General features: G+C 40.0%; 3 protein-coding genes across 3 annotated transcripts; 2 read left to right on the forward strand and 1 right to left on the reverse strand.

The window, feature by feature from the left end:
• The first annotated feature begins 1,828 nt into the window (after window positions 1-1,828).
• FAM180A (family with sequence similarity 180 member A) lies at window positions 1,829-29,205 on the forward strand. Its single transcript, XM_017804619.1, has 3 exons — window positions 1,829-2,081; window positions 25,270-25,370; window positions 26,320-29,205. The coding sequence occupies exons 1-3, from the start codon at window positions 2,006-2,008 to the stop codon at window positions 26,659-26,661; spliced, it is 519 nt and encodes a 172-aa protein (XP_017660108.1). The 5' UTR covers window positions 1,829-2,005; the 3' UTR covers window positions 26,662-29,205.
• A 1,374-nt stretch (window positions 29,206-30,579) lies between these two features.
• Window positions 30,580-58,028, forward strand: SLC13A4 (solute carrier family 13 member 4). Its single transcript, XM_017804931.1, has 16 exons — window positions 30,580-31,454; window positions 37,312-37,440; window positions 39,833-39,969; window positions 40,177-40,358; window positions 41,054-41,108; window positions 42,706-42,745; window positions 43,464-43,541; window positions 45,036-45,226; window positions 46,512-46,631; window positions 49,453-49,554; window positions 50,668-50,769; window positions 51,818-51,915; window positions 53,075-53,205; window positions 54,033-54,194; window positions 55,542-55,679; window positions 56,277-58,028. The coding sequence occupies exons 1-16, from the start codon at window positions 31,356-31,358 to the stop codon at window positions 56,412-56,414; spliced, it is 1,902 nt and encodes a 633-aa protein (XP_017660420.1). The 5' UTR covers window positions 30,580-31,355; the 3' UTR covers window positions 56,415-58,028.
• A 7,589-nt stretch (window positions 58,029-65,617) lies between these two features.
• Window positions 65,618-72,085, reverse strand: CUNH7orf73 (chromosome unknown C7orf73 homolog). Its single transcript, XM_017804937.1, has 3 exons — window positions 71,967-72,085; window positions 68,567-68,620; window positions 65,618-66,075 (listed from the first exon to the last, which is right to left on the reverse strand). The coding sequence occupies exons 1-3, from the start codon at window positions 71,979-71,981 to the stop codon at window positions 65,995-65,997; spliced, it is 150 nt and encodes a 49-aa protein (XP_017660426.1). The 5' UTR covers window positions 71,982-72,085; the 3' UTR covers window positions 65,618-65,994.
• Window positions 72,086-72,089: the final 4 nt, after the last annotated feature.

Here is a 72,089-nt window from a genome sequence, read left to right on the forward strand (position 1 = left end):
AGCCTTCAGCCTCCTCACTTCAGCAGCATGGTACCCTCTCCTTCTGGATGCATCTTCAGGATGAGTTCTTCACTGTAAAGCTCCTTTGATTGATACTTCCAAAGCAACGTAGGAAATGTTTAATATTTATAAATAGTGAGGATTTCTACCCTACTTCAGCACTCATTACAGTTGCAGTGATTCAAACCTCCAGCATAGACAGAAACTGCCTTGAGCTGAAACTGAGCATCTAATAAAATACAGTCATGAGATGAATAGAAGCTATACAGTTGAAGTGGCTTGAGCGTGCTTGAAAGATTTATTTCCTGGCTTCCTCTGGGGGCCTTTTTAATAGGGAGAATTTGACTCTCATATGTATGTATATACATCCTTAATTTCTGGGCAGATACACATGAGTGAGCCCACGCCTGGCTTTAACCCTACATTCAGACCCATCCCTAATATGTTATGGTAACAAGAGTATATATAGAGAGAGCTGGTTAGCCACCCTCTACTTGAATTGCACCTTTTGTCATCTCCTTGGCACGTAAAATACTGTCTTACGTTCATGTGCTGTTCATGTGGGAGTAACCTGAGGCAGTTTGAGCATAGGAAAATCTGTACATGTAGGAAAAGAAGTGGAGTTGCCTTCAGCAAGACAACCTTATTTGACCCTCCTCCTTCCTTTACAGCTGGTGTTTCAGCTGGGACAGGGAAGAATGAGGGGACTGAGGCTAAGGCCAGATGTTGGCATGAGGCATACAGGAGCTGAACAGATTTTCTCCATGCTGTCCTGCCAGTGCACATTAATCCTGAGCCACAGTGCCCTCTGTCTTTCCAGCTCCTGATCCTTCCCCTAAATCCTTCTATTTATACCTTCTGAGCTGGAGCCTCCTTTCTTATGTGGCAGTTTTACACCAGTGTAGATTCATGGCTGTCTGTGGATTTGTTCCTGGCTTACTCTCACCTACAAAAGAAGAGAACTAGATGTATCACTTTTAGGTACCAAATGAAGTATTCCCTATCCCTTGGTTGTGTAAATAGTCCCTATATTCCTACTTTTCATCAGTTTGTTCCAACACACAGCAACCTATTGTTATCCTGGTGCTATATTCCCACACAGCTCTCCCTGATGCTGCTGCTGAAGCTGTGCCAGGTAGAGCACATATCTGCAGCTTCCTCCATACTGAGTCAGTCTGGGATAAACTCTGCCAGCGTTGCCTTCCTTGGCATCAGCATCAGCAAGGAGATGTCTACCAGTAGCCTTTTTTTTCAGCATCACCCCCTCCACATTCAGCCTGGCTATTGGAGATTGTCCTGAGGATAGTTAAATGTTCCTCTTAGTACCATTGAAGAGAGCCAGTTAAGGATTTGGACCTTCCTGTTCTCTGCACTGGCCAAATGGAGGAAAAGGCCAGAGCTTGTCTTGCAGAACTGAAGTCTAAGCGCGGCATGATATGTTCTTAATAAAGGAGTGATTATATGAATCACAGTAGCAAAATGTTCTTGCAGAGCACATGCCCCACTCCCTGACTTAAGCATCCAAAGGCAGCTGTACATCATTCCAGAGGAGGGATTCGCCTTAGACAGGGGTTAGCATATAGCCCCTTGTGTTACAGAGGAGTAGCTACAGAGCTAGAATTCAAGAGTGTCTTTTAATGAAGGTACTTGTGGCTGTTTTTTGGACAAAAATAAATTCCAACTGGCCCATATAGCAAATGAAACTCAACTACAAAAATGTAATGATATTTATTCACCCAGCTGCCAGCAAACTCACATGCACTATGAGTCATTCCAGATGTGGATAAAAACAAAGTCTGTCTGTGAAAGTAAGTTTCCTGATCCCGAGGAGACTTGGTTTGGGAAAGGAGCTGCACACTGACTTCAGCTGTACTCAGAAGAACAGACAGGTTCTTCTTCAAAGGGGGAGGGGGAAAGGAAAAGCCATTATTTATTCCTGAAAAGAAAGGAGGTGGGAAATTGAAAAGCTACTATACAGATAGACACACGTATTTTAAAGAGAAGGATGCTTTGGAAGACTTTGCTGCTGCTGCTGTTCTATTACAGTGCTCATGCCACTGTGACCCACAGATGGAGCAGAGGTAAGATTTAAACATGTAAAACTATTTAAGATAAAAATTTGACTTTGTAGCTTTGGTCTGAAATTATGCTGCATTATATCTGTGTATATATATATACAGATATATACAGATATAGATATATAGATAGTATCTATCTATCTATCTATCTATCTATCTATCTATATATATATTTACAATTTGTCCCTCCCAGCTCTGGTATTCTTTTTCGCCATTAAACAGGTCAGTTAAAAATTATATAGACAAATAAAAAAATACACATGAATAAGAGCAAAAAGTGAAAATGATATATGTATTCTATTGTAATAAAACATCCCAAGAACCAAAATTACATTCTTGCACGTTTTCCTTTCTGTCTTCCTTCTCATTTTTCTCCTGCATTAACAAAAATTAATAATGAAACCTTAAAGTAAAAGCCTTTGCAGTGACAGGTGGCATAATCTTCTGCTCTAGCAGGCAGATACCTGGTAACAGTAAAGACATGAATGTCTAGATTGTGTAAGGTGCCTGGGAATGCCTGTTACCCTACCCTGACAGACTAGCACACACAACATAAGGAAAGCCACTTCATGTGTTATCAGGCTTCAGCTGACAATATGACAATATATAGTTGTGACATATTTGTATTCCAGTGTGTGTGACTAACATATGGAATGTTTTGGGACTATTGGATTGCATAGAAGATGCTTGCTTAAAAGCTAGTGATGATGTCCTTTCCCTTTTTTGGTTTTATTCTCTCCTCTGGTATTTGGCATGCGTTCAGTAGCTGTTGGAACTGGAGAAAGGAAACACCTCCCAGAAGATTTCTTTGCTTCTGATGTTGAGATTCACAGATATTTAAAGGCACCAGTGTGTGCTAAAAAAATAGAGCATTCAGATTCTCCCCTCCCCACTCCAATCATGCCTGTCTTCTTCATTGCAGCTGGTACCTTTCTAGTCTGCTATTTGGGTTTGGTTTTGATTTTGTGAGAGAGAGAATGGCTGAGTGAATTCATGAAGAGCTACATAATTCTGCTCAGGTTATATGAATGAATTAATTGTTCCTTGCAGTTAGTAGGAGCTCACTGACAGAGCAATGACCCGGGACTCACAATGGCGGGTTCTTTCCCCAGCTTTTCCACCAGCTTCTTGGATGATACTTCATGAGTCATTATAGCTTCATGCACCTTACTTTTCTCTTCCTATATAATAGAGGAAATAACCCAAGTTGTCATCATAAGATCCCTTAATTCTGTAGGTAAGAGTTTGTGTTCCAGGGATGACACATAAAAAGGTGAGGAAATCAGAACTAGATCTGTATATATTAAAAAACCCCACAACCCTACCTTTTGGAAGAATGATGTCACCTTACCTAAGAAATAGAAAAAAAAAAAAGGGGGTTATTTTCATGGAATAATCACTGTGCAATTTAAGGATGTCCTTCACTTTTGCTAACACATTTATTTTAATTAAACAACAACATCACAACCCTAAGAGGATCCATGCAACTATTAAAGTCCAATTTTAGTCACCATGAATATTTAAAGAAAAACATCAGAACCCTATTTTGCCTTTTGGGAAAGAAGATTGTTTTCAAGCTGGAAGCTCTGGAGCTTGTTTTTGGAGACTTCAGAGGACTGAGAAAATTCATTCTCTGTTGTGATAAGGAGTTCAGTTTTCACAAATATTGTATGCAGATATTTGCTGAGGAGGAAACCAAATTTCTTTTCCACAGCTACTGGGACTATTCAGCTCTAAAGATGTTTTAGAGGCATGACTCCTTCAGGGAACCTCCACTCCCCTGAACTATCTATGTGTCAGCCCAACTAATCCCAAATTAATGTGCAATATTTAGAGAGGGCCAAAACACTGTCCTAATTTTTGAATTGCTTAGAAACCTAAGATAAAATCTGAGTACTGAGATACAACACACCCTTCCACACACTTAAAGCTCTTCCCTCCCTCTACAAAGGGCAACTGAGTCTTGTTTAGGTTAAACCTCTGTCGTTTAAGTCTTATCCAACTCCTGATCTGAGTTTTGCAATGAAAAGCAAAGGCAGATCAACATCTGGACTGACGGAAATGAAAGACAGATCTGTGTATCATCTTCATATTGACTAGTAGTCCAAATTGTTTACAAAACAATAGATAAAGAGTCTTGCTGTAATTGCCAACAGTCATTGTTTGCAATAGAAATGAACAGTCAATATTGGATACAACAAGGTCTAGCTTTAACTGTTTTTTCACTAGGAGGTACTGAGGGAGCTTTGGATCCCCAGCCCAATCACTTAAGCTTTGGCTTAAGAAAAAGTCAGACAAAAGAAAAGATGAACATACTTGTGCTGACTAGTGACTGGGAACTCCAGACTGCCACCTCCCTTTTTCTCTTTGCTTAGAAGCATCAATGAATAGAAAAACCCCCCAACATTTCTGGCAGGAAAACAGAGAATGCTTTATTATTTTCTTCTTTTTTTTTTTTCTTTTATTTATTCCTTCAGCCATTTTCATTAAAAATCTCACACACTCCTCAGCCTGTCTAGATTGAACTGTGGACATTGGTCCAGAAGTCACAGGCAAAGCCTGGTGTCTGGGATGGACACGTTCAGAATAAAAAAGAAAAGATCCAGAGCGATGATGAAATAATTTTCTTGTCATCATCTCAAGTTTCCTTGAGCCTCTTGTAGTCTTAGCTGTATAGAAATAACCTCTCGTGTTTTATGAAGCACCTGTCTAGGGAGAAAAGGTAATATTAGATTTCTACTGTGTTATTCCCTATGCAATGGCAGAGGTGAGGTCATATTAATTTCTTAAGGTTCCAAATAAGAATTCCAGATCTTAAGAGATGTTTTTGCTGGAGAAAAAAAGAAACAAATCTTGTTTTTTGACAGCAAAAATAAACAAATAAAAAAACCCCAAACAAAACCAAAACCAAATCCACACATGCAGCTGCAGAGACAATGTCACTGCTTCCCACCCAGTTGCTTTCATCAAACTTCTTTGACAAGTACCAGTCCATTGGAGAGCAGAACTTAGCTTTATGAGCATTATAAGAATTGTTTGTTCCCTGAGGAGAAACCTTAAGGTAATCCTTATTAGCACATTTTGTCTCAGCTGGCTGCAGTTTATTTGCTGTAAGGGCTGCCTGATTCTAATAAATGGCACACGAACAGTAGCATGCTTGCTGTGTGGTTACTCAGGGAGCGAAGATGCAGATTTCTTATGGTTGTGGCTTTTAAACAGTGGAGAAACAGCTGCAAGGGTAAGTGGACCCTTCAGTGGAGGACAGAAACAGTTGTTGAAAAACACAAAATAAGCAAGTAAAACGCTTTTCACCCATCAGTGAGAAAAGGTTTCACGTTTCTGAGGAGTGCTATGCTGTTCCTTCCAGACCTCAAAAGCAGAATTACAGTCCCATCCAGATCTTTATGGATTATTTTCTACCCAGTCTCTAGTGGCTGGTGAAAGTCAAATGGCTGTTCCATAGCACCAGGGGGAACAGTTTGTTCTCCTTAAAGGATTTCTGCAGAAGGAGTTACTTGGAAGAACGGATGGTCCTTCCGCCTTAATTTACCCGCAACGGTGGAAATTTTTAATATTTGGTCTGGTGACTTAGTTTGAGAGTTTGATGGAGCAGCTAATACATGAGCGACTTTTGCCCACTGCTTCTGCCTGTGGGCTTTGGTACCACGGGCTGGCAGCTGTCTGCTACCAGGAGAGGGAAGACTATGTACAAGAGAAAGAGATACTGGCTGTTCCTAAAAAGTCAGATGGTATTTTCATAAGGAAACAGTGTTTAGTATATTCTAATCTCTGTGATCATCTGCTGTGTACCAGATTGCTGATCTTTGCTGTGTGTGCAAAGATTGAGTGCCTTGGAGTTTAGGGCGTGCACTGCATCCCCACAGCTTTTCATCTTATTTGTCTCTCTTCCCCACTACATCTCATATTGCATCCTTACAGCCAGGCACTCCCTGCTCAAGCAGCTTCTGGGATTCCACCACTGACAGTAACACATTTTTGGCTTGGACAGCATGAGCAAAGGAAATGTGGGCTGAACTCAGCATGTAATTGCAACACAAATAATCAAACACACATACACATATGTGCCCAGCAGTCCCTAAGTATACCAGGTTATGGTCTGGGCTTATTTAGAACATGACAAGGTTTCCAGAGGTCTGATCCAAGTGTAAAACAAAGTTACACGAGCTGGACCAGCTACCAGAACTTTTTCAAATGCAACATCTATTCAACTTCCTTTAGTTTCTATAAAGTCATTGTTATCCAATTCTTAAAATATGTAGTGCAAGTGAAAGATGTGAAATGGTATGAAACAGAGCCAATTCTGTCTAAGCCTGGCTGTGTAAAGAATGTTACTTCTTTTGGAGAAAACACAATATTTCCCTTTTCTCTGGCTCTCACGTGATCACTTGGAAAATTGCCTCAACTACCCCAACTTCCCTGCTTATTGGGTCCATTCCAATGACCTCACTGAAGCTGCAAAATGATTGATCGAGCAGCAGCAGGGATTTTTCCCACACATCCCCAATCTGTTCCATTAAGTTATTCCAGTTCCTGGAAATGCAGGTTTGCAGGCTGGAGTCCTCTGATGCAAATTATTACTGCACCAAGTATCTCAACTGTACCTGTAAAGAAAGGAAGGTACTTCCTGAAGGGCTGCCTGGGATTGAAATTCAGAGGAATTAGTTTTGCATCTGGATGACTTGAAGAAGACAAATTATATACCTATGCTTTTACTTCCTAAATTCTTTTGCAAAGGGTTGTGTAAGAGATGAGCATAATTTTAAGTCACAGACCTAAAATTAGATCCATAAAAACCAAACCTTCCTACGCTGTAAGTAGTAGGAAGGAGGCATTAGAAGAATATTTTCTGCCTTTTAAAAAATTAGAAGAAATATGTTTTCAAGAAAGTATGGAAAATATTTTAGAATTAATGAGCTAAGGAGGCAACTAAGTTATCTCCATGGCACAATGGTGTGTGGAGCAGAGATCACAGACCCAGAACTGAGGCAAGCTGCCTGTCATGCACATCTCAGGGGGGTGCAGGGATTCTAGCTGGTGTGCCAGCAGGATGATAGCCATATGCATGGCATATGCCAAAGGGAATGAGCTCTTCCTTTCAGTGGGGATCACCTGGTTGGACCAAGTGCCATAGTGATATGATCATACTGCTTCTGGCTCTGACATGTCTGCCCTATGACTTGTGCAGCACAGACAGAGACTTTCCATTCCCTGTGGCAAGTGCCTTGGGCATCAGCTATGGTCACAGTCTGGAACTATCAAAAAAAGTGATATTGGAGGAAGAACAGAGAAAAGACTGAAGAAAGGTCTGAAAATAGGTTAGTTATTAGTGCCTAGTAAAGCTGTTTGGTGTTGCAAAAGGTAGCTGGAATATAACAGTCTCTGAATGGATTTAATCTCTGTAGGATAAATATCCAATAGGGTAGGGATGCAACTGTAATCAAAGTCCTTTCTAGTGTCCTGATTCCTCAAATACTCCTTTAGGGGCAGGATTAATTAATTTAACCTGCATGGAGGATGATCCCTGAATCAGAATTCACAGTGGGTACCTGAAAGACATACAAAGGATGCCTAAAAAAAATAAATCAAAGTTTCTAGTCTCTCCTAGGGCAATGATGCTAAACTGTGATGAGATCAGAGGGAGAATAGATTACGGAAGTTTCCACACTTTAGTTCAGATCATAGATGGATATTGTACTCTACAAAAGCAGTCATGCTGTTAGGAAGGAAGGATCTAAGTGATTCTGAGACTTTATTCACCACAGGAAGCAGCGAAAAAATGGCTAAAGCTTACAGCTCATACAGTCATAAACTGGTTGGCAGAATCAAAATTTAAAAAGAGAGAGGAACTAGACAATTTTGAGGAAATCTGGGTAAGCAACAAGATTCTTTGATATGTACCAGGCTAAATGAGAATTATTTGCTGAAAGTAATGCCAGTAGAAACTTCTCAGTGATCCCAGTTCCATCCCAGTACTGAGGACTGGCAAGTCAGTAAGACATTTGCTGCAACTTTGGTAATTTTTGTTTAGGATTCCTGCATACTGTAATGTCACATCTATTTACCTCAGTTCCAGGTATTGAACTGTCATGGAATCTGGATTAGTTTTCACAAAGGTCCTCATGTCCCAGCTATAGTCCAGCTCAGAAGCACCTCCTGCCGTTCAAATCCCTCCTTACACTTTCACATGGAAATAGCTTCCTTCACCTTTCATTTGACAACTGCCTCACTGCTGTTAGTGCATGCTGAGCAGCCAATGTTTTCTTCCAAAGGCAAAGCAGCTCTGTGATGAAAGAAATAACTCATGTACTCATTCACAGACTGAGTCCCCTCCTGATTGTCTTGTACTGCTGGGCCTAGAGACCTCAGTAGTACCTGGCATTATGCAAACACACAGAACAAAAAATAATCTTTCCTTCTCCAGAGAACTTTCAGTGTAATTTCAGTGTAATTAAGGAGAGGAAATGTTAACATCCCTTTTCAATTGTGAGGCATGGAGTAATTCAATCACTTGCCCCAGATCTCTTCAGGATGACTGTGTGCATGTAGTCCTGTGTATTGTTAATACTTGTGATTATTTTTTCTTTTTTTAAGTTCTGTTTCTGAAGCATAAAGTGCTTTCCTCAGAGTAGATTGTGCCAAATTCAGCAGGAGTGTAATGACTTCTCAGGCAGAAAGAAATCCTGTTAGAAGCACTGAATAGTACAATCTAATTGAAAGGAAAGTCAGCAGGTCTTAATGAACATCATCAGCCTGCAGAGGCTCTGATTACCCAAATAGTGGCAGGCAAGATGTAAATTGCTGAGGTAAAACACTGAGTGTTGCAGCAATTAACTTTGCACGCAGTGCCTGTGCTCAGGTTCAAGGCAGGGCAGGACCCATAGGGCCAGCATAGGGTGCTGGAGGCAAACACTGGTGCTTGCCCTCAGGCACAGTTTGCACCCAGTTTGAACTGAGGCTCTGTGAAACTCTCCCTCTGCACCCTGGTGGCTCTGCTGAGGGGAGCTGAGTCCATCCAAACTAAAGAGGAGGCAGCTGGGTTCATGGACCTGCCTGCAGCAAAATGGGGAGGTGTGAGAGTGTTTTAATTTGAAGTGGGCAAACCAACCTGTTCCTTCCTTTAACTTTAGAAGCACTTAAATGTGCAAACCAGCATGGCAAAAGTCAGAGGGAGCTTTTCTGCCCTCAGGAGTGAGGCCACAATCTCATTCATTATCTGGAATTTGGTTTCCTGTAGTAACCCCGATTGTTAAACTCTTTCAGCCCAAACAAGTTATTTGTTGGCTAAAGGGTTTTTCAGCAAAATGGCACTGGCACGGGTGAAGCTGATGCAGGTTGTCTATATAGATAGCTGATGCAGGGAAGCAGAGGGAAAGATATATCAAAGCATCATGAAAAGAAAAAGTAGCTTGAGGATATGCTGCAAGTAACACTTGTTATTTAACACAAACAAAAATCCCCAAGGAGACCATCATCCTTGGGATTTTTTTACCCACTGGAAGGAAAGAAAGCCAAGGAAGGGATCCTGTATGTCTCTATAGTCCCTGTGTCTCTCATTATACCAAAATCCCATTCAATTTGGCTGTTGCTATGGCTGCTCTGTGATATATCCCCCACAGCATATTTGCTCATTCAGAGACATTAAACTAGCCCAACTCTGTGCCACAAGTTGTGGGGCTATCCTACCTACTTAGTGACCAACGCTCAGCCAATAATTCCTTTTATCCTTCCTGAGATGCTCCAGGCTGCAGCAATAACCTGTCTACCCTTGTCTATCTATCACAATGCTTGTGGCTGCATGAGCTCAGTGCTGGGCTTGAGACTAAGAAGAATGTGAGGAGAGAAGCAGAGTTAAATAAGCTCCAGTACTCCCAGTTTCCACAAACATTCCTTTCCTGTGGTGAAAGAGTATGTGGGGCCTTTCCTGGCCCAGTTTGCTGGTTAGGTTTGGCAGTCTCCCAGTTCCCCTGAGAGCAGCACGCATACCGCTCCTCCTCTGGAAATTCCTCCCAAGCCACAGGGAAACAGGTCATCAGCCAGGAGCCAGGCTCCAAACCACTGAGTCCCTCTCTGCTCAGAAGGAGCCAGGTGGATAGCTGAAAAAAAGTTGCTGAGAAAGGGAAAAATAAATTGTTCAAAGGTCAGAGGTTATTTGGGAAAAAATGGGACAGCGGAGGGGCAATGTGCTGCAGTCTCATACTGGATAACCAAAAGCCTTCTGTGATGTCTGCAGACCCATCCACCACCTGGCATGGCATTAGGGAAGGAGAACATTTCAGTTAGGTTTTGCCTAATTGCAAAGAGAATAAACTGCACTGAACTGGATGTGGATATCTGCTCCAAGCCAGAACATCAGGATTTGATCTCCATCTATTTGGCAGGTAGTGGCATGCCACAAAAGGAGTGGATGCTTCTAATCTCTTCTCTGTCTTGGGAAGAATACAGACTTTCTAATCTAGGAGGGATAATCTGAGCCACAAAGAGGGAGACAGAGGCAAAGGCAAAAGACAGAGACGCTGAGAAATGATAGAGAGAAAGCTGGAGGTAAAAATGGCCAATGGAAGAAAGTAGTGTGAATGACAGGAAAAAGGAAGAGAAAGGAAGTGTAGAGAGAGAGAAAATGTGATAAATGTGAATGGGAAATATTAAACCACATATACTTGCTAGATTGGAGTAGCATTTGCTCCCTTGTCGGCATGATATGCATCCCCATTTGAACCCACCCTTCAGCAGATGTCCATCTGTCACAGCTGGTCTTCATCTGCCTCTCAGGCTCGTGGAATGGTTGCTTTTTTTTGGAGCTGCCATTGCCTTTTTCTCACATAAGCAGGACTTGAATTTGCTTCTGGTCCCCACCAGCCTCTCAGCCCACCAGGATACTGAGAGACAGTAGTCTGGGCAAGTCACCTCCAATCATATTATAAAGTTAAAGCTACTGCTACTGAATCATCAGTATGTCAAGATTTCTTCACTTTCCCAGTCCTCCCCCCCCTTTGATCTTTTAAACTGTGTGGGTATGCAAAAAGACTCTTTCCACTGCCCAAGAAGCAGCCTGTTTTATTCCATGGAAGCTGTAAGAAACTTACTGTTTTACAGGACTGTGGAGCTGCAGCATTTCCTATTTACATCAATCATAGTAAACAGTGCCACAGCTGCACAAGTCCCTGTTTCTCCCTATCAGTCCCTGGAGGAATGGAACGAGTTCTGAAAGCCCTCAGTTTCCTCTCTGGTTTTCATAATGCTCACAGCCACGACATTACATTTTTCTTTATGCCTGGCTCTGAAGAAACACGAAGTAAGTGTTTATTAAATTTATTTATTAAACACAGATTTTATGTCTGAAGGAACTGTTTATGTCTTAAGCCCCCTCTTAAAATAAATGACACTTAAGGCATTCTTCATTTTTTATTTGCTGCAATTATTCATGGCTTGGCACTGAACAAACTCCATTTCCAGTTAGACACTACTTGTGTTTAATATAGTACAGCATGTGTTGAGTGAAACCATTCATTTGTCATAGTTGCAGCAACTTCTGGTTTTCTGGATTGCCATGTCAATTTGGCAGAAAGTTTTGGAAGGTAATCAATCTATTGATATAAATGTATACACTGCTTGTTCTGTTGCTTTCTACCACCAGGGTTTTCAATAAACAGAGCTCAAAAGGGGCTAACCTACCTTTCCATGTACTTAGCAAATGTAAAACTCGGTTGTGTCCTAACAAAGATACAAGGATAGAAAAGTATCCAAAGATTTTTCCACACTGGGCTTTCCCATAACAGAAATTAGATACAAGCAACAAAAATCAGATACAATCAGACACAGTTAGGCCCAAGTGGCAGAGGGCCACATAGTGCGTGGCTGCTGTGTTGGGCTCTCCAGCAGAAGGAGGATGACGCAGTGGTCCTGTTTACACACGGGATGTCGGGGTGAAACGGATGGGCAAGAAGGTGTCCCAGCTCAGCTCAGAGGATCCCAGTTTTGATGAACAGACTACAGATATCAGGTGTCCTCTGTCAGCCATCAAAACCAGCCAAAACCTGCTTTCAGACCCAGGCTTGGGGTTTTTAGCTGTGTTATCTAACCTTCCTGCCTTACAGTACCAAGTCACTGTCCCTCACTGTGCCCCTTCTCTCCCTAAAGCCAGTCCTACTGAACAGAGGGAAAGCAGCAGCCACTTGGCTGAGGCTTGGGCAATGCTGCATTCTGAGGAAGGAGGAAATCCTTCAGGAATGCAGAGAGCAGGATTGACATGTTTAGCAATGGGACTGAGAAAGACAGGGCAGTCACAAACTGGCAGTCACACAGACTGGGGACCAGTCTTGCTGTGGTGCTGTAGTTCCCACGTTCACAGCAGGGAAATGCTGTGGGCTCCAGCTCATTTTTTAAAGAGTCTGCCTGGTATATAGTTAAGTGTAAGGGATACCATAAGAAACTGTATTTCCCTAGAAAGGCAGTCCTTTGCTAACCATAAATTGTATTTAGAGAGCAGGCTGCTGGTCATTTGCTGTGAATTTCTGGATGCCCTTCAAACCCTGAATGACTAACTGCATGTGCCGTAGATCATCCATCCAGCACACACCCGATAATGTCAGCCTTAATCTCTGGACATGCTGTTCACAGCCAGTGTGGTCCAGCCAAAGTGAACATCAAAGCTGAACAACGTGCACTTATATTCTCCAAAGGAACATATGGGGACTCTTAAGCAAAATATCACCACCAAGGCAAAGAGCTCAGTTTCTACTTGCACAGATTTGGCAGTGAGGTAAATGGAACCGACTCGTCACATGTCTTAAATACTCCATAGCCCTCCCTTTCTATTTACATATTCAAAGATAGAAATGTGTGTCACATCCAGCTGGCTTTTCACACCTATCTATGATGTCTCCCAGGAGCTTTTCCCTCCTGATTGAACTCATGCTGCCAACAAAGATGTAAACTGTCAGAGAAGCAAATTTATCACCCCTGATGCTTCTGGATATGAATGCTGCTGAACCCCGGGCTGGACCACAGCACCCCCATCTCATTGAGTCCTTCTCATTGCAATTCAGCTTGGGAATTCAGTTGGGAGCAACTACTTGAACATATTGTGAGATCACTTACCTGTTTTCAAAGCCCAGTGCATTTTCCCTTGGGTGCTTTTGCTGACAAAGTAGTCCATGCATTATTTAGACAAAGATATAAATCACCTTCTGTGTCCCTCTCACAACAAATTAGAGCACTCACACCAGCCTGTCTCTGTAAGCCAATGCAATGGTTAGCAGCTACTAATCCAAGGAACTCAGCCATGACAAGCTAGTTTACATTCTGCTTCATCCTTAATCCTCAGCACTCAGAGGTCAAAACAGAACGTAAAGATTACTTAGCGTTTAGAAGTATAAATTGGGAGGTAACTAGTCCCTTGCCTTACTTTGTGGCTGTGTTAAACATCAATCTACTCCTAAAAATGATTAGTTTATTGTATTAGTGTGTTCCAGTATCTCAGACAATGATTACCCTAATATGACAAAAGGAAGTCATATGAGGATGATGTAAGATGAATATCAACAACATTCATAACCAGGTGATTTCTATAAGCTTACCTGGGATATCATCATCACTAACAAGCTGAGGAAGATCTGTCATGCAGAATTTTCACATGATGAAGTCCAGTTTTTGCAAGGAGTGCTTCTGTAGGCACAGCACAACAGACATCAGACTGACCAAAAAATTTTTCACTAGTAGCCTATATTGATAATCTATGCTGGCAAACATTTTTCTAAATAAGCCCATTTCAGTATGCAAACTTCAGAGTGTTTGGTTTAGTAAGAAAAAAGCTCAAATCTAGAAAAAAAAAGGATAAAATTTACAATGACTATCACAACATCTTATCTAAAATGCTTTTTCACAGTAACAGCGTCTTCTTTACCAATCCCCGCGCAAAGAGGAGTTAAATCAAAGAATGAACTCCCCAGCTGGTTTCATTCAACAGCATGCTAGAGGACTTCACTGTAAATCAAGCCTTCCTCCCTATCTCCAAATCTATTCTTCCTAGATTTAGAGCATGAGGTCGTTAACATTTTTTCCTTAAACATTTACTTAGACTATTTTCCCATAAGCCAAATTCTGTTTCACAAGTTCAGCTCAAACGACTCCAGAAGAAGAGAAGGTATGTTAAGGAAGAAGAGCACAGAATCAAATACATGGAACAAATTGGCAGGATCCTCTTGGGCTGGGAGCCACTGAGAGATGGCACCTGTAGAGGCAGGAACTGCAGCAGTGAAAGAGGTTGAGTTTTAAATTTCCATCAGTTTCAGGAGCAGCTGTCGGCATTTTGTGCCCTTCAGATCGCAGAAAACAGGATATTTGGGTTATTTTGTTAGCTGTAAGATTTCTGTAACCCTGAATCTAACTTTCTTCTCTTCCTGTGGTCCCAAGTGTGCTGCTTTCACAGCACGGGACTCTCTGTGACCTGGCTGCTTGCAGAGCAGCATCACAGGGCTGGTGGTGCCAGCTCAGGTCATCTGAGGACCTCATCTACAGTGTCCAGCAGCCTTTAGCAATTTGCGACATTAAAAGTTTTGGCAAGGCTTTCTGCATTTAATGGTGAATCCAGTTTTACGTCAGTCTCAGCTTTATTTCAGCAGACTGTGAAACCTGAAAGACCTAGGAATAGTCGGGTTTTAGAAGAGTATGAAATAATAATGAACAGTGGAAAAATGTCTGTTTTGTAAAATGAAAATCCCATACATGTGTGTGTGGAGCGGGGAAGGCAGTTATAAATATAATCCATTTTACCATTCACCCTTCATATTTCTTTGCTATGTTTATGGCAATATCACAAAGACTTGTCTTGGCCCATCATTGCACCTGCACACATTGAAATCCACTGATTAGATTCTGTGGATGATTATATTTGAGTTCCATTAATATTTTAGTATTATTTTCATAGAGACGTAGAAATTACCGTAATAGGGCACAGACATTCATGCAAGTATTTTCTTGACAGAACACATGCCTTCTCATGCTGATTTTCCTTCACCTCTCCAGGAGAAGTGTGTGGTTCCCCTGATTATCACTCAGGGATGGAAAACTTTCCACCCTTCATGTTCTGCAAAGCAACTGTACCAGCCCAGTTCAGAGACATATCCGAATCCATCTTCAGCTCTCAGTCACTTTCTCAGACTTTTTGTCTTTATCATGACTACTAGAAATCATAAAATGTTTTGAAAAGATATTGCCTCCAAAAGTAACACATTTCCTCGCAAAAAGGACCAAGTATCCCTATACTTTTTGTTTACTGGGTAAAGCTGATTTATAGACTTTCTCATCTAGCACATATTCATGTTATTAAGAAAACCAGCTGCAGGTGCACTGACATTTGGAACTCTGAACAGCTGGAAATGCAGCTGGGGTTTCCTTGCTTTTGAAGAACAAGTGAAATCCCAGAGGAGAGGAAGAATAAAACTGGGATTTATATATTCAGTTCCTAACAGTTTATGTCAACTTGGATGGGGATTTGAAGAAAAAGGGAAGACATTCTGGTTGTTTCTAGAAGGGAAGGGAAAAGAAATGGTCAATATAATGTTTAATCCTCCTTAGTTTTGAGCTGTGATGTTCATATATAGTGAGTATGAGGAATAGCTTGTTGTTTCATATGTGTGGGTTTCATTGTTTCATGTTTCATGTGGGTGAGCAGTTCATATATGAGTAAAATAATAATAGTCAGCTATCAGTTCAGTGGCTACTCCTAAATGCACCATTAGACACTTAAGTTAACTTGCTAATTGAAAGCATTCACAGATGGCATAAGGGAATGGGTCCCCATCATTTCTGAGCTGTCATGTGATAATGAAATAAATTTCTTACTGCTCCCTGATAGGTGTGTTCAAACTAGATCTTTGATTCCTTTCTCACCACCCAGTCTGGGAATAGATTTTACATATTCTTTGTGCCAGTTGAATGTACTCAGGTAAAAGTTCAGTGAGATGTAATCACAGAAGGGAAAGAAGTGTTTGACAGCTAGTGTCCTGCAGATGACCCTCGCTGCTAGCAGAAGGAATGACTACCCTAGTTGAGGTGGTCATGCACAGAAGGGAGCTTTTGAGCCTGGTAGTTAGATAAAGGATGTGTAGGCAGGAGGAGGGTCGTCTGCTTTTCCTAACCGTGGCTGATTTTTATCCTTATGTCATCCAAGAACTGGAATCATCACCAGAAATGCTAAGAACAGTTAGACTGCACTTGCACTGTGAGTTTCTCCCATGTAGAAGTGCTGCTCGCCTCACAGATGTGATGTGGAATGAGGCTGCTAAAATCTATCACTCTTTTTTTGGTTTGCTTTTTCCCTGTATTAGTGACCAGACATATTCCTGGCTTAGCTGACTGTGTGGCCACACAAAGCAAGTCAGCACAAAGGGAAGGAGGGAAAGCCTCCCTGCAGGCAGGCGTGCTGGACTACCCCTTGCAGCTACAGCTGTGATTAGGTCAGACTCAGCAAAACCCCAGCTACGCAGTCACCTCTGCCTGCCAGGAAACACAACCATTCTTAACTACTGGACACCTCTTTTCTGTGCTCAGTGACTCAGCTCTGAGGAAATATGTACCTTGGAGACGGTGCAAGGCCCAAGCCTGCTCCTTTGGGATCTGTGTTGCTAATATGGAAAGGGCAGAGTACTGGAGAGAGTGATTTGGTTTTGAAGGACTTTCCTTTCAGAGCAGCAATAGCATGATGCAGAAACCTCTCGGAGCTGCTGTAGCTCTGTCTTTTCCCATGAAGCAGAGCTCAGATTTTCATTGCTCTTGCTCCCTTGTTCAACAGTAGAGTCATCCACTTTACTCAGCTCCTAGGGTCCTTTCCCACAGCTCAGAACCAAAACACAAGCACACCGCTGTATTCCTTCCTTCACTCACTCACTCCCTTCTCTGCTGCTTCCTGGGAGAAATGGAAGTAGATTGGATCACCGTTATATCCCTTCACTTGTTCACTTGTACAAAAAAATTTCAAATGCGTCTAATTAAGACTGCTTTGTGCCTTCACCTTGTGTAAGGGCTGTTGTGAGCAGTACAGACAGGGAAGGAGAGGTGGCTCTGCAATGAAGACAGGGACAGAGTTGGTCCATTTCCCAACTCTGCCTGAAATTTACTGTGTTACCAAAATTATTTATAGCCTATGTGTTAAATCTGTGGAACAGAGTTGATATTTCCTTTCTTTATTGCTGCCTTTCACTCATGCAGTTTTCGTCATAGTCTATCCCCAGTTTGTGGTAATGTGGCAGCAAACTGAAGGACAACAATATATTTCGCTTACTCCTTCTTTCCTTCAGTTTGTCTATGTGCATTTTTTTCTTTCCACATCTTCTGCAGCAGCTTTACTCCAGCATGTTAAAGGCCTTTCCTGGCTAACTGGAACATTTTTTTTATATGCATAAATAATTCAAGGTAGAGACCCCTCCTTATGACCAAGGGAAGAATAAATAACACAGTACATATTGCTCCAAGCTGGAAACAGGTGAAAATGCTGCATAATGGAAATTCTATATGAGGGAATAAATTCTCAGACCATTTTAGTTAGTTGATGCTAGTAATATCTTTGAAACCATTTTACTTAAATCATAAATGAAAATACCCTCTGCCTCTCATAAACACGGGCTCAGATACACCATTTTCATCTCTAGTAATATCCATTTCTGTAAACATAAGGAGTTTTTGGTCTTTCTAATACACCTTTACATTTCCACTTGTGCTAAGTAGCTAGAAAAGTTATTACCACTCTAGTTTTTTATATGGAAACTCTGTTGCACTTTAATCTAATCTCTTAGATCTCAGGACATTTATGAAATCAGAAATGTATGCTGGAGTGGGTTCTGTTTTATGTGACTGAGACACTCTTTCAGAATATGTGTATTTCTTAAAAAAGAGAGAAATTAGTAAAAACTAAGTTTGAAAAAATGGATTATATATTGCACTATGGAATTGAATACAATATGCTATTAATTCTATGTGTTTAAAACTGTTTTTTTTTCTAAGAACAGTATTACCTGTTGCCAGCTTTTATAGGGAGATCTACTTCCTGCATCCTTATTGACAAAGCTTAGATTTTCAAGGCAGAGCTTTACTTTTCTTTTAAATATTTTTTTAATAACTTAAGAAGACACTAATGTCTATAGTCAATTTTAGCTAGCAGCCAGGAATAAAGAGAGGCCATTGTCACTATTAGGTTTAATCTTAGGAGCTCAGATAGCAAGGATAGGAAGCTGAAAATAAAAAGGGGCAAATTCTCTTGGTAGCTACTTTTAAACATGCGCTTGTTCATGTTGGTTTGTAATTAAAACATTTTCTCCATCTCACTGCTGTGTTCTCCTAAGGGGCATTGGGATTTAATCTCCCAATAATGGAGATTTAAATGTATTAAAGTTGGAATGCACAAGTCTTTGCATTGCACTTGTTGTCATGGGAGCGACTTACGTGAGTAACCGCAATTCCAGATACAAGTTTCAGATGCCGGGCTATCGCACTGCAGTACTTTTCCTCGCCCTTTTGTGTGTGTTTCTCCTATTTATTCCTATTATTTTCCCTCCAGCTTCCCACTCTTCCAGTTTCCCCTGTGCTAGGGCAAAGTGTTCAATCATTTCTAATGATACAGAAGAGCAAAACCCGGTTCTGCCCTGGCAACAGTTGCAGGCCAGGACAGTATAAACACATTGCAGATGGTGAAGATGCACCCTCCTGGGGATGAGGCAAGTGCAGGGCAAGTAAAATGCATAAAACACATTATCATTTCATAATATGGCCCTTTTTATGATCTACATTACTACTTTCACTGCCCACCACACACCTCTCACAGGTCAACATCCCTTCACCCTGGAGAAAGTGATGCTTTTGGTGCCACTGCAGAATGGTAAGGACAGGTATTTCACAGTTAGCCTGCAACAGTAAATGGGGGAGAGTGAGTTGTTACTCTACCAATGAAGCAACTCAGCATGGACCCACCAAAGAGCCACCTGACATAAATAAACCCCTCTATGTATAAAATACACTTCTGGTCTGTATGTAAGCCCTCAGAAGCAAGATTATTGAAGAAGAACATGAAAAAAAAGATTTTTTCAGGTGTATGCAAACTATGACACTCATGTCCTCTTCTCTTCTGTGGTGCATGGTCAAGGAGAGTTCCAAACAATGCTTCCTGTACAGTGTTATAGAATCACAGAATCACAGAGTGGGTCAGGTTGGAAGGGGAAGGGACCACAGTGGATCAGCGGATCCAACTTCCCTGCTCAAGAATGGTCTTCTGAGAACACATTGCACAGATTTGCATCCAGAAGGTTCTTAAATATCTCCAGTGAGGGAGATTCCACAACCTCTCTAAGCAATCCGTTCCAGTGCACGGTCACCCACACAGTAAAGAATCCCTTTGTGAGCATTTCAGGCATTTGCCCTAAGATCCAAACAAAAAATGACTTGTAGGAATTGCCCAGCAGTTTCTGCAGGAAAATAGCTTCAGTCAGCCTAGATCACTCATAATTTTTGCATGGCATTAATTATAATGGCTGCTGTGTCTGCCTATACAATCGCTTTGTGGAGAGTGCTGAGTTTGTTTTCCTTGGCAAAAACTTGAATTCACCTTGAAGAATCTTCTTCATCTTTCAAAGAAGTCAGTGCTAGTGAGAAAATCTGTCACCAAGTTATCAACAAATGTCTTTTTAGTGCAAATTCCAGGCAGATTAGAGAAAAATGTCGCGACACAAGGAAAATTTTCAGCTCATGAGTAGAACCAGGATATGCTCTAGGCTGACTAGCATCAAGCTTAAAACGGTTGTGCATATGGCCCAGGAGATGGATTTTTTAACTTTTGTAGAAGCCAGCACAGAAAAAAAAAAAAAGGGGTAAGCATGGTCACGGATGTTTTATATTTACTTTTCTAGACATGTGATGTTTGGGCTAGGGAAAAAAAATCACACCACTGGAGTATAATTCAAATGCTGTTTTTCTGGGCTTGTTATAGGGCAGAACAAAACAATAGACAATGAATTTATACTAAAATATTTTATATGTCTTACCATGCCTTCATGAACAATAACCTTTAAAGTTTATGTTTTCCTTTCATTTAGGGCGAGTATGCATATTTGTTGTCATGCATAAATGCACTCACAGCATTGAAAGTAAACAATTTTATTCCCTGCTTTACCAGTAAGATAAAGCCAAACAGAGAGAAATTGCTTTTATTGTAATTTTGGATTAACTAACTTCTTTCTATTGAGGTCAAGGAGTCCTGTCTTCAAAAGGTTTGAGTGGGAAAGGAAAACTTTTGCTGTGCTGGGCCAAGGTGGATATACTGCTAAGCTTGTAGCAGTTTCTCACTTCTAAGGGATGATTGGAAGCTTGTAGTAAAAAGTCAGTTGTGGTGGTCTATGAGGACATGGTTTTGCAGACCCCTCTTAATTCCTGTAACAACTGCTGGAGAACACATAAAGGAGTTTCAGAAATCACTGGTCCTTTTTAGGTCCATCACTGAACAGGAACTTCTGCTGTTTGTGCGGCCACTCCCTTCTTGCACTCCCAGAAAAAGGGGACTGGTCCCAGAAAACCAATGATGACCAAAGAAATTATTATCATGGTTGGTAATCTAAGACATGAGCTGCAACTGCAGCCTGCTGACTGAATTTGGCTTATAGGACAACTCCAACTGGACCACTGCCCTTCCCTATGCCTACAATGGACTCTCATTTTTTGGTTGCAGGGAATCAGAAGTTTTGGTCCACAAGTCCTTGTTCCTCTGCTCCTTCTGTCCTTCCTGAAAGGGGTCCCTCTGAAGCAATGAGAGAGCCCTTTTCCATGCCCATGATGGCAATCAAAAAAATTCTTGCTGAGTCATAACCCCAGTTAAACTGTGTTCATGTTCGAGAGCCCCAGGGAGCTGTATGAGGTTTGGAGCAATGGTCTGCGTGGGGCCCAATTCACCCTTCATACTTTTTCAAAGGCTTCATACCTTTTCACAGGGGATGAAAAGGGCATTGATGATGCACAAATAACTGAGCACTCCTGCAGCTATGCTCTGTACTTATTGAGCAAACACATCACAGGCAGCAACTGGGAAATCATGAGCAGGTGCATGAACTGGAAAGCAAAACTAAACATCTGTACCCTCAGCAATGAAACTGCATGGAAAACCTGGGAGAGGATCCCAAATATTTACCACATGGCTAATGACATACAGAAAATTCTGGCAGAGTTCTTAAGAAAGATGAAAACACCTCTAAAATAAAGCTACTGTCAGCCTCAAAGGTGATATTATATTTAAACCATACAGATGCATTAGCTTAATAGTTAGAAGCAAGTCAACAAGTTGGGAAACATGGCTAGAGCTTTTGTTTAAAAACATGGATAGTCCTGAGGGAGAGTGGAATTGAGTCAACAGAGCTGTAGGAGACTGGACGGGCTCCTGCAGTAAGCGGTTCAGAAAATAGGAACTTCTGAGCCATATTTTGACAGGTACTTTTAACTACCCTTAGGACTAGACTTGTAGGCTGCCCACCATCTTCAGGCAGAGGCAGTGCTGCACTCCAGGGCACAGGGTGAGGCCATTCCAGGTCAGGCAGGTAGGCTTGGAGTGGGTGGTTGCCCTCAGGCTCACTTCAGTCTGTCATCCACCTCCAGCCCTCAGCTGGGCAGCAAGGGAGGTCAGATCAAGGGCAACTCTCAAGGCCCCAGTGAAGAAGGGATTTAGAAGATGATGAGCCTGGCAGTACACAGATATAGAATAGAAAATATTTTCAGTAAGGATAATCAAAACCTTACTTTTCCTACCTCATATCTGCGAATCATAAGCTTTTTGTTACATGACTGATCAGCCCTGACAGAAGCATCTGCATTGGAGATGTCTTGACACATTTGTAAGAGAAGTATAAACAATAAATCAATAGGAGACTCTCCACTGACTTCAGAGATCACTGGGATGGGCTTTCTCTATCAATAATAATTAGGGATCTCTGCTGCTTAGATGTTCATGGCTACTGCCATTGAAACAAATGTCTGCAACAGCAACAGAAAATGATACATTGCTCTGCATCTTCCTATGAAATAATTGTTTGATAGCGTCACAGGGAACTCCCTTGGGGAAGAAAATAGTAAATATTTGGTAAATACAGTAATACTCCCCTGCTGTTCTTTGATCCTGCCCAGACAACTCATGTCAGAGATGGAAATAAATGCAAGAAAAAGTAGAAGTGAGCAGAAATGTCTCAAATGGAATTTGCAATCGCTAAATGCAGAAACTGACTGCAAATCTTTCTATTTCTCAGCTTTTGTGCTTAACTAACATTTGTGTTAAGTCAGTATCATGAAGATCAGAGAGTGCTTGCTCTAAATGTTCATGCAGTCTTTGAGGAACTCATGAATTCATGGAGACGACTGTGGAGGGGGTGACCGTGGAAGGATTCCTGTGGAGGAAGAGAGAAAGAGGGTAGGTCTGAAATAAAATGCAGATCAGGAAAATTAAATTACCATGACAAATATAAATGAGTTCTGAAAGACTTTCTGAGTGGAGTCTCTAAAAACTGTAACAAAGTTTAATATGTTTTGGGAACAAGATAATGAGAAGAGGGAATCAGTGCTAGCCTGGTCCCTAGGCATGATTCTGATATGCATACAGAGTCCTTTCTCACAATAGAGAAGCTCAAACTCTTGTCCCTTTGAATCTCCTAACCTAATCCATGTTATCCTGGGGACAGCAGGGTAGGAAGACCCTGCTGCTTTCTAAGGCACTACCTGTGATTCAGCAAGTAGGCCAGTACTAAATTGATAATATGGCATTTGTTTTTGTGGGAGTCCTTCACTGAGGCTTTTCTGGGTGAGTGATGACGGGCTGAATCTAATGACTCCCAGCTCAGCTCCATGTGGAATTCCACATGGGAATCTGTGCTTGGACTGCAATTTAGAAGCAATCAATGTGATGACAATAAGCACAACAGCACCAAAGGAAGATGCCACACTTTTGCCAAGGCTCAGAGGATATTTGAGATGTAAACCATCTGCATATGTAGAGGTACTCTGTGCTCTGAGTCTGTTTTCACTGAAAGGGCATCTAAAAGAGATGAAAATGAATAGTCATCATTATGGACTGGATTTCTTCCAGCTGCTTAGTAATTAGAGTTTTAATTGCCCAGTAATAAAAGTTTTAATTACTCAGCAATTAGTGCTTGAAGTTTCAAGTGCTTCACATGCACTCAGTTGCATTCATGAACTGTCAAGAGCAAAAGATGGAGCAGCTCCAACAAAGCTCTGAGCTCTGAGCAAGAGGGGTAAACATCAGAGATGGAGCAGCAGCAGCAAGTGGGCATAGCCCCAGTGGCCAGTCAGGCAAACACTCCCACAGAGCAGAGCCTGCAGGCAGCTTGTGACCTTTCCCAAACCCACCCCTTCCTCGGCTGGGTCAGACGAGGTTCTCGGATGCTAAAGGCATCCTGCTGGCTGGGGAAAGGATACTGCAGAGACCGAGTCCTTTATGTATCTGTTCTTTCTCCTGGTGCATTCATTCCTTCAGGCTTTTAGTCACATACCCTGCAAGTACTATTCAGTTATCATAAATAAGTTTTAAGCTAAACTCACATGGATCAAATAGGAAGCAGCTAGCTCTGTAGGCGTCCTATCAAAATGCAGAGTCTAGAAGGAACTGCATATTTGTGATCTGCTTGGGTAACCAAAGAGGCAAATTGTCTGACAAACCATGTAGTCAGGGAGCAGGGACAACCTTTCCATAAAATAATTACAGTTGCTCCAGCTTTCTTTTTCATGCCCAGCAGAGAGAGTTTTAAATGATGTTCAGGTTTTCTACAGGCAGCATGCAAAATCCATCACGAGAACTTTGGCAAAACAGAACTAAATTGATCCAGTAAAAATATTTCATGGAAAAAAAGCTGGTAGAGGAAGGGGGGTGTGAAACTTTTCAGAAATTCAAAGGAAGCTGCATGTTCTATTAGATGTTACTCATAATTGTAGAAATCTGATTTTTGAAGAGAGAATCATAATGTGTGTGAAAAGGTGGGAGTTTTCTTTCCTTGTTTCTTACACTGGCTTCCAAATTTATCTATTGGTAAACAAGAGTTAAAGTGGAGATGTGAAGTTTATGGGGAAACATACCAATAGTCACATAAGCACAGATTTGAAAAAAACCCTTCCTATTCCTAAGCATTAGAAAAAATTAAACAAATTCAAATTATGATTACCTAAACATCAACATCTAAATAATATACACATAGCATGAAACAAAACAGAGTTGTCCCCCTCTGCTCTGAAAGGAAGGAACTTAGACCTTTTAACAGCACCTGGTTACATGGTTAGCAACCTGGTTAGCAACTCAAAGCATTTAGGTCATCCCTAATGTAGCATCAGATATTTTCTATGCTCTGGGCTATACAGGTCATTGATTCCACAAATGCTGTACTTCACTGAGGTGCTGATTTCAGGGACTATACATATGTTTGCTCTCTCATTTCCCTGTGACAGTATCTGTAGTACACCTCACAATGGTGAATAAACACCTGATCATAGCAGACTGTTTTTTCTAACAATAGAACACCGTGAAGTATTAAAGTCATAATAAACTGGGATTCACCTTATTGAATCAAGCTGTCTTGTCTAAGCTGGTAACAGGTTCAGTAAATAGATGCGGATATCTGGGTGAATCACTCCTTCCAAATTTAAATGTCCAGGACAGATGAGATGATTATTCTCTGGTGGAGTTTTCTCTATTAAATAAGGAAGGACAACTCTTAGACAATTGAAACTCAGAGCAATGTAGAGTCTCAGAAGGAGAATGGACTGAAGAAAATAGGTTTTGTTGAGTGTCAGTATTGATTTCCCCTTGCACATCCAGGAAAAGGACATGTATTTCAGATAATGTTTATGTTGTAGTTATCATCATTCCTTTCACCTCCGAGGCTGCAACTCAGAGTCTCAGGTTTGGATAATAAACCATTCTGTGTTAGACACCATATAGATATAGGACAAACAGCTAAGCTCCATCTCTAGTAGGTTAGAGTCAAAGCAGTCCATGCCATGCATTTTATTTACAGTGAGAAGTCATATTGTACAGTAAGTCTTTGCAACAGGCAGTTCTTTGGTTGACTCCTATTGAAAAGTGCTTCCTCTTTTCAGTGTTTGGCACCTTATGGAACGTCTCTTTTCTATTATTATTTTCCAGCTATGCTTTTCCCAGCTGCTCAGCGAGTCAAGAGGTCCTCAGCTGCCTTCCTTAACCCAGTGTTACAAAACTCACTGGAAGATGTGGTCCTGCTTTACGAGGTTCAGTATGTGGGAGCAGATGGTACCTTAAGCCTTAACCAAGACCAGGGTTACTTTCCACACTGGGGTTACTTTCCATACTGGGGTTATCCATTATCTTGTCTTCATGTCACTTTTACTCATCCCAGAAGTGAACCCATTGCTGACTGTGTGATAGATCACAAGAAGGGAGAGAACAGACATATACATATGTGACAATCTCAGTTCTTTGAGCATTTAAGCAGGCAGCAGTTGCCTGCTGTACCTCAAATTTGATTTCTAGCTCACCAACAGGCAAAGTGACAACCAGAGCAAAAGGCTTTCCACTGAAATGTACTTTCTTCCAGAACAGTTGCATATTAAAAACACAGCACATTTAAATTCTTTGGTCTAGGTCTCAGTCCCAAATTTTTAAGGCTACAAGTATCAGTAATTGCAAAGTAATCCCAAGGGCATGACTGTTTTCACTTCGAAACAATTCAGGTCCCCCTTTTGGCAGCAGTGGGGACTGCAATCTGTAAATGACAGTCTGGTCATATGGTTAGCTAAGGGAAAGTGGCCCACCTGAAGAAGGTGCATGGGTCAAATCTGTCTATCCCACACCTTGAGAAACTGGGATTGGATGTCCAAACAGGGGAGATGGGCTGGGAAGCTACTGATGTGCTTTCTCACACAGAACTAGGCACGGTGCCAGTAGCAACCCTTGCCTGTTTTGGTCAACAGAAGAAGACCTGCTTTTTCCTTTTCCTCTTTCCTTTTCCCCATAGACTATCTCTAATTTTCCTGGGTATGTAACACAAGAGTCCAGTTTTCACACAGACACTTTATGGTCTGCCCCACCTCCAGCCAGTGCAATTGTCTCCATTTGACATAAATTAAAGACCTAAGGACATGTTGTTAATGCACATTTACTCTGCCTAGAGTTTCTTGGAGAAAATAAATAGCTTTCTGTGTTCTGATTTTGTACCAGTTTCTTTTAGCTGAGCTTGACATTGACAAAGGTCAGAGGATCTCCATCAAAGATGAGGAGCTCGCTTCACTGAGGAAGGCTGCTGAGTTTGACACCATCTGCAACAAGATTATCCCCAAGAGCATCACAGAGATCCGCAGGCTGAGTAGCATGCTGTCTTCCTACCCAAGAGTCCTCAAGAAAGAAGACTTTGAAAGGACAGTGCTGACCATGGTCTACACAGCCTACAGAGCTGCTCAGTCCCAGGGACACCAGAAAGACGTTTGGGCTCAATCCTTTGTCAGTCTTTACAAAGCCCTGAAGCACGACTTGATGTTCCCATACAACAAACAGCCATCATAGTGGGAGACTAGATGCAACAGCAACTCAGCCACCTCTTTTGGTTGATAATGGACACATGTAGCACGTCCACCACTTTATTCTGTAAAGAGTTAAATAGCTCGCTTTGTGAAAGATTATTTGTTTTCTAGCTCCCTCTTGTGGAATCCACCTTATAGTTCCATTTTAAATGGTACAAAATGTCCAGTCCTGAGAATTCAATTTTTGTGCTGGCTTGGAGGCGTATTCTGGGATAAGGAAAGACGTGTATCTGGGGTACACCCAGACAAACCCTTGCTTCATCCTTTGGGTTTCCTAAAACCAATACCTAAGTATACTGTGCTTGTGCTCACATCCCTATGTGTAAGTGCTGGAGAGTGTTGCTTTCCTAGCTAGGGAAACAAGTTCATGTTTTGACTGGCCAGTAAAAGAAAACTTTAAATAGATGCAAAGGCCCTCTGTAAAAAGAAGAGGTTTCATAACTGTCAGGCTTCAGAAATTATGCTGTATATTATTCATTCCAAATGTTCTTGTAAATAAGCACTCTCTGATTCATTTCATTTGTCTGAGCCAGTTTTTAATTGCAATAACATTTGCAGAAGACAAAGGACATTGTGAACACCAGCAGCAAACAAAGCCTCTGAACGTATTCCCTGCTTCCTAGAGCTGCCCTCCCAAACAGCCTGCAATTATTCTTTCATTATTTGCACATAGCTTTGCTTCTGCTGCTTGGTTGGTTTTTTTTTTTGAGAGGAATGTATATTTGTTCGCGGTGGAATCAAAGGCAAGACAAAGGCCCTATTTAATTTAATAAAAGACACATTTTCCTGGTTCTGTCACTTGAACGTAGGTCATCTAAACCCATGCTTCAGAATCCCGCTGAGGCAAGGGAGGAAGATGCATTGAAACATATCTGGTGCTGAATTTAGCACTGTGGCTCGGTTTTGGTGTTTTTTTTTTAATAGTAAATTGTATATTCATTTGAGTATGTGTGTGCGTGTGTATTTCTGTGTACGTTCATGCATGTGTGTGCACATAAGTGCTGAGTATGTAGAAGAATCCTAAATTGTTCAGTCAGGGAAAAATTGCATCTGACCACTTAGCAGAAATGCTATTTATCAATTCAGTGGTGTGAATTATGAGTTTGGGAGCAGCAAAAGCAAAAATTGTAGAAATAGTGCAACTGATTTTAATAAGCTCCCAACAAATCATGGACAGAAAATAGACAGAAAAATAACATATATGTTGTCAGACAGATGGCTAGATATCAAAAATCCAAACTCTTCTAAATCGAATCCCCTAATTTTTGTGCAGAAGTGATACAAACTATGTTTTTCTATTGAAATTAATGATCCCTCTACTTCCAGACCATGAGAAAACCGCTAAACATTTATTTCATCCTTTCATACCATCCTTCTCTATCTCTCTACTGGCAAAATGTTTTAAGAATACAGGCCCAAATCACAAAACCCTGAGGCTGTAGAAGAGACCTGAAGATTCCAGCCCAAGTTCTGAATTGTGTTTAACTGCTTTTGCATCACTTGAGCAAACAGAATTAATTCTACCGTGTCCCTTAACAGGCGTACTTCAAGGACTGGAGCCGAAAAATATCTATCCAGCACCACCTTGTTGCAGCAAACAGCAAATAGCACAAGCAGTCAGAGCACACTGGGTTTGGCAACATGTGGGAATGTGGAACCACAGCAGCCTTAGGGGCAGTCTGGCCATGGCATTAGCAGCTGGACAAAGGGCTTTTAAAAGACAGAGTCACTCTTGTTTCTCCCAGGAGTTTCTGTATTTGTGTGTATGGTTGTGCACGTCTGCATTTAGACTCACATATGTGTAGGTGCACTTTTATACCTGAAGAATTTTGTTGGCTGTCTTCAAAGTCTGTCTGGCATATGGCAAGGGAAACCAAAAACCTCAGTCATAAAACTATGGGCCACGAATGTCTCCATCTTTGCTTGCACACACAGCCTGGCTCTCACAAAGCAGACTTGCACTACAGTCCTCATGCCCTTTAAGCCCTGAGCTTTAACACTGATGATCTGTGTTTTCTTCCCCCACCATGCTTTATAAACACATGGAGGGGAAATGGCTACTGCTTTTCCAGCTCTGCTTCTTGGATCCCTGAAGCACCACTTGCCAGAAGAGCCTGGAAATAGGGCACTTCATAAATCCCTTACAGCCAATTACTCCAAGTCTGCAAAAATAATAAGAAAGAGAACTAAAGGAAATATTAATTAACCACACCCAGCCACTCTCCTCACCCCACAAAAGGACTGTCCAGCAGTCAGAGTTTACTCATCATACAATATCCCATAGAAAAGAATTACAGATAATTTTTACTATCTTATACTTCCCTATGCCATACATAGTAAGGTTACTGTACCTTACAAATTGGTAACCGAAAACCTTTATCTCCTCAATAGAAAATAAAGGTTTTATGAGTTTATTTCCCTCCTCCCTTTACTGTGTGTAATGTAAGAAAAAGATTTATTCCTTGGGAATGTGCTTGGACTGCCCAGGTTAATTTAACAGAGACTCTCAATGTAATAATAAAAACATTCTACATAAAATACTTGTCTTTGCATTGTATTGATTTCAGCTACAGATTTACTTTTTAGCAACTTCAGCTTGATTAATTGTTTACCTTGGAATGGAAAACTCTTCAAGGCAGCAACAGTAGAGTAGAGAAGAGGGAACAGCCCTTCCCTCTGTGGAGCAGGAGTCGGTAATAAATAGGAACAAGAGTGCCTCCTTTTCCAGAGTTCTGGTGGGAAGGAGCACTCTGCCTTCAGGGCAGCTCTTTGGGCTTAGGGCAGTCCCCTCCCTCAGTATTCCTTAAGGTGCAGGAGTAGGTTGCCTGCTCCCAGTCTTTTACATCTTATCACTTCAGATTGAATCTTTATAGGCCATTCTTCCCTCACAGGCTGGAAAACCATTGCCCCTAAATGGCACCTTTTATCCACCTTTTGACCTTACAGATCATAAAAATGTGAAATAAAGGTTAGATTTTTTTTGTTTAAAATAAAACTACTTTTAATTATTTTAAGTATTTTAGATTTTTTTTGTCTCTCTGAAACAACCGATAAAACAGATATTAATGCCCTGGCTGCATTGGCAAACCCCAAATCTTCACATTTACTGTATTTTTACTTCCAGAACTAGTTGCTAAATTTGCCTGAAGGGTCTTAAAATTCTGTTGCTTGATGGAAGTTTCAAGGCATATAGAAGCATTTCACAGTCTGAGATACAATTACTAATTTCAGGAAGAATTCACCTTGCACATCAAACCCCTCTGCATGTCTGCCTTTGCTAGTTCTCCAGGAGTCATGGTCACAGAGGCATTACAATCCAGTCTGGGGAGCTCAGTTTGTTGTTGACTAGGAGAGGGTGGGGAGAGGGTAGGCAAGCACCTTTTGAGGGCATGGAAATTCCCAGATGTGTGGCTTTCTATAAGATCCAGATCAAATGGAGGGATGTCTACAGATTGTGCACGTAACCAGCCAATGGATTCAGCCCTAAATCTATGGAACTTTTGGCCCCATAAAAAGCGTTAATTACAGAAGTGCTGGAGAAATGTTTTTGCACTAGAAGACTAGAGTGGAAAATCTAAAAATTTCCAATTTGATTTTGAATCCTCTGGTTACTTAGGGCACATTAATCAGGATCGCCATGGAAGAAACATGAAGACAAAAGATATTGTTTAGAAAACAATGATTATTTATTTATTTATCATCAGTACTGGGACCTTGAAACAATAACAAACTGTTCAGCAACTTAGAAAAGGTCTTTTTGTATATTTGTGTGAATATCAGAATGAGGAGGTTGTTGATGTTCTCAAATGTTCTGACTGGGTTTTGGACAATGGGTGGAGCAACTTCTACCTTCTGCAGTCCTCATTGGTGCATTAGAGCTGCATGTAGCTTTTTAACAAATTTTTGTCTTGAGATCAAGTATAATCTGTGCTGGAATTGCTGCCCTTTGAATTCCAAGCTCAGGGCAAAAGTAGGGCAAAGGTAGATACAAAGCAGAAGCAAAGAAATAAAGTCCGAAGGAACTGCAGATGGTTTTTTGGGGGGTTGTTGTTTTTTTTTTAAAGAAGGAGTACCTGAACATTTACTTCTATGCACTGAACCATAAATTGTTTGTTTTAATAATTTTCCAGCAGAAAAGAAACTGTATTTGAGGCATTCAGACTATCAAACAGAAGGAAAAGCAGCAGCTCAAAACATATACCGCCTGGTTTATGAAAACAGGAGTCACATCTCTAGATGATGGAAAAAAGGTTTTATAAAACATGGGAATAAGGATACAACACAGCTCCAAATGTGAGTCTGAATTAAAACTAAAAATCGTCAAAAGATCACTATGTTCCAACTTGCAAAACTCTGCATGTTACGGTGTGATAATAATTTGGATGTGCTGGTGAGCCCCACATAAACTGAATATTTTTTAGTTGAAAACCTTTTCAAAACAAAAGACTGAAGAATAAATAAATTAAGAAAGGTATTTTAGGTGACTGTATGGGGATAGGAAATGAAGTGAGAGACCTTTTGGGGAAATTCAGGCACAGGTGAAGGAAAGTTGAAGTAGTGTGGAAGCTGGACCATCTGAGGCTTGAAAGTTGGAAAAAGTGAAGGTGTGGAAGTCGAGAATCTGAGGAACCGGCAAAGTATCTGAAGGAGAAGAAAGCCACCAGAAAGTAGAAGAGTATGGCAGTGATGAAGGAGATTCTCCGATCCAGAAACCTCCTACTCGTTGTTCTCATTCCACTTCTGCTGCTTCCTCTGCCACTCATATACCCCAGCAGTGTAAGTACATTTTTAATTTTCTTTTTAGCAAAGCCTCTGAGTGCAGCAGTTAGTACTGCTGGATAAGTTTGCAGTGTGCAAAAACAAAGACCTAAAGAAGCATAGAGCTTAGAAAAATCTAAGACTCAAATTTGAAGGACTGTGAGGGTCACTGAGAAGTCATCACAGTAAGAACCAGAGCTACCTTGAGTCGTGTCACAAGCAGAGCTGAAGAGCCAGGTAAAGCTAGTAAAGCAATACTTTAAAGCAAAAATGTCAAATATCTTCGTTTTCTAAAATAATGTCTATGTAGAAGGGGGACAGAAGAAATATATCCATGAAATTTTCTTTCAGAAGAGGTCTTTAAAAGGAGCACTGATAGTATTCCTTTATTAAAAAACTCTTTGATTTTTAAATAATTAGTATGCATGGAGGGACTTTCAATTTAATGTGGTTTTGTAAGATGGCAATTCAGGTGAGGCAGGGGCTAGGACAGAGTGACAGACATGTAGGACCCTACATGGCACTGACTACTCCAGAGCAGGTGTAGGTATCTGCAGCTCTGACGGTGGTCAATAAATGCTGGCTCAGAGACATAAACAGCAATGCAAAGGAGGGAGTAGTCTGTGCTTAACACACAGACCAGAGAATGGGAATAAAAACACACAGATCAGAGAATGGGAATGAATTCAGCTGTGTTCCTGACACTGCTTTGGACCTACCGAATACCTTTGGCCGCACGGTGAACTCCTCTCCATGCACGTCTCTGCCGTTGTAACCGATAAAATAGCAATGATCTCCCACCTTATGGAGATGGTGATATTTAACTTATCAAAATTTGCAATGTATTAAAAATTCTGCAGCTTGTCCTTCTACATAGTCCTAGACATAATTCTGGCCAAATGGTGCAGCAATTTCCATTTCGTCTTCTACGCTGCTAAAGATTAATTCTTCCTTACAGTATCAGAGGATTTTTCCATACTACTGCTTTATCAAATCAAAAGGCATGGGATTAGAAATTATATGGCTGTTTTCAAAAATAAAACAGCAATATTTTTTTTTGAGAGAAAGCCAGGATTCATAAAAAGGAAATGTTCCTACACCACTGAACTGTATGTTGCACCTAGAGTTTTCCTGCTCTGAACTTCAATGTATATCTTGGCTGTTCTCTTCTAGTAGTTTTTCACCTCTTCTATCTCGAGAGAGGCAATGAATGACAGACAACTGTGGTCTTCTTCAGAGAACAGAAGGACTCACCCTTTCACAGAGTCTTGTTTTACAAAATGGCTTTATCTCCCCCCATGTCACTGGAAGTGTGACATAAAAAGATATACTCCCTGACATGCCCATATGGTACTGTAGCTGCAGCATGCTCTGTGTCCCTTGAGACCCTTCCCTAAGAAACATGAGACTCACTGCACTAAAATTTGTCACTCTTGTTTGCTCCTTACTGGATTCAGAGGCATAGGATGCAACAAGGAGGCTTTAATAACCAAGGGACTTATAACAGCACCATATGGGTGCTGAAGCAGAAGTTCATAAGAAAGTATTGCTGCAAGAATTATTATTATACAGTACAAGCCCTTGTGACATTGCTTTACTGAAAAGTGACATGAAAATCCATCAGGTGATGTTTTACACCCACTTTGTATATATGTAAATGACCACAGATGGTAAAGTACAGCTGAGAATCTGACCGTGTTGGACAGATGTTTATAGCACTATTAAGAAAACATCTTCACCAAATAAACTCAGCTGACAGTACTCTATTCAAGTGCTTTTGTGTAGAATTTACTTTGCTACAACCCATTGATTATGATTACTTCTTAAACCTGAAGATTAAATTTTATGCCTGCTCACTTATTTATATTTTTATTTATCAGACCAGTATACTAGTTTTCTGTCTTTCTTATAGAGATCAGAATTACCAGGTCACTTATATTTGCATTTCTGCAGGGAATCAGCGTGCAATTTCTTTGATGATATCACCACATCTCTGGAAACGTCAAAGGAGCATTACAAGTGTAGTGGCAAGAGTGATCAAAGTGAGCACAAGGATTCAGAACTGTTTGTAGATATGGCTAATGGAAATAAAGTCCACAGCTTGTTTCCTACTATTTTGTGACAAAAAATGGTTGGGTAAAAAAATAATCTTGAGAAAATTTGTTTGCATTCTTTTTTCCCTTACAGAGTTATAGCTGAACTTGTACCACAAGTTTGGATGCACATAAGTGCCTTTCAGGTCTGATACATTTAGGAAAAAAACATGCCTGCATGCAAGATATGCAATGCACACTTTCAAGTGGACCAATTTCCAACACAGTTTATTCTTCCTTTTAGTCACTCTGAGATCCTTGTATATTTTAGTATATGAAAGTTTTATGCATGACCCTTGGTATGGATGTTTTAGCCATGGCTTCCTTACAGCTCCTCTTTTCTTTTCACCTAAGGAACTGACTGAAGGTAGATAATTAGATGATAGTCCCTCCAACGATCACATTTTCCTATTACCTGTTTCAAGCCCTGAGATGGGCTTAACAGTAATTTTCAGCTGTAAAACTACAAGTGAGAGCAGTGAAACAGTTAAAACTACACTGCCACTACTTCAGTCTAGTACTTAGTTGCTATGGTAACCATTAATTAAATATATAGATTCAGTTCAATTAAATAGAAGAGATTAATATGGTTTCTCTTGGAAACAAGCTGGTTTAAAGCACTGAGAAAATAAATAAAGAAAGTTGCTAGACAAGCCGATTAAGTTTTTAGTGGAGATTATCAAGCTTGGCTTTCCTAGTACGTGTTAAACAGTTTTATACCATTTAAAAATGAGCTTTATTTTAGGTTGTTTTATTTTTGTAAAATGATTACAGCCTTGTGTATAAGAAACACAAAGACTCAGTGCCCATCCCAGTTAGGTTTTGGTAGAGATGCAATTTCCCTTTGTCCTATTTTGTCCTCACTATCAGCCTCCTTTTTTGCCAAATACAGAATAGTAACAGAAAATAACAAGAGAAATTAAAGAGAAGTATATTCTTGGAGTGAGAAAACTGTTTGGATTCAGGTTAGGATAAAATTAATTTTATTAATTTTGGAAAACATATTCCTTGTAACTTACATGTGCACTTCTTTAAAACAAAAATCAATGCTTTTTATTAGAAGTTATTTTTCTCCTTAGACAACTGCTGGATGTCATACAAAGCCCACGCAAAGACAGTAGTTTTTTCAGCAGAAATTTTAAAAATTAAATAGTCAGTAGGTAAAAAAAATCATTCTATGCTCTGCTCTCTGTGGAATATTAATCATGAGGTATAATGTACTTAGAGGTGACTAAGCAGCAAGTTGGCTAATGTTTATGAGCCAATCCATCAGCTCCATGACTCATCTTGTCTTCCTAGTAGAGACTACCAAAAATCTGTAATGCCTATCATTTCACTTGTTAAACTTCCATTTTTAAGTCAAAATTATTTCTTTGGGTTTTTTTACTAAGTGGCCACTTAAAATTACTAGAAACTGAAGACCAAACTTTGGAGTTTCAAACAGCATAGCAATTCCATTTTATAAAATAATCATAACCCATGAATATTAACAAAAGTCCTCTGACCTCATTCATTCCAATCCAACCTTTTCTAGCTTCTCTTAGAATTTTTTTCTTGGAAGCAATGAAGGTACAACTGCAAGACAATCTTTTCTTGTAATATACTGCTGAAGGACCTCACCATAGAGGACTAGTCAAACCTGTACTGCTAAGGCCTAAACCACTCTTCTAGGGTAGTTAAGGAAGAGAAACAAATATGCACATTTCTGTGTAGTTCAGAGTACTTATCCATCCATAAAGGAACAATCCAGAGATAAATTTCCCCAATAGCCTTTCAGATACCCTTTATAATCTCCAAAGTAATTAGAGTTTATCTGCTTCAAGGAAGTTGTTTTCTTATAAACTTATTTCAGTTATTTTGGTGGCCCTGCTCAATGGAATCATGGAATCATTAAGGCAGGAAATTCCTCTAAGGTCATTGAGTTAAACCACTAACTCAGCACTGCCATGTTTGCCCCTAAACCATTTTCCCAAGGGCCACATCCACACACTCTTTGAAAGGTTTCAGGGATAGTGGATCCACCACCTCCCTGAGCAGCCTATTCCAGTGCTCGGCCACTCAACCAGTGAAGAAATTTTCCCTAATATCCAATATAAACTTACCCTGGCTTAGATGAATTACAACTGTTTAATGTCACACTTTTCTAAAATAAGAATCAGAGCAAGATCTGGCAGCTAATTTAAACACAAGCTTCTGAGTAACCTTGGCTGAAATCCTTATGCAAATAAAGGAAATAGTACAAATCAATATATACTTTTCTCTGGTCTCCATTCTGCCTGTTTTTACTATAAGATGTACTAAAAAAAAAGTGGCTCTTTGTTAGAGATAATGTAAAAGTGACGTATAAACATGAATTTAAATATAAGCTATTGATTTCACTGAACCCACATCCCTGTATAATTTCACTAGACTTTCCCACCTTGTTCACAAAAGTGACTGAAAAAAAAATGAAGTGTGTGTTAACTGATTGAAAAAAAATGAATGCTCGTTGATTTACACAAAGATGTGTGAGACTTGTTTGTATGACTTCTTGAAAGCTGCTTTATTTAGAGGTCATCCAATCAGGAAATGAAAGTAATGGAATTATATTTTAAGACACTTAAATAGCATTTGTGAAGAGTGAATTTTCTAAACAATAGCCATTTGTGAGCTGTGAATCCATATGACTCAATAAGTTCATATGGAACATCCGGTGCATAATGAAGAACAGATGGATTCATAGATGTTGTAAATCAGTGCAGACCTACCAGCTTCTGTAGAACAACAGGTTAATCCCAGTACAGGAGCTGGCTTCTAAACTGAGAAAACAAGAGGAAAAACCTTTTCCTGAGAGTAGTTTCTGTAATTATTAGCAGGAGATATCCCTGGATTTCTAAGTATAGCAAACTGAGCCTAAGGAGAACTCAAATAAGTGCCATAAATAAAGACATATCTAGTTAAGAAATGGACCAGAAGAATTCAATGGGCTAGCTGTGTTTTTCTGTAGAAATATTCAGCAGGTAACACCTTTCTCCGTCATATCCCAGCTCTCCACCTGTGCTCAGCATGATGTTGTCATGACTTTTCTACCAGAACCTTGGACAGCAGTAAATTTATTTGAATAGCTCCATTAACCCATTGCCTCTAAGCCTGCAGGTCTGTGATCTTCTTCTGAGGGTCTGTGTAAATTACCTGAACAAATAAAATCAGCTGAACAACTAAACAAAAACAAATAAACAAATAAACAAAACCAAAAACAAATAAACAAAAACAAATAAACAAAAATGTTTGCACCATGTTTAAAAAAAAATTAATTCCAGAACATTTCCGAAAATGACTACAAATTCACACAGATGTGAATGTTCACATCTGGTCCTGAAAACCACCAGTTCCTGTCCTTGTCCAGTATTGGAGAGAAAAACATGCAGAAATAACTTGTCCACAGGTCCAATCTGAGGAGTCATGGTTGAATGCTTGGCAAATATTGGATTATGGAAATCAAACAAATTTGTAAATGCACTTGAAACCATTATTTTGCTGATACATACGCTTATCACAATGTTTTGCCCCGGCTTAGGTGTGAAAACTCTCATTAGCATCATCCTTTGAAACTGATCTTTCAGATGGTAATCTAGATGTCACACTCAAACAGCTGCACTTTAGGAGGTCCTAATACAGCCCTTTTTGATTTTTTTTTTAAATCCAGGCACCTACAGTCTGATGAATCCTACAAACAAGTTCACAAAGTCTCCACAGCTGCTGGTGGGGCAGTGACATGTAACCTCTGTGCTCTGTCCCTGCAGGAAGCCTCATGTGCCTACGTGCTGATCGTGACAGCCATATACTGGGTCTCTGAAGCAGTACCTCTTGGTGCAGCAGCCTTAGTTCCTGCTTTCCTGTATCCACTTTTTGGAGTCATGAAATCCAGTGAGGTCAGACCATTGTAAACTTTTTATTATCTGATGCTCTTACTCTCAGTTAATTATTTGAATAAGACTAACCTTAGTGCAGTAGCAAGACTTAGAGGTATGGGAGGAAGAAGTGTACATCTTGTAATGTGTAACTTGGTCTGAACATCTCTTTCTTCCACTGAAGACAGACATAGGATATAATATAGACTATATTAGACAGGAAGGATGACCATCCTTTCAGCTACTGCAGCATCAACAATTCCCAAAACACATTGCATTAAAGGATCCCACCTTCAAAACCATGTAAAGAGCAGTATGGGATGCACTGTGAAGTTTCCTTCCAGTTACATTTATTATAGAAGACATACAAGGCAAGAGGCTACATATGCTAAAAATAGTCACCATTTAGTGTAAAAGTCTAGATAATTTTGTTGTCTGGGTGAATGTTTAATCCTTTTTCGAAGCTGTGACCTAGTGCTGCACTGTAGCCATGAGTTCTCAGGCAAAGGAGTAGCTGTACAGAAAAGTTTATATGATCAGTTTTGAATGTGCTTACCCGAACATTTTCTTGAATGTCACTTTCTTTCATGATATACTAAGAATTTATTTTATTTCATCTACAACTTTTTTTCCCTGCTTTTTTCTCTCTCTTTTTTGGGAGAGGGTAAGGGAGCCTCACACTTGATGAAAGGACTAGAAATACAGATAAGGACACAGAAGAATACATAGCAACCATAAATTTGTTGAATTTCTGTCACAGTATAGCACTGGGAGCACCGATAAATGGATAGAGAAAAGCATGAACCAAAAATTTTATTACCTGTTTTATTTCTCCCAGTGATATAATACAATCAGATACATTTCCGTACTAACACAATTCAGTAGTTTCAAAATTTTTTTTCCTATCGTAAAGGCAAAGTAGTTAGGCATTTTCATTAAAAACTTGGAAGCACATTGAAAAGGAAAATTTAATGGCAGCCTGAGAGAAATTCAATGTAATATCAAATAAAATGACAGTGGAACTACTGCAGAGAACATATTATTTGCTTTAGGAACAGAAATAAACCCTTGTATTTAAAAAATAAACAACTCTGATGATGCTGCAGTATTTCCAGTTTACTGTTCTAGAGTGACTGACCCAGGGCTCTTGTCTAGCACTTTAAGCTACAAATAACTCACAGGGACTTAAGAACATGAGTGTCATATATATGTACGTGGGTATTAACAAGACTATTAACATTCACTGGTTTCTCCAAAATGCTTGTGAAAGGAATAAAGGAGAACAAGAGATTTTTTTGTTCTGCTGGCTTGATGGATTTCTTTCATTCACCTCAAGATATTTTTATAACAAGGTAGCAGAAAAATAAAGAAAGTTAATGAGAAAAAAAACAGCAGAAGAAAAAGTGATATTTAAAAGTTCTGGCACACAACTCTGTTGGCCAAGTCTATTTAGGTCACTATGAGGATTTATTAAATAAATGTAATTAAATACATAACTTGTTTCAGATTTCATAGAATAACATTAGTGACATTCTTGCACTTTTATGTAGGAGTGTCAGTATTACTGAGGATAATGGAAAAACTACTGCTTCCTCTGATCTTAATTGTTTTAAAATGCTGGCACCTACATTTGGTTAGAAGAATAGTTTTAAACTGAAGAAATTATGTTTTTGGAAAAAATATTCCAGCAATAGTTCAAGAAGGATTGCATCAGGATGAAATGTTGTAACTTTTATTTTCTCCCATTTTGATGGTTTTAGCTTGCTCTCTTAAATTGAAGTTCTGTTTCTTGAAACTTTTCCATATTTTCCTGATAAAATGGAGATAGGTTTCCAATGTGAAAAGTTTTGGCACAGGATTTGTGGATCATTACAGCAATATAAAAACCTTTCTCAGCTGCATTCAAAGAGCATGTCCCACAGGACTCTTTTTCTGAAGCTGCAGGTTCTGGGGATGCCACATTTCACCCAAAAGTTGAACAAGACAGAATAAATATAAACAAGATAGATAACAATAGCTCCAGAATGAAAAAGCAGTTGAAGCACATGAATAAGCTGCCTTCAGTGCAGAGTTTTGTCTGTGGTTGTTTCCATGTGAGCCTAGCTGAGTATGACAGATAACTTACAGGCACTGAACATCCTGCTCAAAAAAGTAACATTTCTCTTGATCTCTTCAAAACTGAGAAGCCTACAAACAATTGAGTATAGAGCCTTGTTATTCATAAACACAACATGAAACAGATTAAAGAGAATATTTTGACTTATGAATTCTTCATGTTCTCCAGCTCCCTGTCATTCTTACCCTCCGGGGAGCAAAAACGTGCGACATCACATTACTTCTCATTCAGCGCGCTTTCTGTGTAGGGAGGTTACTGCTTTTTTAACTGACTGCTTCCCCCTGGCCCTTAATGCAGGTGGCTGCTGAATATTTCAAGAACACAACTTTGCTCCTCATGGGTGTGATTTGTGTGGCAGCTTCTGTAGAAAAGTGGAATCTCCACAAGCGAATTGCCCTGCGCATGGTCATGATGGCTGGAGCCAAGCCAGGCATGTGAGTGAACTTTTGACTTTGGCATAATCTGAGCCTGGCAGCAGCAGCTTGAAACAACTCTGATTTTCCCATCCATGGGCACAAAATAGCTTGGTTTGGGGCTCATTTTCATATCCATCTTTCCTTTCAGAGCTTGAAAGCTTACAAATCTTCTCATCCTCCTTCTGCCACCTCTAACTCTTTGGATTTCCCTGTGTTGCACGCCAGGTTGCTTCTTTGCTTTATGTGTTGCACCACGGTGCTCTCCATGTGGCTTTCCAACACATCCACCACAGCCATGGTGATGCCAATTGTGGAGGCAGTGCTCCAGGAGCTAGTGAATGCTGAGGAGGAGTGTGAGGTCATCAGTACTGCAGGCAGCACCATTACTGAAGAAAAGAAGCCAATAGGTATTTGTCAATATTGGTAATTCTTTGTTCATTTGGTTAGCAGTGACCAGACTTGATACATATTATTCAAATTCTATCAAGGTCAGATCTGTCTGATTTATACTATCAAAGATACTGATCTGTACTCTTTCCTTTGGTACTCTGATATTCCTTTCAAAAAATGAAAGAAAGTTTTAAGATGAGATGGAAGAATTGGAGTTGCAAAACTATTTGTACTGAATTAAGGCATCTACTGGAGCTTGTGTGTCATAAACTTTTAGGTCATGTGATTTTACAGGGTTGGAAGGAAACCCATGAGAATAAAGTTCAGGAAATTTAAAAGAGGCCCAAAAGTGTGCTCTTTGACAATCCCAAAACAAAAAATTGATAAGGGCTCTAAGGTTCATTTTTTTCATTCCTTCCCAGAAAGAAAGGATTTAGGTAGAAAAAAAAAAAAATCTTTCTGTCAGTTTACAGTTTCCAGGCTGAAAATTATTTCATCCAACCTTGTCTATTATATGTAGGCATGACAGTCTTGTAATTGCCAGAGGCACATGATCAGTACAACACAAAATAATAACATGCTGCATAAAGAGAGCATTGGAGACAGCTCAGACAAATTTTTGTTTGCAGCATCCCCTCCAAGTCCAGTGGTGTGACTCAGGGGCTCAGCTCAGTTCTTACCCCAAGGGCTGCTTTCTCTTCCTTTGTTGCAGGTCTCAGCGAAAAGCATGGCCAACCTTCACTGGAGCTTATCTTCATCAATGAGGAGTAAGAATGAACCCTGTACATCAGGACTGGAGATTTGAGCCCTACACAGGTTGCAATGAGAGGAACCCAGGAGTAGAGCCAGGAAGGGCAAGCGGAAGCTTACAAGTGAATGTTTCACATGTGACTGACAAGGAAAGCTTACATGATAAATGGGATTATTGTAATGCTCTGGATCTCACTAAAGCTTTGCAGTATTCATTAATCTTTTTAACATCACGAACATTTTAGGGAGAAGGAAAATGTTTCTCAGGATTTGAAAGCTCTTTTGAAGTCTGTGTTTATGCTGTGTAAAAGAGTGCTGTCCACAGACTTTTATTTCTGTTCCCTTTAATGAACAGTGATGGAGAGGATTCAAGTACCTATGGAGTGCCCACAGGACATATCCAGAGGGAAATCACAGAGCATTCCTGAAGAAAGTCTGAACTGTCCTCATTTAAGAGAGAGATGAGAGCAGGAGGGGAGGGAGGTGGGGGGATGGCGGGAGGGAGAACAAACAGAAAAACACCCCTCCTCCCCAAAAAATTTGTAAAAGATTTCTTTAAATATAGACAAATTTCTTCGGAGGTTTGAAACACCAACAGTTTCAACCAGATCTCTATTTGAGGTAGAATCTAGTAAGACGAAAAGGGTAAATCAAGCAATGGACTAATTTCTTTGCCAAATTATCAAATTAACCATCAGTTCAAGATGCACAAGGGAATACACAAAGCTAATGTCCTAGAACTGTATTATAGGCTAAATCCTAAGGACCATCTTCTTATGAAATGTGAGAATAAATTACACAGCCCCTTCTAGAGCTCCTTCTATATTGTTCACAGTTGTTTGTAATAAAAGAGAAGCAAGTTCTTGTTTCTGTTAATTTTAATTTATTTTAAATTTTAATTTATTTTAAAATAAATATTATAATTCAAACAGCATAGGTGGAATACTTTAAGTTAACTTGCAAGATCTAAATATTTATCTCATTAGTCTAGAGACTATTGGGTTCTCCAGTATTCCCTCTGTTATCTCTTTTATATCCCAGCCACATTTTCTGTACAATATAGAACCAAATTTTCAGTTTGGCATTGTGCCATTAATCCCTTTAAGCCCTGTTGAAGAGTACATGTCAAATATTTCATGCAGAACCATTGTTAAAACAGTATTACTTGAAAAAGAGCTTGAAATTTGGCAGGAAAAGTAGCACATCTTCTGGAATTAAGTTCAGTGGGTTTGTTTGCATGGTCCATGTGCTGAAAAGTTGGCAGTGGAAGAACTTGAATAGACAGCAGTAGTGCTGGGTTGCCTGGTGATTAACTCCACTGTGAACGGAGTCCTCTCCTAGAATGGGGTATATACTACAAAGAACACAAATATTTTCTTGCATGGAGGTGGAACCCCATTGCTACACAGCTAGAGACAGAGCTGTGAAACATAATGATGACTCTGATATTATCTGGTCAAGAGACCACATAAGAGGTTCTAATAAATGGTATTCACCATTAAATAGGCACTAGTTCTCCTGCAGAGGTTGCCCCTCCTACCCATGATGTGTGCCTTTTGAAGGAGCTGGGTGAACAGCCATTTATAAAGTATATTTTCCTTTCTTTGTTTTTAGTGCTACTACTACTGACTTCAGCTCCTTGATGCACTCAAAGGTATTGTGATAGGTAGTATCTTCTGAGCTACATTGTCTTCTAATGCAGGAACCATCAGAGCAGAATCTCCACAGCTCTGAAAAAAACTACTGTTTCCTTTATTTCAAATAAGTGATGGTTATTGGCAGAGAGTACATGTTGCAGAATGTCCTGCTTTGTATGTTACCTATCAGCCTGCTTGCACTAATCAAGTTGGGGAACATTAGCTCCATAACAACAACAACATAAGTACATAAAAATGTAAGTTTGTCGTACTTAGTGCTGGAGATCCTGAGATCCAGTCAGTAAACTAACAATTCCATATGTTTTCTAACAAATTCAGATATGATCTTTTATTGTCCAGGTGTTTCTAACTTTATCAGCTGAGACATCTCAGTTACTAGAACTGACTACATATATCAGAAAGTCATAGCCTCTAGCAAGGAACCTGTTAGATTCTCCTACATGACAGGGGAAGACCCAATCTCATTATAATCTGACTTTAAGATCATTTTAAAATAAAAAAAGGTTTAGGGCCTTTTTTGTTTTGGTTTGGTTTTTTCCAGTGTAGAATTTACGGCTGATCTTTTAGTGGGTTGGATTTTGTTGTAGTTTCGAATTATTTCTTTTTTTCTCCAAAGCCTACTCACCATGACCTTTAGGAAGCATCATAAATTCTTTTCTAAGTGCCCCAAGGAACATAAGAAAGGCTAATCCAAAGGTATTTGTCTCCTTACAGAGTATGAATGGTGTGCACATGATAGCCAACCCTATTGGAACAATGAATTCTCAGAGCAATGGGCAGCACCTACCCCAGGTAAGGAAGTGTTAGACCTGGGGTGTGAGGCAAAACCCAGATGTGACTATCTCCTGCTCCCCACTGCTTCATATTTATTCCTTGTAAGTTGTGTTACATGGAATCATTCTCCATCATCCTTCCTCAGCCCTGGCTTGGCCCTTTGCTAGTTCTTGCTCCCATTTAGATATGCTCGGCACAGATATGTTCAGAAGACTCTCCCCCAATAGCTGGGACAATTAATTTAGCTTTACATTCAGTAATGTGATCCCGAGTTTCCCTTATTGTTTGACTGTACTATCCACTTTGTTTCTGCAAATCCTCCTTGGAAAATAGACAAACTCAAAAATAACAATTCCTGACACATAAAATTCTACTCAGAACAAAAACAGCAGCAGGCATGGATCATTAATCTGTTCAGCCAGTTTGTTGGAGTCTTAGTATCCACCTCCTTTTTGTCTTCCAATATATCCACACTCAAAATACTTCATTAAATCAGTCGTATTTCTACTTCTCTTGAGTGGATCCAAGAAGAGATTGCTGTTTGGATGCCAATTTGTATCTTAATCTCATCAGTATCTTAATGGCATAAATTGATGTCCATGAATGAATAGGCTAAAATCAACACATGGATTTTCATTCACAGTTCAAAAGAATCTAAGTGTGTGTTTCCAAAAGAGACTAATGCACTGGTCCCAATATTTAATTTTCTCTTACGCCCATATTAATAAGCATTCAATGATTATTTTTAACTAATATACTCACTTCACTCTTAACCTACAGGATTTTAGTCATTTTTATCCTCGCGATGAGGATGAACCTATAGCATGACTGATTTTACTAGATAAGCCAAAATAAAAATCTACCTGAACCACTTTCTGCCTTCTTCCTCATCCCTAAATTACAGCCCTGGCTTGCATGTGAAGTGTCTTGAAGTACTGTACCTTTCTTCCCAGTGCAACAACTTAATTTACCAACATAGATAGTTTCCTGTCACTGATGAGACAGCTTTTTCTGGAGCGAAATTTTTTGGCATCTTTTTCTTCCACATTCTCATTACCCAGCCTTTTTCATGCCGTTGAGACCCCTAGCACTCCATTCCTAATTAGAAACCCTGAGCTTGTAAGTGCAAAAAAGTTCACCAAGCCTTTGTCTGGTGGCTCCTCATAAGCCTCAAGGATTATGGATTCCTACTCCTGCAGTGCTGGCATCCCGTCCCTGCAGCATTTAAAGGCTTTTTGTATCCCACTGATATTCCAGTCAGAGTTGGAGTTGGCCCAAACCTTAGCCAGAAGTCCGATTACTGTTTGTCCTACATTTCTGCCATAGACCAGGCAATTTCAGGCCCCTGGACAAGTTTCCAGGTCTGATCCCACTTAATCCTTGTGAAGAAAAACCTGCCTTCTCTTATACAAACCTGTTGTTTCTCTGGGATCTGTATCATTATGGCATTAGCACAAGTTGTGCTGCTGCTTCTGGTCATCTACTATCTTTGTTGAATGTATCCCCTCACAGACTCAGATACTGGTCCTGCCTCCTGAGCCCTCGGATCTAGGCCTGACTACTAAGTACCGGTATCAAACCAGACATGACCACATGGTCTGTAAATGCCTCTCCCTGAGCATTTCCTACGCAGCAACCATTGGAGGACTGACAACCATCATAGGGACCTCCACCAGCCTCATATTCTTAGAGCACTTCAACAAGTAAGTGATACTGTGATTTCGTGAGAACGGTGGGTGAGCCATTATCATCTCCGTGGCTTTCCCCATACCTCAAGGAACCCTCACAAAACAGTCTCTCCGAGGAAAATTTGCTACCTCCTCTACTGTAATGCTATTACTAATGGTTAATGTTTGAAAGGGGGAGTTTAACTTAACACATATCCGTGTCTTTCTCCCATGCAAAATAAAAATCCCTCAGCATGTGGTAACATTTAAGTTTTTCCTGCAACTTCTTTTGATTTGATAAACTGATTATCGTGAAGGCAGCAGGCACTCTGGAAAAGTAAACACTAAAGCCATGAAGACATAGCAAGGAAGATAAAGAAATACTCACAAAAGAAGAAATGTCGTATAATCAGCTTTGAGTTGTTCTCCGGGTTCTCAGAAAGTGAGTTCTTACTGTGATTCTAAAGGCATCACTAGTGGTACTTGGGCTGCTCAACATGTAGCGCAAAACCAAAGCAACTCAGAAATTTGGACTTATGCATTTGCTTCAGAGAAGATGGGAAGCAGCTCTCTGAATATCTAAGTATTTCCTTTATCATATGACCAGGACTCTCAAAGACATGAATGTTTCAATGTCAGAAACATGAATGTTTTTCTGTCAGAAGACTGGTGGTACTTCTATCCATGGACCAATCTGCATCCAAGGAGACTGATCAGACCTGATTCTGATCATCTGCTACTGCCTCTACTGCCATGATATCCTTCATTTCTCTCTCTGAAATGGTGGTAGCGAAGTTCAGAAGTCAGTTCAGAAGTCACGCTTAATGCAAGGATTTGGATTTTACAGAATTTCCAAATATCTTCCTTTTATGACAGTTGCATCAAATGCACACATCAAACATCTTTGCCAGAGCCCAGCAGAATGCAGTCACCATTTGTGTGGTCCATGATGGGACATAGACAAAGATTCTGGGTGTAATCATTCTAAAGTCTGCCAACACTAAAATGAGCTTTGATATAAACCATAGGTAGGGACAGGATTTCACTGCTGGTAGTAGTACAAGACAATCCAGACCATCTGGTATTGAAGGTTTGAAGTGCTCTATGGCTCATCTGTTGATCAGGGGAGGTCAGTGATTGACATTTTTTGGCAATTGTTTTCACTATGCATATGCAATGCAGCTGTTGCAAATGCATACTGATGGAATCTTTCTATCATGCCATGACAAATACAAATACATGTATGCGTGTGTGTAACTATGCACATTAGAGATTCTTTTAGTATTCTAACTTCTTATGCATCCTCTTCTTTTCTCTACAGTCAATACCCAAATGCTGAAGTGGTGAATTTTGGAACCTGGTTTTTGTTCAGTTTCCCCATCTCCCTCATCATGTTGGTGCTGACTTGGTTCTGGATGCATTGGCTGTTCTTGGGTTGCAAGTGAGTGAAGTTTGTTCAAGATGCAAGGACTATGAAAGCGGGACACCTGCAGCTCCTCTAGAACATATCTCATAAAGTTGCTTTGACTGGCAAATGACAAAATTTAAGGCTTAATTTCTTTCTTCTTGCCAGAACAATTACCAGAGGAAATCTCACTGCTTAGCTGTGCTGCTTAGACAGCAGTGTACAGTATTGCTGCTTGAGAGTTAAGTGCCTGGGTACTGCTGATAGAAATCCTTATTAAGCATTCAACTGGTGGTGGGGTTTTTTTCACTCTTATGACAACGAGGATTCCCTTGTGGACCAAAAATCTTGTTAAGAGTCCTTTTGGAAAAGCACAGCTTAAAAGATGGATAGAAAAACAACTGCAATTGAGCAAGCTACTTTTCAGATCTGTCCCCAGATCAATGAAATTAATGTAAGACCAGTTTAAATTAAATGTAAATATACTCCATATATGTTTCTCTTTAAAGTGGAAAGGACTCACAGACTAAGAGACAAAAATATTTAATACTAGAAAGTCCCTAAGCCCCAGAAGAAGAAAAAGGCTCAGTTATCTAGTTCATTTGTACCACACATTGTCTTTACAGAGGTACTCAGCAAAGTTAATGAAAATTGCCTAAATGTGTGCATGTAAAGTGGATTAGTTAATCAGCATTAAATTGTGATGCAGACACACTTACTCAGAATTAAAGTGACCTTAATTTGATTTAGTTTACTCTTAAAAGTAAACTGAACAGACATCACTATTTCACCTAAGACAATGAATAAATTGATAATGCCTTCTGCTTGTTGCTGACCTTGACTAGATTTAAGAAGTAATTTAGAGGTGAATGGCTCCATGCCCCTTTCAGTCAGTCTCCTGAGTCCTGTAGTTCCAAATTAAAAGGCTAATAATAGTCCTCCCCCCTTTTTTAATCTTGAGAAGAAACAGGCCCTAACATGACCCTCAATTACTTTAGTTTTTTTTTTAAAAAAAGTATAATTGAAATTCCACATTGCATCCAAGACCTCATGCTGATTAATGTTGTTCTAAATAATACCAGAGACTGAAGTATTATCGACTTTTTGAGAAGTACTAGTTGATTCCAAGCCTCCTTAATCTCTGACTGCTATTCACTGCAGTTCATTAAAGAACATATTATGTTAGAAGCTGGGCTACAATACTCTGCCTTCACATCCTCCTAAGCCTGGAAACACTTGGAACATGTTGAAACAGCTGCCTAATGCTTGTGCATAAATGTTTAATCAATTCCTGTAATTTTCATGTTATTTTCCTAGGAAGCTCAGTGCTATCAATCTTACTCGGTCCAGCTGGAAAAACATGTCAGATTTGCTTTTAAAGATCTAGGCTAGGTCAAAAGGGAAAGAGAATGGACCCATTTGTACCAACAAAGCAGAGCTAAGGGTAAAATCATTGCTATAGATCTGGCCACTATAAACTAGCTCTTCTCTTTCAGTCACCGCATTACTGCTGATGGATTTTACTGGAGTCTAACAGCGAGGTTTGCAAGGAAATTTAAAGTACTTATAGGTACAGGGCACTGATAACTGAGCTTAAAAAAAGTGCCCATGTGAAACAAAAACCTTGGTTAAGTCTTTTTGTTAAACAGACAGGGCCTGTCTGGAGCTTGAGCTATGCAAATTCCTTTGAGAACCTGACCTTAACCAGCTACGTGGAGAGAGATTGTAGTCCATGATTTGGCCACTGCTACAGCTTGGGTCTCTAGTGGGGTACCAAATAAGATATTAAAATAGCATGAACTACAAAAGCACCTATTAAGCACCTAAAAGAATTACAAAAGTTGTGTTCCCGTGGTACTTCAAACACTGAAGTACCTACTGCTGTTGTTTCTTTTAGACTGGTTTAGACCCCCCCACACCTCTGTGTGACCAAAGATTTGTGGCTCAAAGCACAGCTAAGTAATGCTATTGGAATGAATAAAAGGACAGTGTTAAAGTGAGCTTGCAAGTATCTTAATTTCGATGAGGAATGTCCATGCTTTGTTATAGGATGAAGGCAAGCTGAATAAACTAACATTCATACAAATGTACAGCAGGATGAATATATCCAGTTATGAAATGTGCTTGTGTTTTTATGTCTCTGTCAGAACCACAGGCATTTTTTACCAGGACAAAACACCAGCCTGACTGCCTTAGCCACTGTGGCAGAGGCAATATGATCCTTATCTGGCTGTGCCTGGTTTAGAAACAGCTAGTATTAGCTGAAGCAGACAGGTCATGGAAGGTAATGGAATCCTAAGCACAGCTTTCCCTCATTATTTACTGGGAATCCTGAATATTTAAGTCAAATATGATCTCAAAAGCCAGACCAGACCCCAGATATGTCGGATACCCCTGATCCAACTGGAAAGCACAGTTACCCCGTGAAAAATTTCTGTTGATAGCTGGCCTCTGTCACAGTCTTTCCATGTGATGATAGAAATCAGCCATGGCTTGGAGGTTTCTGGCACCAGAAATATCTGGCCACCACCAGCTCTTTGAGGAAGCCTCCACAAAGGGAGTCCAGCCATGGCTCAAGAAGGCTCAGTGATACCAGCCAGTATTAGTCAGAGCCCTCTGGGGACCTTCCAACTATGTCTAGAATTGAATCTCAGAAGAACTTAAAACCAGAATAATCAAAGATCACATACAATTATTTTCCTTCACATTGGCATCAGGCCTTGCCTCAGTCTTGACTCCCAACCATCTCTGGTGCCAGAATTTTCAGTTTACCTCATTGCTGCTTTTTTTTAATTACTTTTTTTTTTTTTTTGCCCCTGTATGCCCTTGTCTAATTTTATTGTGCAATGTGCTTCAGTTTTAAGGAGACCTGTTCTGTGAGCAAAAAGAAGAAGACCAAACGGGAAGAAATGTCAGAGAGAAGAATTCAAGAAGAATATAAGAAACTGGGAAATGTTAGGTAAACTAGACCTGCCTTCCTCAGGAATTTGCCTCTCTAGGCAGAACCATCCTTAATTACTGCCCTCCATGCTGCATTTGGCTCATGTAGCTTATTCTAAAACTATCAACCAGTTTCCTTTACTTCCAGGAAAGGAACTAAGTGCAAAAATGAACCAAAATCAAAGACTTTGTTACAAGCATGGGTAGATTTAATAGTTTATTTATTTCTGATGAAAAAGGAAAGAAAAGGAAAGATTCAAGTTTACACCAGGGTTTAAAGGTCATCTCAGTCAAGGTTTGTCTCTACTTTTGAACTAAGTCATTAAAGGACCCCCCCCCTTCTCAATTTGGGCATATACTTATTAAAGCAAAGGCTTTACCCCATGCCATGAGTTGTCCAACCCTCACATCTGCCCGTAATCTTTATGCATGATGGCAAGAAATGTCTCTTGAAAAGATTATTTCACAAGAGTTTCATTTTTTAAATGGGATAATCCATCATAAAATCCCTTCTTCCCCAAACATTTCTTTGCTGTTCAAATGAAATATTGGCAGGTAAACTGGCTGAATACATCGACTCTGAAACCAGACAATTGTTCAGACTGTTCCTAAGTACGAAATCATACTTAATTTAAATCTATGCTGAATTAAAAATCCTCATGTCACCTCAAGTATCCTCAAGCCACCTTGTGTGCACCATCTGTGCTAATTTACATTGTCATTTGCTCTTAGGCTTTCTACACTTGTAAAAAATGCAGAGAATGTGTTTACAGTGGAATGCTAATATGAGCTTTACCTTGTGAACACATTTAATCAGATAATAATGCAAATACAAAACAAGCATTTAGAAATATTTTCCTCCAGGTCTTGCCCATGAATGATGGAATTGCAAATAGAGATGGATATTTTTAGCCTGTTTTTTACTGGGTTTAAATGATTCCCAGTTGGGAGCCAAATCTAGAATTATTTAATTCAAACTAATCTTCCTTACTATTTTCCATATTTTTTTTATCCTTTTTCGAAGCCAGTTTCTGCTTTCCTACTTCTTCTGGAACTTGTCCTTGGGTTTTCAGACAGACCTTGGATTTAATTCCTAGTTTGTTTGTTGTTATTTTTTTTCTTTTATTTCTAGCTATCCTGAGATGGTGACTGGATTCTTCTTCATCCTGATGACCTTGCTTTGGTTTACTCGTGAGCCTGGCTTTGTACCAGGATGGTCATCTTTTTTTGAGAAGTGAGTAAAATTCCCTAAACAGCTGCACAGGAATATGGCTTTGCTTCTGACTATCTACAATAATTTTTGGCCTTAAGACATCATCAGCCACTTTTAACAAGGTGGTGAAAAATGAAGTCTTTGGTCAAAAATTAGGATTCTTGCTTTTTAAACTATATCTGTTCATATGGGGCAAATTCTATCCTTTCTTGCTATACAGAGTGAATTAAATAGAGGAAGTAAATTAAACACATTTCAAGTGTAAAAGAATAAGAGGGTTAGATTTTGAGCTTAAAACATTTTAGTGCATTCATAGAGAAGTTCCACTGGAATAGATTAAACTATAATTAAAATTAAAATATTTGATGAAAAGTGCTTATCAAGAAAATCTCCATGAAATTAAATAGTACAGAGAATGGTGACTAAGCAAATAATTTTTCTTTTATTTTAAATAATATTGAAACAATTTACATTAAAAGTTACTATAACACACATTGTATACAAAAGAACAAGTGATTTGAACTTAAATTTTCTTTATATTTTTACTGTATAAAATTAACTTCCCAATCTAATTTTGACAAAAACCCAATTTCTAATTCTGAGATTTTCTGAAGTTCACTAGAGTTAGGCACTCCTCAAAATACTTTTTCAGAAAGAATTTTAGACATTTAATTTCAAATCCATCTACAGTCCATTTCTAAAAGATCACTTGGATTTGGCTTTTCCCTAGAATGTATTTCTTGCTTCTAGTAAGAACACTATTTTTCTGCACCTCCAAGTTAATAGATTTGTAAACCAAAAGGAATTTTTATTTTTCTTTTTCCCCACCTGAATGTTAAAAATTGTTGAGCAGTGATTGAAGTTGGCTACAAGAGTCAGTTTAATAAATGGTGAAAAAAATCCAATTTGTATCCTTGATATGCAGACATATTTTTCTGGTGGGCTGTTAGTATGACTTCAGATGTGGAAATGAAACTGCAGCTGCAAAAATTTGCTTGGAGCTATGTATCTTGTTTAGAAATGTTTCTGGTACTGTGTTTTCATAATAACCTCACTGTTTCTTTCCTAGGAAAGGTTACCGGACTGATGCCACTGTCTCTCTATTTCTTGGTTTTCTCCTTTTCCTGATTCCAGCAAAAAAGCCGTGTTTTGGAAAAAGGGAAAAAGGTGAGGAGGATCCAGCAAGAAAGAAAGCTGGTACATTTTCCAGTGTCTTTAATGGCACTTTATGTTTTCTGTAAAGATTTCCAAGAAGAGACTTTTATGTTGGTAAGTCAGGGTTCAGTTTCTCCTCTGACATCAGCCCTTCCTACGTCAGATCTCCTTTTCCTTTGCTATAATTCATATTATCTCATTCAGAGGATGACAAACAAGTTTTGTATCTGAGATTGCCACCTATTCTGTGCTAGTGGAATTATTAAAATTTAGGACTGAGCTTTAGGAATGGTTTAGATGGAGTTTTATATTAAAGAACTATAATGCAAAATCAGCTGAAGATAAAGCCCTGGTAAAAACATTGGTCATCACTTATACATAAGAAATCACTGATAATGCCATAAGATAAACATAAAAGAGGTCAGAAAGTGCCATACAATGTTCCAGTTTTGTCCAACGCTTCTCTCATAGTCTTCTTGATAATAATAATGATTGTTATTTCACATTCACTTTTGGGTAGCACTCTGGTATTGATCAGCTTGATGTGCCAGGTTTTCAGCAGTGCTGAAGCACTATTTTTCTATGAAAATAGAATTGTCTGTTAGAGTCTTATGTAGACATTACAAATGTATATAAATATATATTTTTTATACTGTCATATATTATACAGGTTTTAGGAAAAAAATTACACTCTAACTCCTCCTTCAAAAAAATACTCAGGCATCTAAAAAAATTAATGTTCTCAGGTAAAATCTAGGGGCATAAATGCACTTTATCAGGCTTCATGACCTACTTCATAGCCCTTCTTTTATAATATAATTCCATTGTAACATCACCTTTGTAGTCTACAGATATATGTACATACATATGTACAATAGAGCCTAGAGCCCACAGTCCCTCAAAAATCTATGAAATGAAGCACAAGGGTTTATAACTATTCACATCAACAGAGTAGATGAGGAAGTTGGGACATTTGAAATTAATATGCTGTGTTTTCTGAGGCCAGGCTAATCAGAGAAATAGGCTATGCACTGCTTCTTTGCCTTTCTCTCAGGTAGTTCTCAAGATAACTCCCATGCACATTCAATTATTCCTACAAGTGTGAAAAATGTGAAGGTCTTAGAAAAAGGGCAGTATAATACTGGTAACACATTTGCTTTATTTGATATAGGAGATGGTGAAAAGTCAGCAGACATTAACACACTGGATCCCATCATTACCTGGAAGGACTTCCAGAAGACCATGCCCTGGGAGATTGTAGTGTTGGTTGGAGGAGGTTATGCCTTAGCAGCTGGATGCAAGGTACTGATTTAGATTTTTATCCTCCTTCCTAAAAGAATCATCAGCCTGGACTTTTATCCCTTTGCATGCTCCCTAGTTTGGATTAACGATGCAGATAATTCCAAGTTTATATTTAACCTAGTGCCTACTCCCTGCACGTAATGGACAGTTTATATCTAGCTAACAAAAAGCTGGTTAGAGCTCAAATCATTTGTGTAGGCATCCACCATTTCAGGTGCTTCAGAATACCTAGACATTCATGTCATGTCTGCAGGACCAGCAGGCATGACACAGGATCTGAGGAACACCTCACACTTTCTCAACTAGCAGCTAACCAGAGAGAGGGGGAACATCTCAGCTCTCACTGGGTGCTCCTCTTTCGGCAACTGAGTGAAGCTCCTAGTGCTGAATGGACAAATCATACTTTAGGCCCTCCTGACTACATCTACACTGAGTATAATTCATAAATACACATTTAACTCTCCTATAGACTCCTACATGTAGACAACTACAAGTATGCATATTAATTTCAAAATTAATTCTACCCAGAATGTGCAATCCTTCATCACCAATTTTCTATACTCCAGTTCACATGCTGAAGAAAAAGGGAAGATCAGCCTTGGTACAGTTTTATTGTTATTAACTGCCAAATGTATCTCTTTCTTACTATTTATTAGGTGCTGAAGTGAAATCCAGATTACTGAACAAAAGCAAATACAGAAAGCATTGACCTTAACTTGGTTTATTTGTTGGAGGGATTCTCTGATGTAAACTGCCACAAAGAGAAGAATCTGTTTTACAAACATACCAAGTATTCAGAAGTTCTTGTGCCTCTGTCCTTTCCCCAGACCTCTGGCCTCTCTACGTGGATTGGACGTCAAATGCTCTCCCTGAGCAGCCTTCCCTACTGGGCTGTAACCCTGCTGGCTTGCATTTTGGTATCCCTGGTAACAGAGTTTGTTAGTAATCCAGCAACTATAACCATCTTTCTGCCTATTTTATGCAGCATGGTGAGTAAAAACAACGACATTTTAATCTGTTGTTCCTGAGAGGCTTGTGGGAATGTTTCACGATGTCAGGGTGTCGACACTCTGTTCACATGAAACTCAGCCCCAGTTCCCAAGCTACTGTCCTGTAGTCTTTGGATTAGGAAAAATAATAAACTTGGGCAGCCAAAAGCATATTTTAGCACCAAGGAATTTATTTAATACCTCTCAGAAAAAGCGAAAACTTAGCTCCTGCACTAAGGGGTTCACAAGAAAAGGTGATGATGCAATCAAGAAGATAAGTGAATTTCACATAAAACTTGAGATACTTTTATCAAGACTATTTTAAATGTCTTGTTCAAAAAAAGTCAGGATACTGTTGACAAAAGCAGAGGAAAGGGATATTAATTTCATTTTATACTGGAATAACAGTTACAGAAAACCATCTTATTTCTTTTCATTTATGTATTGTGAAGCTTTTCTTACAAAGAAGTCAGGTCATTAACCATCTTTCCATATCAGAACAAGTTTAGGAGACTGTTCCAAAGCATGTGAACAGCTCTGAGATAATATCAAGATATGGTCAGATGAAAATAAGTAATTATGTTTGTGTGGCTTAGGAGTTCAGATTTACTTCTGCTCCATGCAGAAAGAGACTCTCCTAAAGAAAAGTTTATACCAGTAATCTACTTATAGTAGTCTGAAGTGCCATCTTATGGCAGTCTCTCTTTTTTGATTGCAAAAGTAACCTAGGAACACTTCCCTCCCAGAAATGGTGTTGGCTTTGCAAATATCCTTTCCTTTTCCTCTGACATAAAACTAGACCAAATCAGGGTAAACAAAAATGCACTTCACCACTGCTGAAGACTGCAGCAGCAGAACAATTCTTTCAGCCCACTGTAAAGAACCTTCCATCATCACTGCCTTCACATCACACAAGTTTGGGCCATGAACGATTAGTTTTTCTAACCACCATTCAGGAGGACTTTACAGAATGGTCCCAGTATATTTGGCAGCTGAAAGAAGTAAGCTCTTGATGTTAGATGAAGACTGAAGTGTTAGATCCATAAGACACAATACTGAATGACACAGAGAACAAGTGGAAGAACAAAGGTTGCCTATTAGTAGCAAATTCCATCCTGTCTCAGTGTGAAATGTTCCAAGAGAGATCCCTGGACCATGACCAGCTCCAAATTACAGCATTTCTCTAGAAAAAAGAAAAGCAACCAAGTAAAGACAGTTTCACACTTAAGTTTAGAAACTAGGGAGATGAGATTCACACAATCTTGACAAAGAGGTTCCCTTCATCCTAGTTGTCAGCAGGGGCTTTTATTGATTAGGTGAAACACCTGTCTTTCTCTCTTCTTTCAGTCAGAAACCCTGCTTATTAACCCTTTATACACCCTGATTCCTGTCACCATGTGTATCTCATTTGCGGTGATGCTGCCAGTGGGTAATCCTCCAAATGCCATTGTCTTCAGTTATGGGCACTGCCAGATTAAAGATATGGTGAGTCTTGAGACTGGGTATATCCTCCCATGCTTCATGCAACTTCAACACCAGCCAATAACAATAATGATTATACTGGTGCTAATATAAAATAATATTGATCTGCAGTGCAACTGAGCTGCCAGGTTAAGTACATCCAAAAATCTGCTGTAGAATACATGCGTTTATCATCTTTATTTTTTTAATGAATGTAATGGTCTAAAGAGCTTTAGGAGTATGCGATCCTAAATTGCATTGACCTGTTAAGACAAGCAAAGAAAGTAGGAAAAATTAGATTATCACATAGCTCCGCAGTAAGTCGTGTATCACCTTGCTACGTGTGGTATAACTCCCCACTCTGATTATCTGATTGAGAAGTTCAAGTGACAAACTGAGCAGTTTTCCAATGAACTTTCCAACAGTCCATCTCTGACTATTGCTCCTGAATACTCCCACAATCTATACCCTGACACATAGTATTCATTGGGCTTTTTTTTGGCTCTAGATGTCAGAATTTACCAGACTAGATATGTCAGTATAGACCCTACTGATTTTTTTTCTATGTTAACTGGTTTTGATTAAGTTGTCATTGTGCTCTGATGCATTTTGCTTTTGCAGGTGAAAGCTGGCCTGGGTGTAAATCTGATTGGCCTGGCTGTTGTCATGGTGGCAATCAACACCTGGGGAATTAGACTCTTCCAGCTGAATTCCTTTCCAGAATGGGCAGCGATCAATAACATCACTAGCCAAACATAATCTTCAATTAAAAAAAAAAAAAAAGAAAAAAGAAAAAACAAAAAGTGCAAGACCAAAGTGAGTTGGGACGAAATATTAAACCTACATTGCACATATGAAAGAAAGAAAAAACTTGTGTAAACATAGAACCGGGATCCATAGGAAAACCATGAAGAAAATCCATAGGGATGTCTTCTGCAAAAACTGTTCAGTTCTGAAAATCAGTGTGACTTAAAAGGAGAGATTAGCTTTGCTCTATCGTTGCTTTCCCTGGGATACCATAACTTGGAAAAAAAATCACCTCCTTCAAATTATCTGCCTACAGCTTTTTCATACCTTAGAACAATTATGCAGGACTTGTATACAGGACTCAAATAGTGGAAGACCAGTACACATGCACTGGTGTACTCAGCAGTGGGATACTCAGTCCTACAATTGACTTCTACAGTGAATGCAGGGGAGGCCTTACTCCCAAACACAAGGTTTTATAAGCCTACTTCTTTAAAGGCAAATTATTCTTCTTCTTTTGAGGTGACCCATCACTGTGGTGTAAAAATCCATTTTCCCACCTAACTCATATGACCTGGACCAAAATATAATTACCAACTACCAGCTACAGCTCTTTAAAGGGATAACAGAAACCTCCAGAGAGGAAGGAGAATTCTCCTTAGAAGCAGATTTTTTCTTTTCCACAGCACCAGTATAAATTTCCAATATTGCAGTACTTGCAATCTCTGCTTTGAAAGGAAGAGTTTCAGAAACAGAAAACTTTGTTCAATGCCTTTTTTTATCATCGTTGAAGTGGGAGTTCTTTCAGCAGGAAAAGCTATAACCACCAAAACCTTACCAGGCCAAGACACCACAGCTCTCCTCTCTCTTTGGCTGCTGTTTCAACGTGCAGTTACAATTCCTCTGACAGAGAAAGGACAGTCTCATCCGAGATGGCACTTGGTGCTGCTACATGAGTAAGAAGGGAGAGGGCTGGAGTGGTGCTGGTGTATCTCCTCATCCTGTGCATTCACTTAAACATCACGCCCACCTGCTCTCTACCAGCCCAGAGAACAGAACTTCAAATGTAGGAAAATCTGACATAGAGCAGATAACTACCAAACCAAAAGCCCACTCTCTTTATCATCAGCAAAGTGAATGCCCTGCTTTTCTGACTGGATCCTTGTGATATTCAGAAAATTTCATGTATTATGTCCTGGTTTTCATAATTTCTTTAATGTCAATACATTTATGCTGTATATTAGGATGATTGGATCTCATGTAATCACACTCTTCAGACATACACTTTAATGAATGTTTATGCTTTCCACTTATAATCTAAGCTCTCCAGTTGATAGTGTGAATATCTATTCTGCAAAAATAAAATGTCAATAAAATAAATTATTCACTACTGCACATTCAAGTGCTCCGTGAGAATATAAATAGGATATATTTCACCTCATAACCCACCAAGCCCTTAGGGAAGTAGTGTTGAGACAGCAAGAGGTGTTGGTTTACTGCTTCTGTCAAAACAGAGGGATCCCACAGACTTGTCTTGGAAATAAACAGATACACTAAGAGGTCATAGGATGGCAGAGGGGGAGCAAAGTGGGGAAATTACAAAAGCATGTCTTAGCCCTTCTACCAAAAGCAGCAGGCAGCATCTGTTAGCAAAACAACTGCTATCCCCAGTAGATTCTGTAAATCTCATTTTGAAAAGCAAGGTGCTTGTGCATCAGTGGCTCAGTGCATCCCCACGCCCTCCTAATCCATGAAATAAAACCTTGGCCTCACTTTTTCAACTCTTCTTAACTCACCAGTTCCTGTGTTCCCTCTCTCCTGAGCCTGCTGCTCTGCTGCACTCCAGCATACAAAGCTCATACCTGCCTCTGGGATCCGGATCCTCCCCACCACTTCCGCACCACTCCCTTGGTATTTTCCTGATCCCCAGCAAGAGGCTGATCAACACAGACCCCAATACAGAGCTCAAAGCAGAGGCACTCTGGCCTCCCCCAGCACAAGCTCCACCCTGAAGCCACTGGAACAGGAGGTAGAGGGGTGCAATGCCTGTTCACCAACATGGGTATGTTTAGCTCTGTGAACAAGCACTTCGGCAGCTCGGGCAATACCAGCAGTCCTGTCCCCACACACAACAAGCAGAACATCTCTCTGTTCACAGTGCCCAAAGTTACTTTCAACCCTTCTCCCCCTGCCAAGAAACTCTTTCTGGCTTGCTTTCTTCCTAAGGCTTTAGCTGCTCTGCACCTTTTACTGTGCACTCATCTTCTAATCCTTTTCACTTCACGCTTCATCCACCAGTACCTTCAAATTGCCTCACTGCTCAGCAACAAATCACTTTCTACCCTCCTAATACTAATTTCTCAGCTCTGCTCAGCTCCCATCACACCTTGCTATCCCAGACCTTTCCCAGGGAATATGAACACAGGATATTCTCATTTGCAGGGGTCTCTGGTGGTCTAGTGGTTAGGGTGCAGGACTCTCACTGCTGCGACCCGGGTTCAATTCCCAGCCCCCCGGGCAGATGGAGCTCGTCAGCCCTGTGTGGCAATCCATCTAAGAGAAGGTCACTCTAAACAAACCTACGTCCTGGGGACCTCACTGCCACTGTCCAAGCTTGCTCGGCCCTGGCAGATGAACCTCAGGATTAAAGGGTGGGCTCAGTTCAGCGCATGCTGTGTCTCACCTAAAAAAAAAAATCCACTGCGCAGGCTCGAAGGGTTAACGACCTTTCCCAAATCTTCACTCGCGAAGACTGGCCATTATTATATTATTCTCATTTGCAAGAGATGAGCAGCTGGCACACCAATCAGCTTTAGGGAGATCTGGAATTACTCACAAATCAAACAGAGTGTCCTGCAACACTCTTCAGTAATAACAGTAGGTAAATGTAAACTGCTTGGTGCTGTGTTGCACATCTCAAGCAATATTTCTTCAGAAACATTTCCATGAGGTGCTGACATAGTTTGTGTCTCGGGAGATCGGTGCAGAGAATTTGGTGTGGACTCAGGCAATGAATTTCCCCAACAGACTGTTTCTCCTCTTTTGGTGCTCTTGGTACATTTCCATGTTCACAGCTGCTGGCACTCGTCACTGCCGTGTCCCACCAGGCAGTTGCAGGAAGGCAGTGTGATGTATTGGCCCTTTTTTCCATATCAGATCAGTCAGTGCATGCCCCAGTCAGTGCATGCCCACATCAGATCAGTCAGTGCATGCCCAGATGCCACCCTTAGACATACAAGCACACATAGAAGCAGGTGAAGAAGTTTAGGATTGGGCAAGCTGCATGGCTCATAGTGTGACAGCAATGGCTGCTGATTGCTGCTTGGGTTTTTTTATTTTTTTTTTTTAATTATAATAAATGGCGAACAGACAAAGAAGTGGGAAGTTTTCACAGGTAATTTATAGTGCACTGTCACTTGACTTCAAATTTGCCTCTACCAATAACCAAAGCAGAAGTATTTTCTTAAGAAGGGAGGGCAAGCCTGATTTCAAATTAAGCAATTTCCAGATGCTTTCAAGATTCATTTTTCAGGGTTCAGCACATACATTGAGCCTTAAAAACAAAAGTTCTGCTTTCAGCCCAGAATTTAAGATTCCTGTCCAAAGAGTAGAACCACATTGACTAGTAGCAGTGCACTATTTTTATATTTTTATATTTTTATATTTTTATATTACCTTTTACTAGAATTCTATTAAGGCTACATATATTTTTTTTCACAGTGATATAAAACCTGAACAATTTAGCAGTAAATTGAGGTGATTTACAAGGAGGAATTATTCATTCTGTAGCCAATAATGTTTTATTTCTCAGAGGAAAAAGCAGAGCATGATAGCTGTACCTAATACTTATACATGGGCTGTTCAGTTCTCTCTGGATTGCAGAAAATGTGAATAATAGAATTTAAAACAGGCCCTTCCTTATATTGTTTTTTTAAAATATATATATGTTGATTAATATCTCATTCCTTAGATTGCATCTTTGGGCCCAAAAGGTGAAGATGACAGAGAAAGGCACTAATCTGTGTAACTAAATGTTGCAGCATCCCTGTTTTCACAAAGAAAACCAACAGAATGTTCCACTTCAGCATTTGGGCTCCCGGGGTAGGAAAGTTACTAGTGTAGTTATGGTTTGAGCCAGTGATTTACAGGACTGAGGTATTTAGGTACTTTCCAGATGTATTAAAGGCAAGCCGGAATTGACTTTGGAAGGCAATTTATGAAATTTGTTTTATTTTTCAAGAAAATAAAATTGATCATCTGTGATTAATGCATGTTTCAGGTAAAAAAGCAGATAACCTCCACAATTATTTTATGTCAGTGCAAATTGAATAAAAATTACGTTGGCTTGGGACTTTTTAAAATAAATGTTAACATATACCATCAAGAAGTTTAACAAATAAAATTGTACATCTCTTTCTTTGTCCCTCTGAGGCAAAAATAAATAGAATCGTATAGGAAACTTCCTCTGGATTTTACCAGTAATATACACACTCCCATATCCACCATCACTTCTTAATATTCAAAGTAATTCTGCATCCCTTACAGAATATTGATATTGATTTTTACATACAAATATCAATGCACAATTTTATTTCTGCAATAACCTAGGCTTATGAAATCAACACCTTAGTAATATTGAAAATTCCAATTTCTTTCTTTTCAGTGTTTCAGTTTCACCAGGGATGAAGCACACATCAGGGCACAAGGGGCTGTGGTTCTGCATAAAACAGAACCACTGAACATCCATGTTACTGAAGGTCTGTGAGCTATATCCACCACCTTTACTTGAATTCTGGTACCCAGTAAGCTAATAATTAGCTTTGCTACCTGGAATGTTGAATATTTTCAGTACTGACCCTTTACTGTGTTCAATGGAAGATGGTCTTAGAGGAGCCTTAGGGCAGCATTTTCCATCAGAGGACAACAGTCTCAATCCACAGTAAATATTTTAAAAGTCTGTTAGTAGCTCATATATTCCTTTCCTCCCATCTTGCCTTGAACTTTCAGCTCCTAGGACATGTCTCGAAAGAATCAATACAAAAAAATGAATGCAATTGTTTTTAGCAAAGGAGGGAAGACAATATATTTTAGCTGACAATCTCAGCTATCCACATAGGCATTTGAAATGGGCACAAATTCACAGGACCCATGTGAAGTGGGAAACTTGCTCCTACCTATCTTCACCCTGCTATGACACCACTGTATCCAAAGCACTCTGAGCCCCCAGATGCAAGATCTGCATCAAGCAGTCATTATTTGTGCATACCCTCTGCCCTCTGAAAGATAAAGTTAAACTTTAGTATCACCTAGGATAACCTCAGGTGAGGTAAAATGTTATATGGTAGTTGCAAAGTTGACAGGAACTGTGTTACAGTGTTTCGCAGATTTGCAGCTTACTATGTGGGCAACAAAAACCCAGCTTGAGCTAAAATGGAAAGTGTTGAAAACAGTGTGAAACACTTCAGAAGTCCTGTCTTTAATATTAATGAGCATATATTGTTTCTACAGCATTACAGCTGTAGCTCATTCACTTCCTAATATGATAGGAAAAAAACAAACAAACCCTAACATCTGCTTGGAATACTCAGCTCAAAAGAGCTCCAAATTACACTTTTAAGAGTAACACTGGCCTGTTTGGCAACAAAAACAGATATTTTGAATATTATTTCCCTTCTCATTCTCATGTAAAAAAAGGGAAGAACATAAAGCATGTTTGAGGAAAGAAATAATCTAATTTTAAACAGTAACATGATTTTATATGGCAAGCAAAGAAATACAAATGAGCTAGAGTCAGTATTTTTCAACGGTCTGCTCAAGAATAGGAAAGAAAGATGTGGGAGGGTGGGGAGGAAGTTTAGGGAAACTAAGTTCATCCTATCTATGAAAGCATCAGAACAGCTGTGCAATGCTATCTCACTCTACGGAAAAGCTTTTGGGCATGGAAGAAAATTCTTTCAGTCAGGTCTGAAGTCTATGAAAGGTAATGGAAACCTTGCTCAAGAACCAGAGTGTACAGTACGACTTCAGTAAAAGCTAAACCTCACTGTACTTTTATTTGTGAACTGCCTTCACCAAGCACATTCTGAGTATCTTCAATGCATGCTACTACCACAAGGTTTCTGATAGCTAATGCTAGTTGATAAAACCACTTCTGAGTTTTTTTGAGTGTTTACCCAAGGGAGAGTTGGTAGCATCATTACTAAGATTGTCTGACTTGAGGTGGCTTTTAAACCTGTCAAATAACTCTTTGCAAAGACTGAAAGCTTTTATGTGAGCTACATGTTTCAGGGAAGAGGTGAAAGGAAGGATGGAAAATTGCAGGTGAAATATTCTTTATATATATTTATATTCCTTAAGGATAATACTTACATGAGGAATACTTTCCTCTGTTGCATGACTGCATTGTGGAAGAACTCTGTCATCACCAAACTTTGGCAAAAGATGCAGAAGTTTGGTGTATGTTATTCTGTAAATTTGTCTTTAATGATTAGCGAGAACTCTTGAACTTGGAATCCACTCAGATATATTCAAATTAAAGGCTTTGGGGTTGAGCCTGAAAATTACAATTGGTACATAGACAGTCCTGTACTTTAAAGCTTTCATGCTATGTTTATACCAAACAGTGCACTCCACTGGATCCGCTAATAGAGCAAAACAGTTAGTGCCCAGACCTTGGAATATTTTCCTTCTGAATGTCTCCAGGCCTGTCTAATGGACTAAACACCCATTAGAGATCAAAGCACATCATCTGATTTAGTCTCTTCTAAGAGGAATCCAGTCCATGTGTCCTACAGATTTCCTGTGATGAGAACAAAAGCATGATAAAAGGACAATTCACTCAGAAGGCACAATCTTTATCCTAACTAAAACACTAATGGAGAAACACTCCAGGTATGCTTTAATCAAGAGCCTGAACTAACAGAGGCCATTCACTATGTTTGTTCCTTCTACTTGTCCATACCAGCCTATCACTAGGTATTCCTAATAAAAGCAAGGAGGATGTCTTTCTGGCACTTTTCTTTGTCCTTCATATCCTGCTAAAGACTGTCAAGTGGACTCAGTGATTTAAGCCACCTCACAGAGCTGATAGAACTCTTCTATTTTACAGGAAAAAACGAAATAAATTTTATTTGGCAGATTTTTGCATTAATAAGATTCACATCTATTCAAATTATTGCTAATTTTTATTCAGAATTTACAACAGAATTTGTGCAAAGTTATGGTTTCAAACAGAAGTGCTACAATAAGATGTGTATTTTCTCACACACCAGGGTTTTTAGTGGCTGCAGTGGGTGAAAAGTAGCACACCAGACAGACAATAATAGGGACAGCAGATAACTAGTTCTAATCCTAAGAAAACACATGGTAGACAACTGAACCAAAGGCAGTGGGCTAAAGACCATACACACGAATGAGGAATTAATGAGAATACCAGACATACCTGAAAGAAATACTGAGCTCTGGCCCTTGTTCCACACCAAGAAGCAGTAAAAAAAAGCATACTTAGAACAACCACACACAAACTGGACCATTAAGTACATAAAAGGAATGGTTTGGATTCACAGCATAACTGCTGATCTCCACCTGCCCACCATTTATGGAAGATAGTTCTTCTCTCTCCCATCCTCCACAGCAATCCAGAGACATCATCAAGCAACCAAGCAGAAAGAAAAGGGGAAGAGACAGTATAAGAAACAAGAGACAGTGGAAGAAACAGTGCATTTGAAATGTAAGTTAAAGTCAAATGTGTGATGAACTGACTAAAGCTGCCATTTGCTGTCTCTCTAAACTGCTCAGGGGCAGGAGGTAGAGAACTCAGGAAAGGAGAGGGTAGGGGGAAGGTGTTTTAAGAGACAGTTTTATTTTTCATTATCCTACTCTGATTTGATTGGTAATAAACTCAATTAATTTCTCCAAGTCAAGCTAGTTTTGCCTGTGACAGTAATTGATGAGTGATCTTTCCCTGTCCTCATCTTGACCCACGAACCTCTCCTTCTATTCTTTCCCCTATCCAGCTGAAGACAGGAGTGACAGAGCAGCTTTGGTGGGCACCTGGCGTTCTCCACCCTGTAGGGGTGGAGAGTGTGCTGGTGTTGGTGTTGGCTGGGGCACAGTTAATCTTCTTCACAATAGCTGGCTGGTATGGGGCTGTGTTTTGGGTTTGTGCTGGGAACAGTGTGGATAATTCAGGGATGTCTTGGTTCTTGCTAAGCAGTGCTTACACAGAGTTGAGGCCTTTTCTGCATCTCACCTCACCCCAGCATCCAGGTCTGAGGAGGCTGGAGGGGCACAAGAAGTTGGGAAGGGACACAGCTGGGACAGCTGCTCCCAACTGACTCCAGTGATACTCCATGGTGACATGCTCAGCACCTAAAGCTGGGGAAGAAGGAAGGGGGAGATGTTCAAAGTGATGGCGTTTTGTCTTCCCACATCACCATTACACGTGTTGGAGCCCTGCTTTTCCAGGCATAGCCGAACATCTGCCTGCCAATGGGAAGTGGTGAATGAATTCCTTGTTTTGCTTTACTAGCATGTGGCTTTTGCTTTACCTGTTGAGCTGGTTTTGTCTCAACCCGTGAGATTTCTCACTTTTACTCCTCCAATTCTCTCCCCACCCCACGGGCAGCAGCGAGTCAGCGGCTGCGTGGGGCTGAGTTGCCAGCTGGGGTTAAGCCACGACAGCCCTGGGACTAGCATAGAATGTGGGATCTGCAGTCTTCCCTCACCACGGGCTCCAAAGCAGACCAGAGCTCAACAGCACATGGAAATGAGACTGGCACCACTTACACCAGGAAAGTGCTGGAGCCTGGCACTGAGACACAAGGTGCGTTCTGTTTCCTTTACCTGGATAACAGAATACTCCTTGAAAGTATGACCCAGGTCTGTTCCCTTTGACATGACCCATAACCTGTGACCCAGATCTGTGACCTTTTACCAAGACCCACATTGGAGCAGGGAAAGAGTACAAGGAGCCCTCCCCCTGAGAAGGAAGGAGCAGCAGAGACGAAGGCCTTTTACACTTTTTGAAATCAGCTGTTTGTGCAAAGTCTGTGCTGCTGGAAGTGATCATTCAACATAAGGGGAAAAGCAGGAACGTCCCCCCCTTCCACAGATTCATACCTTGACAAATGAAGTTTGGCATCTCCAACAATGGAATTGGATCTTAAAGACAGTGAAGTACTGCTGCTCACAACAAACGACAAGAAACCTGAAAGTTCCTTCTTGATGCATTTAATTTCTTTTGTGATGTTCTAAGGACTAGGGCACTACAAAGTGTGAGGTACACACAGTAACAGGGCTAACAACTCCAGTTGGATCAGGTAAAAATGGGTTACAAAATATTAGGAAAAGAAATAATGAAAAATACAAACTTATCCAGTCACACATCAGCTGCAAATCGAAATTCTGAAACCCTTGAAAATCAGTCCCAGGTAAAGTTCACGGCTGCTCTCTCAAAAGAAGGACATTCCAGTTCTAGGAGACTAAGAGTGGAGGAACCTCCCATGCCAACCCTCTACTTGACCCTTGTTGCCTGAAAGGTAAATTGCATCCTTGATGCACACACAGAGGTGACCTGGGGAACACTGCTCTTTCAGGACTTGTCACTGGGAGGTTTCTTCTTAGCCTCCACATCCTTCTTAAAATCTTCAAGCTTCTTCGCAATGTTAGGAATCTTTAAAGACAAAAGAAAAAACACTCATCAAAACGTACACAAATTAACAAAATACCGAGCTACATAAGTCTCATCAGGAAAGACAATACCACAAACACAGCAAGAAATTCTATGATTTCTAAATTCTATGGTTTCTAAAAGATACTTCCAGTATCTGTTACCTTGCACAGAGGTTAAAATGAAAGCAATATCAAACGAAGAGCAGATGAAAGCACCTCACAGGAGGCTTCAGGAAATATTTTAGGTTGTTAAGGCTAGAAGTCAGCCAGTGGTGATGGGAACAGGAGAAAGGAAAAAAGACCACTGTACAGGAAATTTAGTAAGACCAGTCTGGTTTCCTCACTGAGAGAGGAGGAACTGCCAAGAACAAGCAGATTTAAACACTGATGCACAGACTTTTGAAGGGGAAATTAGATTGCACTATAGTGGTCACAACCTGAGAGAAAAGAGATGTTCAAGAGCATCAATTATGTTCTCAAGAAATTTATTAAGAAATACTCCTGGTTTGTCTTGTGGGAAACAAAATCCCACACTATGGGGAACAAAATCCCACAGTAGAACAAAATTCTACTGCATTGCAAATTGACAACCTTTTGCAGCTTCACACTTGAATGAAAATTCAATTTACTGCTTGTAAGCTTCAAAACTTCAGCTTTCTCTTGCAAATAAGAGAATTTTGATCAAATAATCCAGCAGTAAATTTTGGTAACATGAAAAAAAATGCTGCAACTTTTAAGGGCGAGGAATAGATTATCTCATGACTCTAGCTAAAACTGGGAAGTGACAATGCAGGATTTTACAAGCTAGCTGATTAAATTTAAGACAAGTTTCCATAAGTAGTTGTGAAAAAAAAAATCATATGTACCCTGACTACAGAGCAGAAGTTAATCCAAACAGACTGCAGTTCTCTTATTGGATGACCTGAGGCTGATAGTACCAGTAACATAAGTTTCTCTTACTTTCCTTTTCAAAATTAAGCTCTGTTGGAGTAAACAAAATTAAGAGCCCAGCCTGACATTTAAGCTAAACCAAGAGAACTCCACTGCTGTCACCAGAATCCTCCCCGTGCTTACAACTGAGCACATGTGTACAGCTGCAGAATTAGCACCTCATAGTTTATCTCAGATGTCATCAAAAACAAGCCATCTTCAATACCAGCAATAAAATTACCATGTTCATCCTGCAAGTCAGTGTTATATTCTCAGGGAACTATTTCCTGCAAACTAAAAGCCTGAGTCCCCCTCTTGTGGCAATACTTTATTAGTGCTGCCAGAAAAGCACTATACCGTGTTTATGATACATATTGATACATCCATATTCTTATGACTACATTTTCGTAACACTTTAAAGCACATACTAGAAAGAAACACTAGCCTTTCATTAGTACTCTCACTGGAGTGAGAGACAGGAGACATCACGTGCATAAACAAGGAGCAAAATGTATCAATTTTTTTAAGCAAGATGACTTCAATACTGAAGATGAGAAGAAAGCAAAAGATAAATGCCATCAGAGCCTCAACAACTCGTCTTTGTTTTGATTTTTTTTTAATTTTTTTTTTATTAGGCTAATACAGATTGCATAAGAATTAAAAAAAGAAAAAAGCATGTTAAATGTTATTAACTCCTCTAGTCTGTCAACTAAGTGGTGCTGCTCTTCCAAAGAATCCTGCTGACTTTACAGAAGTTTAAAAGCATATATTGAAGACTCAGCTTGAAATCTTCTGCCCTTTCACACTGAAAACTCTGTTAACTGTGAGAACTGAGGAAAGAAAATTCCCTTTCTTTTCTCACCATGAAAAAAGAAGGAAAGATAGATTGCAGGCCAATACACTTTTTGAAGTAGGAGCAGGTGCTGAATTTTCAAAAAAAGCTGGTAGAATTTATTTTCATTATTGGTACAGAAGACAGACATGTCACATACTCTGAGAATTTTTAATTAACAAACAGACAGGCTATTGGAGTCAGGAAACCAGTATTTTAGTGTAGGTAAAACCCATGAACAATTGCTAAATCTTTTCCATTTCTCCTGTCTCTATCTATGTAGATACCTGAACAGCAGTAAAGGCTTTAAGAATTACACTGTCATAGAGAAGATGCCAGAGAGGTAAATGTTTTGGTTCCACTTTTTTTGTTTTGTTTTTTTGCTATTAAGGTTGGAAAAGACCTCCAAAATCACCGAGTCCAACCTTTGATCAAACACCACCTTGTCAACTAGACCAAAGCACTAAGTGCCACACCCAGTCATTTCTTGAACACCTCCAGGGATGGTGGTTCCACCACTTCTCTGGACAGCCCGTTCCCAAGCCCAACTACAGTGAAGAAATTCTTCCTGACAAAGTTTGAGTTGCTCTTGTAACTGAAGTCAGTAAGATCTGCATTCTGTTTAAATAAAATAACCCAAAATAAAAACCGTTTAGTTCCAAATGAGGGAAGACAGTCTTATATTTTCAGTTCAGAATAGGTTTAACTCTGAGAATACAAGGATACTCACATCATAGTTCTGAGCAATATACATCCCAACCACATTGCCAAGAGTAAAACCAAGCTAAAAAGGAAGAAAGGGAGAAGAGTTAACATTCTTTCATTAAAAGCATACTCAGTTAAAATAAAGAGAAAGGAATATTGCAAGTCATGTAAAGATTAAAGAGTTTCAACTCCACTCCTACTTAATTTCTCATCTTTCATCCAGAGAGGTCCAGTTTTACCCATCTCCCTCACCAGGAAAACCTTGCCATCATTTCCAAAACACTGTGCACAGTTGTGTTTTTTAATACACATCTCTAAGACTATTTGAATTAAGCTATGATCGCCTTTGTAAGGTTCTCTGCATACCCACAAAGGCACTACCTCCTACAAAAATGGGGGAGATACCACAAAACTTTTGGTTCATGATGGGAAAGCCTAAAGCAACACCCCACTAAAATGATGCTCAGTGCTGGAAAAGGACATACATATATTACTGTGTTATGTCTTTGTATAAAGCAAAAAAAAAGGTTCACAAGCTTGAAGGTCAGAACAGAGGCTCTGATTGCACAATGATCACAGTCTTAAAAGGTCTAAGGGTACATCAACTTAAACTGGTGTAAACCTGCTACTTCTCTTCTGCAATAACAGCTGCCCATCTTCCAGACAGACCCTTCTGATCCTAAGCCTCTAGTTCTCAGCCAAATCCACTCTGATTGAGGGGCTCCTCTGAGGTAGGAAAATACTGTTGGTTGGAAGCACAACTTCTTTTGACAACTATGCAAACTTGTAGTTGATGAAAGGTGTCTGTAAAAACACACCTGGGAAGAGGGGCAAAAGCAAAAGAGAAGCAATTTCTGGCCCAAACCCTGTTTGCCAGCTGAGGAAAATCCTCAAGCATAAGAACAGTTCTGCAGTGAAAGAAATTCCTCTCTTCAAAGACAGGTGATAAAATTTTCATTCACCAATATCCTACATTTTTTATTGTTACACTACAAAATAAGTATGTCCTATACTAAGAAAGCTCATTTAACTGTTTTGAAAGGTGACACTACTAACACTGTGCTTTTGTTCACTGTCAGCAAACAAATCATTCCCTGTGACAGCTGAGGCCAGTTCTATTTAAGAAAATTGTTATTGCTCATGGTCACTGCTGTCAAATTAAGACTATTTTAAGAAAAATAAACCCACTGTCCACAAAACAACTTTGCCATCTAATACGGACCAGACATTTTTTCCATGTCAGAAGCAGCATAGAGCACAGCTCATCTTCTCAGTGATTCAGACTCTGTAAGTATCACTGGTGAAAATCTATCTATAGAAAACTAAAATTTGCTGAGAGGAGCCAAATGAATTACGACTGCAAGTTACCTCAGTATTTTCTTAAACAGATTTTTGGTCTTATTCCTTGTTTATTGTTACTTTTTAAGGAGCTTGGCTTTAACAATTTAAGAACAAGTAGAGTCTTTTTTGTGTGTGTATACTGCACTGGTTATCAAATGCTCCTGTAGTTCCAATTATCAGCTAAAGAGGTACTCCAGGAGATACTAACAAATAGTGCACTGATGCAAACCAGACTTCTGATTTCTCTTAATGCAGAACATCACTCTAGCAGAGGAGAATTTCTTGTATCCTTAGCAGTGCCTGGGAAGCCACCTGAAAACACAAACCAAGTCCTTGTTTATCAGCAGTTTTCTAGGCTTTTACCCTAGAACATTTCCAATATATGTCTCATTCTGTTGTGAGATAAATCTTATTCAGTACAGACAGTACTGAGATCAGTACTCCCTTTAAGTGTCTCCTTATTTGAAAAGTCTAGCACTGCACTGAAGAGGAATCCACCTGTAACATTTATTTTTAGAGTTGACAATTCAAGCAACGGGAAAAAAATTCACTACTCAGACTTAAATTACGTGGAAAGCAAAACATATAGCCAATTAACATGTTCATGTTGACTACAAACAAAAGGGCTGATGAGAGTTTAGGGTCTTCCAATTTCTACCCAGTATTTCGAGTTGCATCACTGGCAAATGCTTCTTTAACGATTAACTCTGGACAGCAAAAACACAAGGTTTGTGAGATTATCCCTTTATCTCCCTGCTACAGCCCTTACAAGGGAGAACAAGAGTCAAACACCCAATTTACACCCAAGCAGGGAAAAAAAACCAGAATAAGTATATCTTTTTTCTAACTTTCACACGCTAATCAAGAAGTCATATATTTATCTAGCAACAAAAAAACATTAGCAGCAAGCAGCAGAGTTGATAAACACAAAAACTTTGAGAGTGGCTAACCATATTCAGCCTTACTGTTTTCACTGGAGTGGAGAAGGATTATAAACAGCTACAGTAATGACTGAGGCTTTCATCTTTGTTATTATGAAGCTGGGATAAGAAATAGGCCTTATTTATTCATTATAAAAAATAGGCAAGGCTCTCCCAACTTACAACAGGCCATCTCTTCTTCCTCTGTATCAATGCCTGGTATGAAACTTATGAGCCAGCTTAGTTATCTTCCCCCAACAAAAGATGAAAGAATATCACTTATTGTTTGTATTTACTGGGACATATCAGAACACAACTAAAACCCTAGGGCACCCCTCACATCCCTAGAATGAAAAATAGGGAGCTGTTTCCATGCTTTGCAACAGCACAAACAAGCATGTTATTGGTCAGGGAATTTATTTCCACATCTGGCAGTAAATACCAGCATCGATCAAGTATTGAATGAAGAGCAGTCTAACTTCAGGCATCTAACTTCAAGCACCCAGAGGAGTTTAGGGGATCAGGGGTGTTGAAATGAGAAAAATAAAAAAAACATTCGGTCTATTAATTCTGCTGTTCCTAAGGGGGTGTAATGAAAGGCAGCAATGAAATACGATCCCTTGCCCTAACTTCTATATATAAAAATCCACATCTCCGGCGAGAAATTTTTAAGGGTGCACAAAATGGCAAAGGGCCGACACTCCTGCTCTCACCAAAGGAGGGAGGTATTATGCTTACACAAAGAAATTTGAGCAGCAAGCGGAGCATCAACGTGAGCAAGCAGAATCTGCTGAATCTCCAAGGCAAATTAAGGGCACGGCTTGGAGAAAAACAAGGCAGGGACTCCCATTTTCAGAGCAGTTCTGCGAGAACAAGGGGGTCCGGTCCGGCTGCGCACGGCGGGTACCGAACAGCGGGGCCGGGGCGGGTGGAAAGGAGAAGGAGAAGGAAAAACGCCCAGGGATGCTGCGCTGCCGGGAAACTAAAATTGGGCGCGGCCGCCAGGCTGACACGGAGCCGGGTCACACCACGGTGACCGAACACACGGTGACCGAACACAGCGCTTCCCTCCCCCGCCCGGGCAGCGGCCCCGCCGCCGCCCTCCTCGCCCCGCCCCGCCCCGCCGCGAAATGGCGGCGGCGCCGCCGCCCCGCGGAGCCTTACCAAGAACTGCAGCATGGCGCCCTCCTGCCCCTGCTCCCTCCCCGCCCGACAGCCGGGGAAGTCAGGCGGGCGGTGGCGGCGGCTCCCCTTCCGGGCGCCGGCCCGCCCTCGCCGCCATGGCCG

The sequence above is a fragment of the Lepidothrix coronata genome, unplaced genomic scaffold (genome assembly GCF_001604755.1).
Source record: "Lepidothrix coronata isolate B3197 unplaced genomic scaffold, Lepidothrix_coronata-1.0 Scaffold10, whole genome shotgun sequence".
NCBI classification, from domain to species: Eukaryota; Metazoa; Chordata; class Aves; order Passeriformes; family Pipridae; genus Lepidothrix; species Lepidothrix coronata.

Coding starts and splice junctions, on each gene's coding strand:
- CUNH7orf73 (XM_017804937.1), bottom strand. Junction 66,076..68,566: donor ATATTGCTCAGAACTATGAT/GTGAGTATCCTT, acceptor TTGTCTTTAAAG/ATTCCTAACATTGCGAAGAA.
- FAM180A (XM_017804619.1), top strand. CDS start 2,006: ATGCTTTGGAAGACTTTGCTGCTGCTGCTGTTCTATTACAGTGCTCAT. Junction 2,082..25,269: donor GACCCACAGATGGAGCAGAG/GTAAGATTTAAA, acceptor ATTATTTTCCAG/CTATGCTTTTCCCAGCTGCT. Junction 25,371..26,319: donor ATGTGGTCCTGCTTTACGAG/GTTCAGTATGTG, acceptor ATTTTGTACCAG/TTTCTTTTAGCTGAGCTTGA.
- SLC13A4 (XM_017804931.1), top strand. CDS start 31,356: ATGGCAGTGATGAAGGAGATTCTCCGATCCAGAAACCTCCTACTCGTT. Junction 43,542..45,035: donor ATGGGCAGCACCTACCCCAG/GTAAGGAAGTGT, acceptor ATCCCCTCACAG/ACTCAGATACTGGTCCTGCC. Junction 55,680..56,276: donor ACTGCCAGATTAAAGATATG/GTGAGTCTTGAG, acceptor TTGCTTTTGCAG/GTGAAAGCTGGCCTGGGTGT.